The following is a 72089-nucleotide window of genomic DNA, read 5'->3' as shown; positions in this document are numbered from 1 at the left end:
GATTTAATAAAAACACCTGTGAATGTGTATATTTTACAGTCTTGACTATTGTATGACTATATCTGGCTTAAAGATAAACTTTCAAGTAGTTATTCTAATAAACAAATACAGATTAATTCCAACATGTTAGCAATTCTATAGTAGCTTTTTATCTGTGTACTTTTAAGTATTAAAAATTAAATTTAAATATGATTAGATTATTTGCAACTCGAAATTAAACAATAAAACCTGTTGAAATTGTTTTGGGAAAGTGGGGATACAGGGAAAGTAATAGAAGGGCTGAAAGTGATAGGAATATATCATAAATATGTCTAGAAAAGTAATTAAATTCCCCCACACCATATAAATAATGTAAGCTAATAAAAATAAATAAATAAAATTTGTATCAGGAGTTCTGTGAAATTTCTTGTATTGAAGACTCCATTAAATGGTGACTGGAGGGCTGGGAAGGTAGTTCAGTGGTAGTGCTTGCCTTGCATGCATGAGGCCCTGGGTTTGATTCCTTAGCACCACATAAGCAGAGAAATCCAGAAGTGGCGCTGTGGCTCAAGTGGTAGAGTACTAGCCTTGAGCTGAAGAGCTGAGGGACAGCGCCCAGGCCCAGAGTTCAGGCCCCATGACCAACAAAAAAAAAAAAAAGTGACTGGAAAACATTGATTTAATGAGACCCTGGATCAAGAAAATTACTTTAAAGAAATATGAAAATAAAATTAAAATATTTGAGATTTATTGTACTGTTGTTAGCTTTCTGTCACTGTGACAAAATACTTGAGAAAAATCAACTTAAAAGTGGCAAAAATCTGCCAGGTGCCAATGACTCATACCTATAATCCTAGCGACTCATGAGGCTAAGATCTGGGAATTGCAGTTCAAAGCCAGCCTAGGCAGGGAAGTCTTTGAGACTTATCTCTATTTAATCACCAAGAGGCAGAAGGTGGAGCTGTGGCTCCAGTGGTAGACCACAAGCCTTGAGCAAAAAAGCTCAAGGACATCAGCTAGACCCTGAGTTCAATTCCTGGAACTGAAGTGTATGCACATGGGCCCACCCCTTCCCCGCCGCCCCCCCCCCCCCCACACACACAGCAAGATTTATTTTGACTCATAGTTTCAAAGTTGTTAGCCCATGACTGCTTAGCCTAAGTAATATGGGCCTAGGGCATGGCAGGGCTTCATGATAGCAGCCATGTGGAGAGCAGATTCACCTCCTGGTGGCTTCAGAACAGAGGAGTGAGGAAGACAGGGTCCAGGGCAAAACATTCCTTTCTAGTAATGATCTACTTCCTCCAACCAGGCCCCATTTGCTGATGTTTTCATTCTTCTGTTTGTATTCTTGTCTAATGTGTATTGTTTTGTGTGCATAAGTTCTAACTTACAGAAATTTATATTTTACTAAGTTAAAATTGTTTATGCCTGTTACTAGAATAGGAGGAATAGAAGCCTTCATTCAGAGCTATGCAATGAACATTTATTTATCCTATTTAACATAGAATGGCTATCATTTGAATCTCTAATAAGGACAGAGGCAGGATGGCAAAGTGGCTAAGAGCTCTGATTCTGGATCTTGAGTGCCAGGGTTCAAATTCTGGCTTCTCCATTGACTAGTTGCTTGTTTGGTTTTGATTGAGTACTTAACTTTCAATTCAATCACCTATAAAGTGGGGATAGGTTAGCACATATCCTACAGGTTATAAGGATTAAATGTGTTAGGGAAATCTGGACTCTTCTCCTTATAAGAATAAAAATCACATCACAGCTTGTACCACAAACCACATATATCTTCTTTCCTTTCTGGGACTTCAGTTGTGTTCAGTGGTCCTTTTAATTTTAGCTATTTAAATACTTGGTAGTAGTTCTCATATCTGGGCTGCCAGCATTCTCAAGTCATGTTAGTCACAGGTTCACACTTAACAACCTTGCCCCTTATTTTTATTTTTAGCTTTTTTTATTAGCTTATCTTAGTTATATGGGGTAGGGAGTATTTCATTGTTACATCTCCACACATATTTACACCATATTCCAATCCATGTTACACTTTCTATCTCTTCTCCCTCTTTTTTTAAAAGAAATAAAATAGAAATGTTGAGATATAATCTTTAATGCATCATTTTCTGCTTCCAAGAAAACCACATGTGCTCACTTTCTGCTCTCTTATTCCAGAGAAAAAGACATTCTGCTTCTCTATGCTTGTCTGCACCTTCACTAAGGATTCCAGATCCCTATCCTTGGGATATAGGTGATGAACAAACACACAATCCAACTAAAGAATATTTTCAGCTAGCCAGAGATACTTGGAAAGAAACACCAGTGGCTCATGCCTGTAATCTTAGGTACTCAGGAGGCTGAGATATGAGAACTGCAGTTCAAAACCAGCCCAGGCAGAAAAGTCCCCATGAGACTCTTATCTCCAATAAACCACTCAAAAATTGGAAGTGGCACTGTGGCTCAAGTGATTGAGCACTAGCCTTGAGCCCAAAAAGCATAGGGAAAGCGCCTAGATCCTGAATTGAAGCCCCACAACCAAACAACAACAACAAAAATATAACAAAATAGGAAGTCTTTGGGTGGTAAGGGGAGAGCATTCTAGGTGACAATGAAGCTGGGACAAGCATATTACTTAAAGATCAATGAGTCTACACAGAACAGTCCATGCAGAAGCCTTCAGGGGAAAAGGAGCTTGATGTGGGTGAGAAGTTGAAGTCAGCCAAAGGTGCTGACTGATGTGCATGCAGTAAGTAGAAAAAACCATGGGGACAGCAGGTCAGAGCAGCACTGTTCAAAAAACTCTCTACCCTGATAAAAAGGTTCTATATCTGTGCTATGCAATCTGGTAACCATTTAGCCATGTGTGGTCACTTACATTTAAGTTAACAGATTAAGTCAACCTGAAATTAAGCCTTTCAAACACAATGGCCACATTTCAAATGCTCAGTAACTACAAGTAGCTAGTAGCTCTATCATATTATATAATATAGGTTCACAGAATAAGTAGGAACCAAAGAATGAAACCTTTGCTCAACAAAGTAAACTAACAGACTAGGATGACTAGTTAAATGTGGTAAGGGTTATATGCCACTGAAGGGTTTTGAATGATGAAAGATCTCTGGAGCTGTTGAGAAGGGAGCAGGGTACGGAGGAAACCATAAAGAGAGAAAATGTGGATCTCTGCAGCCACTGCAGTTGCTCAGGAGAGAAGTGAGGCATCTTGGACATCAGGGCTGTAGAGTAATCTAATTTGGGGATTCATTTTGGTGTCACGGCCAGCAGAAAGTGCTGATGAATTGCATGTGATGTGAACCATGGGTGAGGCTACGATGTTTGGTTTGAGTAATTCTATTCTGTGCACTCGTGCTATTAATTAAGCCCTTCCTGTTTTTTAGGTGGATCACATTAGTTTGCTTCCTATTAGTATTCGTTTTCATGATGAAATGCAGAGCATTTCAGGACTGCTTGATGTGGTTAGTGGCTTCTGCCTCTCGGAGCCACTTCTACTGATGTCAGCTGTTGCCTAGGCCACCAGTGACTTTCTCACAGCCAAAAAATAAAAGGCTGTTAATGGCAGTCCTGCTTGATATGTGTATCCTGTGCAGCTGTTGGTTCCCTCTCTTCCTCCACTGACTTTTAGGCCGCTCTCCCATTTTCTTGCTGCCTCTCACCTGTTCCTTTTCATCAATTTCTGCCATCTCTAGACTCAGTCTTTTATATCTTTCTTGTGAACCAGGATAATGAGATCTTCCTCCCTACTCCTCTGCCTCCACCTTCTCCCCTAAGGTAGCCTGGAACTTGTGATTGGCCTGCCTCAGCCTCCAGAGTGCTTGGGAATACAAGTATGTACCATTCTACTGGCTGTCCATCTTGCATATTTCAGGCTCACAAATTTATAATATAGTAGCCTTAGCCATTTCTATAAGCCTGGAAGTTAATTAATGGATTTAAATACATTATCTCAAATCCTTCCTGGAACTCTGGGGGGCATGGATGACTTTCTAATTGCCAGTTAGGAAAGCTAAGGCTCACTAATGTGCAAGACTTTCCCCAAGGTCATGCTTCCCATTCCCAGATTGATGCTTTGAGCCACCTAGTGGACAACACATGAACATAGCTCAAGTATTTTTTTATATATGCTTTTTTTTATTGTAAAAATACTGTACAGAGGGGTTACAGTTACATGAGCCAGCAAGGTAATGAGTACATTTCCTATTCAGCATTGTTACCTCCTCCTTTGCTTTTCCCCTACTATCACTTCTCTCCCACCTCCATAATATTTGAGAGTAGCAACCACCCATCTCCCCCACTGCTCCCTTGTCCTTTTAAAAAAAATCATATGACTGGGAGAGGTGGGGAAGGGAAGGGATAGTAGGAAAAAAACAAAGGAGGGGTAACAGTGTTTGACAAGAAATGTACTCATTAACATAATCATATAACTGTAGCCCAGCATGTAAGTACAACACCTTTACTTTTTTTTCTTTTTCTTTTTTTTTTGGGGTTAGTCATGGGTCTTAAACTCTGGGCCTGGATGCTGTCCCTGAGCTCTTCAGGACAAGGCAAGCACTCTACCACTTGAGCCACAGAACCACTTCCAGTTTTCTGGTGGTTAACTGGAGATAAGAGTGTTACGGGGGCTGGGAAGGTGGCTCAGTGGTAGAGCGCTTGCCTTGCATGCATGAGGCCCTGGGTTCAATTCCTCAGCAACACATAAGCAAAAAGAAAAAAGCCAGAAGTAGCACTGTGGCTCAAGTGGTAGAGCGCTAGCCTTGAGCTGAAGAGTTGAGGGACAGCACCCAGGCCCAGAGTTCAGGCCCACAACAGGACCTCCCCCCCCAAACAAAAAGAGTGTTATGGACTTTCCGAACCACAATTCTCAGATCTCAGCCTCCTGAGTAACTAGGATTACAGGCGTGCACCACCAGTGCCCATCACTGTACAACATCTTTACAATAAAATACAATTTTTAAAAAATCATATACTTCTTTCTATAAACTGCCCCTCTACAAATAACAAAAACAGAAAATGGAAATACCTCATTTTCTTGTGTTCCTTATTTGGTTTCATGGTACTACAACAATCCAGTCTCTAAAACTGCAAACATCTTATTTCTCTGCCTTTCTGAAGGTTTTCCAGATCTTGGGGCTTAGACCTCAGAGGTGCTGTCTATCTGTAGGAAACTCAGACATCTAGAGTTTAAGAATCACTCTGGCTTGCCCTACAAATCATCTGGAGGACTGATTCCTCTAGATAGTTGAACCCCCACATCCAGAGAGAGAGCTATTTCACTAAGTCAGAGGTAGGCCCTGAAAATGTGTATATCTAAATTTTTCTTTGTAATTGTTCTGTTCTGGGAACCACATTCTGAGAATCAGTGACCTGTAGCAAGTCATAGGTTGCAGCATCCCAATTACAGAGCAGGTGAGCTGGGAACAGCAGCTCTGCACCAGAGCCAACTACTGCAGAATCAAAGCAAAGGAGGCAGTCATTTAGGGGATGAAAAGAAAGGCTCTGAGAAACCTGCTATAAATGGGATAGGTGCCTTCTACTGTTCTAGCTCTGCCATAATTCATAAATTCGACACATTCCATTTATGGATAGAAACTTTAATTTTGAACTGTAGATTGTTTTATTTGAAAAACAACCAATTGTTTAAAACTAAAGGAGTGGGAGGAAATAAGATACATCAGGGAGTAATGTAAATAGTTGACCTTTTCCCTAAAAGAGATGTAAATAAACTATCAAATGGATGGGAAGGGAGCTCTTAACCAAATAGACTCTATTAACCAAAACCTCCACCATGCAGTCACATTTCTTTCCTCCTTGACAAATGTTGCATTAACCCTTCATCCCCCCTTTCAAGTCTTCCCCCTTGCTTTATCCATCTTGTAAACTGGAATCTATCTGGCAGCATCAGAGTCCATACTTCTCAAAAATCCTTGTAAACATAATGAAATGTCTAGTCTGCCTTCAAATTGCTGGACAAGGCAGGCATAAAAAGTACAAAGAAAGAGGAGGGGAAAGCTGAGGCTGGCAGCTTCTGTGGTTTCTATCTCTCCTGTTCTTCAGGACCACACTTTGCTCCAGGACTGTATAGAGCCCATAAACTTTGGACTCCACCCTCCTAGGAAGTGAGCATCACCACTGTTCCCCTGCATTGGAACTAATCTGAGTATACAAGATGGAGAAAAGCCAGTGACCTACGAGTCCTGTTTATTTTTCACTTCTTAAATGTTGTATTTGTTGTAATATTAAATATAAAAATGCTATTAAATTCTGTTTCTTACATAATAGAATAAATGTTTTTTCAATGAGTTTTCCCCATTATAATCATGATTCAGAGTTCCGGAATAGGGATCACCAAGTATTCAGGACCCTATTTCCCTCCCTTGGGATATGAGTAGAGGACTTGCAGGTGTCTTTCTAACAGAAAGTTATCAGCTCCTTTTGCAGCCATTGCCTTCCTGATGTAAGTTCTCCCAGCACTTCCTTGTCTGTTTTTGGTGAGGAAGTGGCTGTCAAAGGGATCTGTCTTGTAGTTCTTGAATTTGGTCTTGATGTCTTCTGCCATGTTGTTCACTCCTAGAGTAGGTATTGGCCAAGCTTCAGGTGGAGAGGCTTTAATATACCCCTAAAGAAGCCCTCAGCTAAATGTGATCCTTAGTATAGGCCTTTTATGTGGTAGAATCTCAAGGCTGTTGGTAGTAGGATCTAATATAAGAAGGGTCTAAAGTCAATAAATAGTAATGTAAGTCTGAACTAAAGAATGATGCAAATTAGTTCTCAGCTGCATCCTGAAACTTTAAACAGAAGCCAGAAACAATTTCTCTGCCCAGCAAAGCCATCTGTTCTTCAGGGAGCATCACCAGGCAACCATTTCTGTGGGTCAGTCTCACTAAGGAGGCCCCACATGGGAGCCAAGTTCCCGGCTAGGCCTCTAATTGTGTAACTGTCCCAACTCTCAAGACAGCCTTGTGAGATGATTGTATTGCTATTCAACAGGTGAAGTATTTGAGGCTCTTGGTGGAAAGTCTCCTGTGGAAAGGTCACAGTCTATAGCAGCTGAGTGTTTCTAATGCCTGCAATAAGAGAACAAGCAGCAAGTATTTACTTAGGACTTTCTCTTGCTAGACATTGGGCTAATCACTGGATTAAGTCACAAGACTCCACGAATAACTAGGAATTGGTGGAAGAGGAAACTGCCATGTTGAGAGAAGGGGATGTTTTTGGCTTTGCTTTTTATTTTTGTGATGCATCTCTTAGGAAAAGTAGGATTTCTAACTTTAGCAATTTTAAGTGGGAAAATTGAAATTACCTTCCTTTTTTTCTATGTTCCAAAGAAGTTGGGTATTTGATTTATAATGAGATAATTATAACTTAATTTATAATGGACTAATTATAATTGGCAGCATTGGCATGGTTAAAACATATATTGAAGCATCTGGAGTATGCATTGACATACCTGGAGTAGTTAATGGCAGCCACCTACAGGATTAAATGTCATGCTTTGTTTTTAAAATCTATATACTATAGGCTATTCCTTATTTGCAAGACAACCATGAATCCTTAAGCTCATTTCTTCTTCTCACGTCCTCCATGAAGTCAGACATCCTGCTTTAATGGTAGCATTTTTACCTTTCACTTTCCATACTATTGCCTTATTTTTTAAAATAAAAGTTCCATTAGTTCACTCAAATATTTACTTGTTTGCAAGATATGCAGCTAATGATTCAATGAGCTCTCTTGCATACTGCAATCAGTCCTCTGTGTGTGTGTGTGTGTGTGTGTGTGTGTGTGTGTGTGTGTGTGTGTGTGTGTGTGTGTGTGTGTGTGTGTGTGTGTGTGTGTAGGGGGTTTTCAACACAGGGCCTCATATTAGCTAGACTACCATTATACCACTACTGCCACACATCTGACTCTGCCTTTTTCTAGTTATTTTGAAGATGGTCTAGTGAACTTTTCTGGGCTGGTCACAAACTAAGATACTTAAGATCTCAGCCTCCTAAGTAGATAGGGATTATGGACACGATCCACCAGCACCCAACTACTAGCATTCTTTTTCCTATTGGCTTCCTAATTTTATCAGAAATCCCATTCTATCAAACATAGAACTACTTTAAAGGACCACTCTGAAGGTTCTGTTCCCCTGGAACCACTTCTGATATCAATCTCAGCCAGAGTTTATCTGGGAAAACATCACTATGAGTTTTATGACATATGGGTCTTATTGTAGGGTTTAGGACTTACCCAACTGTGTGAGGTGATCAAGTCCATGGAAGGCTGTTGTCTGTATGTTTAATGGTAAGCCTAAAGATACTGAAGTTAATAGGTCCAGTGTATGGGAAGGAAAGCCAGATATGAAACAGGGAACTGGATCTGTTCCTGTTCTTCTGTGCCATGAGGATGCAGGTGATCGCAGAGTTATACAACCAACAGGTCTAGAACATGCAGAGAATGGAAGAAGAGGCATAGAGGGAGCTGGAGAGGCTTCAGGCCATTTCCACTCCACTCCAACCAGATGAATGAACAAACTGGAAAGAAGCAGCAAGGCGCCGTGCACTGCCCTGATAGACCTTTGTGGAGAAAGCTGAACTTGCAAGTTGAAAATCTCATGCAGATTTCTCTCATGTCCAATTCTAACCCACAAAAGTACAGAGAACTGAGCTCTGGGGAATATAATTCCAGTGTAATTCAATCAATCCAGGAGAAATAAGAAATATTGGGCATGAAATTGATTTTGAAGTCAAACTAACAGCATCTGCAGATGGGTTAGATTTAGTAGGTAGGAAAAGTAGATTACTTCCACATTTTTTTGTTTGAACTTTTTTTTCAATTCAAACTTTGGATTCAGTTTTTTGGAGTGAACAGACTTCACTGTTGACAGGATTCTTTCTGGGTTGCAAAAATTACCTCCTTCAAAAGTCTTCTCTGTACCTGGTGGTCCATCTCCAAGGTGGCATACAGATCTTTGTGAAGACCCTGACTAGCAAGACCATCACCCTGGAGATGGAGCCCAGTGACACCATCTAGAATGTCAAGGCCAAGATCCAGGACAAGGAAGGTATCCCCCCTGACCAGTAGAGGCTGATGTTTACAGACAAGCTGCTAGAAGGTAGCTGCAGCCTGTCCAACTACAATATCCACAATCTACTATGAACCTGGTCCTGAGGGGAGGTTTTTAAGTTTCCCTGTTTAAGCTATTGACAAGTTTTATTGCACTTTTGTTTCAATAAAGTTCGGGCATTCCTGAAAAAAATCACCTCCTTCCATGTTTGTAAAATCCTGTATTTCCCTATTCAATCCTTACTGTCACAATCAGAAAATGAGAGGTTACTTTTTTCTTGTATTAGGAGTGGAAACCTTAGTAGCAGTTATTAACTACTCCAGGCATGCTTCATTTTTTTTACTCATGCCAATGCAGTTAATTATGTTTTTTGCTTTTAATCTGGGATAGCTTTTCTCTCTTACAGTTACATAATTATTTTGATAATTAACCTTTGGAGCTCTAGGAGTGCCCACACACTGCCCCAGTATTTCCTCACTGTCCTCATGCACCACTCCTCGGGGTATTTGTAACTCCCTTACTAATGAAAGATTATTACTTAGTCCCTGTCTTTAGGAATTGGGACTATTTCCTGCTTGTTGAAATCTTACCTGGAGTGACTGTCAGCTTATCATCCTTTCCTTGCTCCCTTCTTACCTGTTCAGCTTCTTTTGCCAGTCCCTCTTTTGCCTGTCCTTCTTCCCGTGGTTTTCCTGGTATTGTATCCCTGAGCTCTCTTTTATTTTTTCTCTTTTACTCTTCAGCAGTGATAACACTATTTTCAAGGGGTGGTACCCACACCCCTTGTAATTTATAAAATAATAGCACCTGTAATTTGCTGATCTACTACCACAGGCCATGTACATTGCTAACATATATAATCTAAAAAAACCCTCCAGATTATTTTCAAAATAAGTCTTGATATTGACTATTGGTATTAACTATTCCAGTTTTCAAATGAGGAAACTTTATAAGATTTGGGATTTTTAGGTAACAATGGTTGATAGGAAATGTACTCATTACCTTGCTCATGTAACTGTAACCCCTCTGAACAGTATTTTTACAATAAAAATCTATTTAAAAAGATTTTTTATTTTTCTGAAGCTAGTTTGTAAGTGGATCTTAACTGAAAACTATCTAAATTGTTAGCTAGTGTTAGCTAGCTGAAATTTCTCATTCATCAGACTTGAATACCCATGGCCATGTCAGTATATACATAGATTTTCTCCAATCTTTTCTAGTATAATACATAAAAATCCTTACTACGATTTCATCATTCCCAACTTCAAGCCCCATCTAAAATATACAAAACATATCTCCTTTGATATTTATTCTTTTCAACAATATATTCGTCATTCATTAAAAGTTTCCAAATCTATAAGCACCTCCGACCACTCCATTTCCTATAAATTCTTCATATCTGCCTGGTTACCAAGTCCTCCAGAACTGAGGGCAGAGATAGCTCTATACCACTGTGGCTCCTGGCACCAATTCCCATCTTCTCTCTGATCTCCTGCCACTATTCTTTCCATATCACAACTGGATTCCTACACTGCTACCAAAATCATCTTCTGAAAAAGATCATCAATCTGATCCTGCCAGCTTGCTTTAAAAACCTCTCTTGACTCCATGTTTTCTGGAGCATAAATTTCAATTTCTTTGATATGGCACCAAAGGCTCTTCACAATTAGCTCAGTCTGTCTTGCAGCCAGCTATTTTTACACATATATAAAGGATTATTTTTCTATGCCTATAGATGCTACTGAATGTGGGAAATACAAACATTTCAAATCTTGACTGAAATAATATTTTCCTTTTAATCACAGAGTGTCTCAGTCCCCAGTTCTTGCGTTATCCTACTTTTCATCACTGTGACAGAATACCTGGGAAAACACCCTTAAGGGAGGAAGGATTTCTTTTGACTCATATGTCAGAGGTTATGGCTAGCTCTTTGCTGACTCTGAGTCTGTAGGAAGGCAGACCATCTAGGCAATATGGCATGGTGGTGTAGAGCTATTCACCTCTTGGCAACCAGAAAAGAGAGGGACAGAGACCAGACCAAGAACAGTAAACATCTTTGTAGGGTATGCCTCAGTGACCCACTTCCCTCATGACACCCCATCTCTTACTTTATACCACTTCCAAATAATGCCATTATATCATGAATCCACTTAGTTCAGAAGCATAGGTATCCAGTCACTTTCCCAAAGCCCATCAGCTGGCAATAATACCCCCAGTATATATACCTGTGGGAGACATTTCATATTTGAACCATGCAAGCTACTAAAAAAGTACAAATAGCACGTGGAGTTACAATTTTATAGTTGGCAGGAAAGGAACTGTTATAATGTAAGTACTGGAGACCAACAAGGCAAAATTTTTATGAATTATTTCTTCTTTCAGTTCAGTGGTTTAAAATATAGTTCTTAGCCATAGATGTTAGAAGGCACACATTCTAAATTCAAGATTATGCCTGGGCTGACGAATTTGGTTAAATCTGTAATTTGAGGGAGAAAGGACAGAAGGTTGTATGGTAAGGATGACAGATGGATATAATCCCCAAGATCTTTGTAAAGAGAAAAAAAACTTATTCTTCATTCCTAATAAATTCAATGAGATATTTTTAAAGACTTTTAATGGGCTACTTCAAAAAGGTAAGTTAATAACTATTTTTTCCCATCCTAAAGAAGCCCTAATTCTTCAGACAAAATCAGCAGACATTCTCTGGCCAATTATCCTCAAGAGACGCAGGATGTGGAGGTTAGGGAAGGTGGGCTGCAGGTTTAAGCATTGAGGGCTCAGATCCTAGATGTGTTCTTGGTAACCATTTTTAAGCAAATCAAAGCATGTGTGCACATGTATGTGTATGTGCTCTTCAAATAGAAACAAAATATACTTTGCAACATTATTGTGAGGTTTACAAGAGGTCAGGTTGATTAGCAAGGAATTTATGTAGGTTAATTTATTTCATTATAGTGCCATGCATAATGCATCTCTGCGTTAGTCCACTCCAGTTACACATTCAGAAACTCTGAAAGGTCTTATAGGTAACTTGTAATTACAATTTAAAAAAAATAGTTAGATGGTCAGGAATTTACCTCATACGCCTTTTCGCTTCCAAAATTGATTTCGCTACCAATGACGAAACATAAGTTCAGGTCATACTGAGATAGAAACTGGCTTGGATGAAGCAAATATCCAAGTGCTTACTCAATGTCAGAGTTGAGCAGAGAGCTTATGGATAAAGCAAATCCTTTACATGAAGTGATCACAGCCTGGTTGGAGTCAGACTAAACCCAGGTCTGTTGGATGGGTTAGGCTAGAATAGCTGTAAGCAAAATGCCAAGGCCTTTGTACCCAAAGGGTTGCATTCTGTCTAGGGACAAAATTGATGACTTCTGATATCTGCCACTGTATATAGAGGACTATTTTCTAGCTCACTACGTATAAATTCAACACCAATCTGTGAAGCAACAGATCTGTATCAGGGACTATATCCTTTAGATTTGAGCATAGAAGGAGGAATAGCACAATAAGTAATTCATGCAGAAAAAGCAGAAGAACAATACAACTCAAGACAATCATTCTCTCTAAGGAGATATAAACAAAAGCAGAAACAACATTATTTATGGTGCAGCAAACCAGGTAGCTTCTGAATAGCTTCTCTGTAGAAAGTATCTGGTATCCAGTCATATCTGTTACTCAGTCACATATATTCTTGGGTAGCCAGTTATGTAAGATATGACTTACGCTTCCTCTCCCTGATCCTATTATGGCCTTTCTTCCACTCCACAGTGCCCTTTCCTCATTCCCACATCCGCCCAGTAGCAGCAAAGGCTCTACCCTTTTGAAATCCTGCTGGGATCTTGCAAAATAGGATAAAACTGCAAGTTTGCATGACCTATTCAGATATGAGTAAGGTAGGGGGAAGGGAATAGAGAAAAAAAGATGAGAACAGCTGAGAGCTACTCTGTATCATCTCCTCTATTTGATTTTCAGTTATTTGTACTCAGAGCGGATTGGACTCTATAAGGAAGCTTTTAAAGATACAATCGTCTCAGCAACACAGAGACCTACAGATGTGAAACAGTTGGTTGGAGAAAAGTCTGGAGGTATCTTACAAAACCTCACATGTGTTTTTATGGGCCAGCTGAGCTGAGATCCACAGGGTATGAATAACCCATTATCTATCTCTCTTTAATATTCAATATTGATATGTGTTTTTAGTTCATTGCAGCTATTAGTTAAAGGTCCCAGAATCCTAAGCTCCCTCCTCTTTCGAACCTTTTCATCTTTAACCATTTACTGTTTTCTCCACCACTACTTTTTTGTCTAACTCTCTGTATTCTCTATTAACTTGCCTATGGTTATACTTTTTCCATTTTTTTTCAGTTTAACTCCTCTTCTTATTCTCCCAAAGTCTGTATTTTTCTTGCTCTTTCATCTTTCCACAGATGTGCAACAATCTCTAGCTTTGGACCATCTGTCTTCTTTCATTTCTGCCTTTGTCATGTTTTTGGAGGAAATCCCTTGCCTGAGGTATTTATTTATTTGATTTTTATCTCTGTCAGCCTTGATCATTTGTTTTGACTATCCTCATAGGTTGTCAGGCAACCTCTTGTTTTTCATGTAGCCTAAGGATCCTACCTTAGTTGGAAGGCTTAAACATATTTGAAAGCATAATATTTTTACTAATAGTAATAGGTAAATACAAATATGCATCATAAGAACTCACAAAACAATTTAATTTCACAACATCATTATGTTGAAATATGTTTAGAAAAAAATTAGTCTCAGAGAAACAACTTGTTCAGTATCACACATTTGCCAATGCTTAGGATTAGAACCCAAAACCATCTGAATCCATTCTACTCTCTCTAACCACCCTACTTGGAGTCTATAACAGAAGAGGGCCCAGTGTGCAACATGGGGTACCAGTGATGCTATTTGAAAAATCAGTTATCAGGTAGAAAACTGTTCTAGCTTTTCTAGCCTGTACTATAAATATGGTTATATTACAATTAAAGTGACTTTGTTTCCCTATTGAAGCCTACCAAAGGAATTACTGAAAATAAGGGATTTGTTGAGAATAATACATAACATTTTACCTCATTTTTACAAGCCCAGGACAAATCTATCACCTACCTTCCTCCACACTATATGTATACATATTTACTTTAGTATACAATCAAACTTAGGTTTTAATTCAGGCATATGTTTGCTCTCAAAGCCTGTATGCTTGGAATGACCCTGATTTAAAAAGTTACTAAGAATGATGAAACTGTTGAAATGGAAAAAAGAGGGGAGGAGGGTTGAGGAAAATTTGAGCTTGATCAAGATACACTGTATGAAGAAAAGGTACGTTGTCTGCATGTATGGAGATATCATAGTGAAATTCTCTTGTACAATTAATTTATGGTAATACATATACAATACCTAGAATGAATAATTGCCAAAAGCTGGAAGAGGACTTTAAAATGCATGAAGTTATTAAAGGACATTATGTTAAATGATATAACAGTTACTGAAGAACAAATACTTCATGCCTTTATATATAAGCCTTATCTAAAGTGGTTAAACTCACAGAAGCGAAGAACAGAATGGTAGTTGTAGGGGGCTGGGGAGAAGAGGACATGAAGAATTGATAATCAATGGCTGTAACATTCCAGTTATATAAGATGAATAAAGTCTAGAAATTTGCTGTTCAGCACTGTCTCTATAGGAAATATTGGGTTGAAAATTGAATTGTAAGTTTCATATTAATGTTCTTGCCCCAATAATAGTGATATCATACCATAGTTGGCTAATAAGTTTTAAAGTTTGAGAATTCCTTTTAGTAAAATCAAAAAGCTACCCTCCACATGAAAATAGCTGTGCTTTTTTTGATATTCCAATGGTTTTTAAATACTTGAATAAAATCATCTTGGACTCAAGAAATGAGTTTGCATTTTCTTTATCACATATGGCATGTAAACCTGAGAGGGAAGACAGACCAACGGTTAAGGGTGCTAGGAGGACAATACCAAGATTAGAATGTATTCTCTAGAAATATATAGTCACAAGAGGTTTCGAAGCAAAGTGACATGATTAGGTTGTTTGAATTTTCTGAAAGATAATTTGGGCAATGGTGCGGAGAGACAAGTAGCATATGGGAAGTGCAATGACAGAAGTAGCAGGTCATGTAGGAGGTTGATTATGCTGCCAGCCACAGTGATACAGAAATACCTCTAACTCCACTTGGATAAGCAGTATTCAGAGAGGGCATGGCCAAGGATATTTCTAGGTTTGGGAAATATGTTGGGAGATGAGGCCATGAATGGAATTAAGAATATCAGAAAGATCAAAGTGTTATTGATTGATTTGTTGGGTGGGCAGTGAATTGGAGTAGGAAAATATTTAGATAATATTAAGTTGTGTTGTATATATACAAATATATATGTATCTCATTTAATACATAAAGATCAAAGTGTGATCTATATTCAAGTGATATCTAATAAGCCCAATAAACTCTTTTTTTTTCTCTCTCTCTCTCTTTCTTCTCCCCCCTCCCCCCCCCCACACATGATGTAGCATGAGTAAAATCTTGAGGTTGTAACTGGCAAGCCATTTACTCCCAATTACGTAAGCAGAGACTAAGAGGACAGTTTAGTTTATTTTGTTCTTTTTTTTTTGGTTGTGGGCCTGAACTCTGGGCCTAGGCTCTTTTCCTTGAGCTCTTCAGCTCAAGGATAGTGCTCTACCACTTGAGTCACAGTGCCAATTCTGGCTTTTTCTGCTTATGTGGTGCTGAGGAATCGAACCCATGGCCTCATGCATGCAAAGCAAGCGCTCTACCAGTAAGCCACCTTCCCAGCCCCTTTTGTTCTTTCTTAGGTGGTGCACAAATATATTTCAAGTGTGTGTTGATTTTGATTTGTACTAGAAGACTTTAAATTTCTATAAATTTCTGTGTTTTATCAAGCCCAGCTGATAAAACTTAAAGTTCTATAGGAGAAGTGACTATTTTATTTTTCAGTATTTTTGTTTGGATTCTTCTAGACAGAGAGACAAAGACAAGAATTTTAGCATAAACACTGCATTTTGAAATTTGAGGAAACACTATAAATTGGAGAAGTAAAATACAAGGGTAAAACAACTGATAAGAAGTAATTGTAAATGAGCTACCACAGTGGAAAACTAGGACTTTCTGGGAACTGAGTGAAAATGCAGAAGTCAGGCGTTTGGGGCACCTATGTGTCATTTCCTGGAGTTTTTTTGTTGAATTATTAAGGTGTTATTAATTCTTCTGCACTTTTTGCCTATCAGAAGTTTAGTTAGAAAGACTCATTGGACTTCTAGTAAAGGTTCCTAGGTAATAAGAGATAGATACTGGTGATGGAAATCATGAGAAGCCACTAAAAGATCTGCAGGATAGTGGAGGAAGACTATGTCCTCTACCTCAGTACTAGTGGAGAACTTTATATGTGTAAAGCAGCAGGAAGATAGTCATAGGCCTCAAAGAGATGGTCTATTAAAGTCAGCCAGAAACACAAAAACAATATAATCTTAATTAGGCAGGCAGGAAAAGTGTCACTATGGTCTAAATAATAGGGTTAATATTTTCACAGAAGCTGGAATAGTCATAACTACAGAATTGGAAACAGTTCAAAACTGGGAAAACTTAAATCTACACTGCTCTGGACCTTGAGTCCTTTTATTAGCTATATCAGTTATGGCAGCGCCCATTAATATCTGTGTGGTAGACCATTTTCCATTGCTGTAACAAATACTCGCGATAATAAGCTAAATGAGAAGAAAGTTTATTCTTACACAAGTTTAAGAGATTTTTCTCTTTGGTTTCATTGCTTTTGGGCCTCTGGTTGAGGAATGATATAGTTATCATGGTAGGAGTGCATGACAGAGCAAAGACATTCAATTAATGATGGGGAGGAGAGAGGTGGGGTAAAGGAGAGAGAGAAAGAGAGAGAGAGAGAGAGAGAGGAGTCCTAAAATCCCCCCCAATAACAGCATTCCCTGTCCACCCTCCCACCCCCCGCCCTTAAAACTCCTCTTAGGACTCAATTCAGTTTCACCACTCCATAATAGTGCCAAGCTGGAGACAAAGCCTTTAACTCAGGACCTTTGTACAACACATAATAGTACCAAACTAGTATTTAATTTCTGGCTCCCAAAGAGTTATGTCCATCTTATAATGAAAGTGTATTTAGCCCATCCCCAAGACTCCCAAAGCCTTCCACTGTCCAAACAACAAAACACTGTCTAGCTTCCTTAGCTTTCCTTTGAAATACTGGAAGATTTAGGACCCCCTAACTCTTGTAAATAATGTGTGTGCGTGCACACACACATGCACACATGCTAGCCCTGGGGCTTGAACTCAGGGCTTGGGCTCTGTCCCTGAGCTTTTGTGCTTGAGGATAGCCCTCTACCACTTGAGCCACAGCTCCACCTCCAGCTTTGGGGGCGACTAATTGGAAATAAGAGTTTCACAGATTGCTTGGGCTAGCTTCAGATCCTTAGATCTCAGCCTCCTGAGTAGCTATGATTATAGGCATGAGCCACTGGCTACAAATAATATTTGTGGACTATATTGTCTCTGCTGTAACCATTCAACTCTGCAGTTCTCACACAAGATGAGTGTGAATTTGTTCCAGAGAAACTGTATTTGTGGAAGCTGAAAGTTGAACTTCATGCAATTTCTCTTTATAATTAAATATGAATCCTCTTTTACTATTCTACCACTTAAAATGTAAAAGCAATTATTAATTTGTAAGTCTCCTAGACCATAATTTGCTGAACTTTGCTGAAGAAATGAAGGTACGTAAAAACCTTCATCTATGATAACTTGTCACCCTTGGTCATTTACATATCCATATGATTCAGTGATCTTGCTAGTGTTCAGTGAACACTGCTATTCACATACTGTGCATCATTGAATCTCAGACACATTAATGATGGCACTTTCCTAATCTGACCCAGAAGCTTTCTGTTGTTTCATACATTATTTATGTAAGCTTTATGACTTTTTGTTAAACCTCCCTGTACCTACCTTTTTGGCAAACACTAACTTATTTTCTAATTCAATGGATTTGCCTATCCTAAATATTTCATATAAATAAACTCAGACACCATATAGAGTTTTTGTGATTCTTTTCTACTTAGTATAATGTTTTCAGTGTTTATCTATGTTATAGCATCATTCTGTACAGGAGTAATATCCCATTGTATGTATATACTATATTTTGCTTATCCACTCATTAGTAGGTTGACATTTGGCTGTTTTCCTTGTTTTGGGTGCCATGAATAATGCTGTCATAAGCATTCATGTCCAAGTTTAGACAGGTGTTTTCAATTATTTTGGGAATACACATATAAGAATGGAATTGCTTGATAAGATAGTTATAGTTATTTTAGCGGAACTGCCTTAATCAATGCTAACTTAAAATCCACTGTGCCATGACTGCCACCTAGCTGACATAAATGTGAAACAGTTAATTGTAAGAAGTATTCTGATTTTGAAGATATTGTTTTAAAATGATGTCTTAATATTTATGTAATAGGATATAAGGGTATGACTTCAGTTGTACATTTACAATTGAAGGGGAAAACACAGTAATAAATCTTGTGACCATAGTATTCTGATCCACAAATCAGGTGATACTTTTACTGTAAATTCAAGATATATACATATACATACAAATGCAAATACATATCTATAGGTGTGTTTATTCATATATATCTGTATATATGTGTGTACACACATATACACACACTTATAAATGCACATATTCCAGTTTACAAGTCAGAATGGGTCTGATGAGTCCCACTCTAGGGCTTGGAAAGAAACCATTTTTGGATTAAAAGAAAAGCCAAGGCCAAAATTTAATACTGTGATAGTGTTTAAAAATGATATTACATTTCATGAGTTTGTGTTTGGGGAGACTGGCAATCAGTCAGGCTTAGACTTTTCTTCTATGTCGGTGTGTGCTCTTTAAACTATACTTTGATTTGTACTTCTGTAATGAGGAAACATGACATTTAGACAGAAAAAAAAATGGTGGTGCTGAGCTTCCACCTGTAATCTAGTTACTCAGAAGGCTGAGATGTGAGGATTACAGTTCAAAGCCAGCCCAGCTCTTCCTGCCTGTGAGATTCTTATCTCCAATTAATTACCCAAAAAAGTTGGAAGTGGAGCTGTGGCTCATGTTAGAGTGCTACCCTTCAGCACAAAAGCTCAGGTCCTGAGTTCAAGCCCCAGGACCTACACACACACACACACACACACACACACACACACACACACACACACACACACACACACACACACACACTGTTAGTAAAGACAGATAATGACATAGCAATTCCCAGGACCTACACACACACACACACACACACACACACACACACACACACACACACACACACACACACTGTTAGTAAAGACAGATAATGACATAGCAATTCCCAGTTTGAGAATGTCAAATGAATGAGAAGGGTTTGTTTGCCACTGTCCTAAAGCTGAAATATCCGAGATTAATGTGCCAGCAGTTGTAGTACCTAATGAGGACTAACTTCTGCTTCCAAGACGGTGCCAGGTTGCTATGTCTTCATATGGGTGAAGAAGAGAAAGGCCAAAAGGGATAAATGCTGGCACATTTAACCCAAGAATAGCTGAAGAAAGCCTGTATCCTCCAAGGCCTGCAGCAAGTACATACCCTGAGCATCAGTCAACAGCTGGACAAAGGATACTTCCCATGGATTGCCGCTGGGTTGAGTGAATTGACATGAAGTCTGGAGAGCAATAGGTATATGATGCCTATTTGTGGACTCTAGCCCATTTTGTTGTAGTTACACCTGCTTGCCTTCTTAGGTTTCAAGTGTATATTCCCTTCTAAAAGTAAACAGTGTACAACCCATAGACTCTTGAGTGCCTTTTTCATATTTTGTAAATAATGCCATAGCCACTACAATGAAATCCACATTATAACATGTTGACAATGGATATGTTTTGGTATGCTCTCTGTTCCATCAGGCCTGAGCAATTTTGAATGATTTGTATTCAGAACAGAGGTTGATGTGGAATCATCAGGAGAGCTTTAAAAGATATGTCCCTCTACCACATTATGTTTTGGGTGCTGGTCAGTTATTTGTATAGCACAAGTGATCCCTGACATTACTTTTTAAAGGCATGTAAAAGTGCTACACATTCAGTAGAGATTATATTTTAAATTTTGATCTTTGGTCTTTTTCTAGGCTTGAAATTTATGATGATATTCTCTCAACATGGTGCAGTAACAGTGAGGTTTTAACATATGGTCACCAAAAAAATCACAACTGGTACTCTACAGTGCACTGTCTTGCTAAGCACTGAGTTCAGTAGGTATATTAAGTGCATTTTTGACTTACAATGATTGTTTATTATAGATTTATTGTGACATGACTTCCATTTTAATCCAGGAACACCCATATTTTCAAAAAGTTCCACAGGAGATTCTAATATGCAGGCAAGGTGGACAACCCGGGAACAGATTCAATGTTGTGTAGCATTTGAAGTTAGAAGTTAGAAGTTAGCTTTTCTGTTCTGAAGCCACAACACCTTTTCTTAGTTTTATACACTACACTGAGAAATAGAATTGCAGAAAGTTCTAGGTGGGGGAGGGAAGGTATATGATTCCTCTCACTGATCTTGGAGGTAGATGACATTGCTTGCAGAACCAAGGAGCAAGGCCTCTGCCACTATAGTATAAAGCCAAAGGGCAAGAGCGCCATCAGGTCTGCCACAGGTAATCATATATGATATACTTTTCATTACTTTTCTGTGCAAGGCACACTGTTCAGCACCTATTATCTTCTATTTATCCCTAGTTTTCTCAATGGAGTCCAGAAAACCGATTTTCTTCTATTTTCAGGGGAAAGAAGCAAAACTCAATGAAAGTAAAGTAACTTTCTTAACATCACACAGTTGGCAGGTTATTCACCCTGAATCCTAACTCTCATCTGTTATCTGATTCTAAAGCCAAACACTTCTGCAAAGTTACCATGGACATTCTGGACTTCCCCAAACAGCTTCGGTTATTCCTCTTGTCTTGTGACTTTTAGTAGCATTTCTTTTCATTCTCAACAGCCCAGGGTTATGCAATAAGTTATATGGTTATCTTCCCCATATTTTAATGAGAGTGATAAGAATAAAACAAAGTACCAACTATCTTACCAACCAGCCAAACAAACAAAATCAGACATTAGTTCAAGGACAGAAGATGTCAGTGAGTCTAGGAGAAACAAGAAAGTGGGTGAGCTGTGTATCCTGTCAGATGGCAGGGATGTGACTGGCTGATAAGAAACTGTGGATTTGGGGGGAGGGGGGTATAATTGGGTGGGGGGAGGGGGTAAAATTGGGTGGGGGGAGGGGGGAGGCAGGGAAGGGAAGTGAAGGGTAAACAAAGGAGGAGGCTGCAATGCTTGGTAAGAAATGTATGCATTATTCTGCCCATGTAATTGTAGCCCCTCTGTACAATATGTTCTCAAATAAAATAAAATACAATTTAAAAAAAAAAAAAAAAAAAAAAAGAAACTGTGGATTTAGAAAGAATGGAGGATTGTGGGTTTGTAGAAAGGCAAAGAGTAAACATGTAAGAAAAAGCAAAAGAAGACCTAGCTGTTTTGTCCACTTGGACTATTACTGTTTGGTATAGTTTGAGTGAGCCTCCTGGAAAACTCATGTTGAAAAGTAATCTCCATAGTGTAGTATTTCAGGAGGACTCTACCCTTATGAAAAAGTTAATTAGTACCTTATAAAAGGGCTGTAGGCCATGTGAGGATACAGCTTTGCTCTCTTTTTGCCCTTTGCCTTCTTCTATGTGAAGTTGCTAAAAAAAAAATCTTACTAGATAACTGTAAGCAGCAACAGACAACAGAGTCAGAGAAAATAGGACGATAAAAACAGAGGTCAGAGCAATATGAAGAAGAGGCTATGAGCCCAGGAATGCAGGCAATCCAAATGAAGCTGTGATTCTTAGAATGTTTGACCTAATAAAATTTTTTTGTGTGCTTAAGCCATAAAGTTTAGGATAAATTGTTATAGTGACAATACAAAAATATATAATTGACCCTTAAATGGAAAGTGTTACACCAAAGGTTATTTAAATATCTTGCTTCAAAAGCAAGATATTTCACCAATTCTGGACCTGACTTCATAATCCTTGCCATCAATCTCCTCCCTGCTGCTTTGAAAAACTTAAGTCCAAATTCTGATTTCCAGGCATTTTCAACTTGCTCTCTATTCCTCTCTGTCCCCTCAGAACATAGCCAAAGCTCAGAGTAGACAGTAATTTCCCTTACTGGCAAGAATAAACTCAGCCGGAATGTCTGTTAAGAAACTTAATTTGACAGGTATACAACAGAGCAAATTATTTTTCTTCTAGACCTCCTCCTCTCCTTTTTCATACTTATTTGTAATATCACTACCCTTTGAATTTAGGAACCAAGTATTGGTCTGAGAAGAATCAGGTGAGAAAACAAGCAACCATGGAAAAGTTTAAGAAACACTGATGAAAGTAGCCAAATATAGTCATGTACACTCAATATACCACCCCCAGTTATTGAGGAGGTAGAGACAGGAGGATCTGGAGATCAAGGTCAGCATAGGTAAACTTAGCATAATCTATTTCAAAAAATAAAATAAAATAAAAGGGCTAAGCTTGTAGCTCAAGTGGTAGAGCACTTGCTTTGCATACATGAGGATCTGGGCTCCATCTCCAGTAAAAGAAAAAGTAAAAGAAAAGGCAAAGAGAGCCACAAGAGAGAGCTGAGAGAGAAGTAAAATCGAAAGAACATGGGAATGACAAATGAAAAGAGATGCCATTGCCCCAGAGATGAGATAGAGGGCAGGGATCCAAACCTTCCTGGACAAGATAGCAGAGAAATTGTTGTGCTGGCAGAACTTGCCCAGATATCAGCCCTTTAGGGTACCACGGAAAGCTGTTCACAGGAATGTATGTATCTTACCAGAGAAGGCATTCTGCTAGAAAGCCATTGAAGGAGATGACGGCTGGCAACCAGAAATGGAGGAAGCTTCCAGTGACACAGGCCTGGTGCTAGGCAAGATATGCGTTAGCGAACACACCAGAATCAGGAAGCCCTCTACTGACGAAGCTCAGTATTGTGCCAACCAGCAAAAGAAACAATGAAAGGACTCAGGTTTTGTGTGAATTTGGAGCTGAGAGACTATAGACTGTTAACAGGCACAGAAGGAGATCATCTCGAGCTTCTTTTCATCCTCTGATCCAGTTGGTATTACATCCTACAGTGCTTTCCCTGGAAATTTCTAGGCATCATACAGTTACCTCATAATCTGCCTCTTTGCTTGACTTCTGCCTCTCACCTCTTCACATTTCCAGATCTGCTTCCCACTATTCCCAGGGATGTGGTTTGCTTGAACTGAAATGCATCTAGTGATGGACTGGTCTAATAATTCTTCCATGAGTTTATACATGATGTAAATGAAACCAAGAAAAATGCTTATTCAAATTGATTCAACCAACGAGAATGGCAATATGCTATATCTGGACATTTAAAATTCTATTCTTGAATTTTTCCTCCTTTTTTTAAACTGTTGCATTGCATATTGGAAGCAATCAGCATGTCATGAAAGACACTAGATAGGGCAAAGAAAAGATCAGAAGGTCTACTTTTTCAGTTCTGCATTTCAAATACTGAAAAAGAATCCCTTTTGAATACTGGCTTGAAGACATGGATATTATTGGCTAATAAACAATGAAGTAATTATTGTATACATTGACCTGAATAGTTATTATATCTGGGAAGAGCAGCAAGATGCACAATGAGCGTGTTTTTATTTCTTCTTTAAAACTGGAAGAAAAAAAGAACTTTCAGGTCAAAGAAAATATTCAATATATAATACTAACCTATTTGTATATCAACAAGATAGTGAGATTAATTTTAGTATTTTTATAAAAGAAGGCAGCTATGAAGATAAAAGTAGGACCTTGAAAATCATGTTGCAACACTGTGTTAGGATGCTGAAGGGGGTGAGAATTTCGTTCAGTGTTTTGTTTTCTAGCCTGCTGGCCATGGATTCACAAGTTATTGTAAAACTTGACCAATTAAAATACTCTTATATCACTTGTAGACTGACTTATGAGCTCTGAAAACCAATTGTTTAGTGTATCTTTCAGTGATGGGTAAAATTTTAAGGTCTTTCTAAAGTCATATATATTCTCATCAATGATTACCAAGACAACAGTTTTTGTGATGGATGTTTGGAAGGGTGCATACAACTTTCAATGCTAAAAAAGTGATTCACAAAGTGAGATTAGTAGGATTATATAGAAACTGTGTCAACATTAATTTGTTTTATTATTATAACTAGTTTTCACTGGGTCCAGCCAAAATTTGTAATTAGGTCATGGGTATACATATTTTCTATAGCAAACCTGAGGGGACTAGTCCCTGTTATTACCAGTAGATACCACTAGATGGTGACAAGTACTTAGTTCTTTTACTTTTTTTTTTTTTTTTCAATTGTGAAAATACCGTACAGAGGGGTTACAATTACATGAGTAAGATAATGAGTACATTTCTTAACAAGCATTGTGGCCTCCTCCTTTGTTTCCCCTACCATCCCTTCCCATCTCCTCCCCTACCCCGTTCTCCATACCACCTCCCCTGTGCCAAAGATTTTATTCCGAATCTTCTACATCCGTCATTGCACTGGTGACAGCGGAGCTGCATGCTCACAACATAGAGAAGCTAGTCATGCCAGATAAGAGGGTAGAGTAGGCCTGTGGAAGAAAAAGCAAGAGCAAAGTTTGTGGCACAAATAACCATAGGGACTATGGCAAGAAAAGCAGTTGATGTATGAAGAGAGTAGATTAGTGTATTTTATGAATAATCAGCAAGGAATTGGAATGAGATGAAGTGTAAGGGAAGAAGGTAGATAGCTATCACTTACACAAGGCTTGTTCTGAGTATGAATAAAATTTCTTAAAGTCAGGTGCAAGGGTTCAGGTCTGTAATCCCAGAATTTAAGAGGTAGACACAGGAAGATCTCAAGCAAATCCAACTAAGGCTACATAGCAAGACACTGACTCAAAAAAAATGAATAATAAAAAAATGTCTTCGCATTCAGGAAAATGAAAAAAAAATTTAAGAATGTATGAAAGCAACATTCTGGAGGTGGTGGTAGATGGACACTAGTTAATCCAGCAAAGACTATCATTTAGATAGTGTTAAGAGCAAAGTCTGTTTTAGGAGAATGAAATTGACAATGATAGAAGATCTTCTTTGAGTGACAAGATTAGGGAAGACCTCACAAGGAAATGACATTGGAGTGGAAATAAAAATCATAGGAGAAGCAGGGAGATCATGAGAAAGAATACTCCAGAGAGAGGGAGTAGCAAGTGTGAAAGAGTTAAGACAGAAATGGGTTTGTTTGTGTAGCCACTGTACCAACTTTGTAGCCAAGGGAATCTAAATAGGAGATATAGTCAGAGAGACATCAAGTGTACACTGACTCAGGCATGTCCTGGATAAGTAGTGTTTATTCTATTTTAAATACAGTGGGAAGAACAACGGAAGGTTTGAAGCCAGGGAATATGATTGTATTCACTCTTTAAAAAGATTTCTTGAGTAACTCTACAGAGAACTGATTCTTAAGAGACGGAAGACAAAACCAAGGTATTGAAAATGACTCAGGGGAGAGATACTAGTCATCGGAATCAGAGCGATAGCAATAGAGAGGTTAGAAAAAAGTGGATGAACTTGGGCTCATATTTTTATGGTAGAGGCAAAGGAGTAGAATAAGTTTGTGAGTAAAATAAGATATGAAATGATCTTCCTACATTGTGCTTGAATTGATTAGCATTATCTTTAAGCAATTGTGGATATTCATTTTTAATATTCCAGCAAACTAGACAAGTAGTAGTTTTTTGAAGGGCTTTGTGAAATCTGCATACCACCAATAAGCTTGATAGCACAGAGAAAAAAAATAAGCGTGAAAAAGTCTGAAATAGTTATGAAAGTTCTTTTGAAGATGAGGACACACTAACAGGCATGTGGCAAGAGTGGAGTACTTCCCTAAACCTTGGACCAAGGAAGACCCACAGAAAACCTGACCTAGACAAAGCATTAACTAATCTAAGTATTATGCTCAAGGAGTCATCTAGCAAAGACCTAAGAAGTAGGAGCAACAGATAGTTTTTTAATGACTTAGAAACAGTCTTTGGGGATAGAAACTTGGGGATGAAAATTACCACCCCAATGAGCATAGGAGATTTAAAGCGATTTAGAGAGTAAAGCATGCAAGAGTCCTGCCTAGCTTACATCATCCTTGCCTACAACTCATCTCCATAATTTTCAAGATCTTGTTTCATATGCAAACAAAACTTTTGTTTTATAACCAAATTGTTGTACAAAATGATTCTCAGACTCAGAATTTTGAAAAGGACTTTATTGCTTATCTAAACTATACCATAGATGAGCGAAGAGTGTGTCATAGTTTAAGGGTGAAGATCACCCCAGTGAACTTCCCTGGACTATTTCTTAGAAAATTATAGTTATTGAAAACTGCTGTAAGACTATACTCAGCCATATATCCAAGGAGGCATAAAATACAGCTTTTTAAAAATGAGCTTCATGAAGTCTAAGGTCTTTTGTCTCTTTAGGTACTCTGACTACCACTTTTCATATGGCAATCCTTAGATACTAGTAGAAATTACAACCGGCTTCTGGTCACAGAAGTGTTTAAAGGTCAACTTTAGATGTCAGCTCTCAAGGGTTAGTGTTAACAGATGGAGATAGAATAGTTCTCCTCAAAATTGTTCTTCAGGAGGGAGAGGCGCTGGGTCAAAATGGCAATCGATGTGAAGCAGCAGAGGGAGGAGTATTGGAATGGGCTGGGTGAGTGTTGCCACACGTGGCCAGCCCGAGGTGGTTTTGTAGAAATATGATTGATTCTTGGACTGATCTCACAGTCCAGTGAGGACCTCTTTTCAGATAACATCGAGGTCAGGCTGTCCTCCCAACCAGGGAGCATTTCGGCACAGAACAAACTTGTTACCCTCCCACCCCACCACAAGCAGGAATTTGACCCTCAGTACCACTCTTCTCATCTTGGGGTTAGACGGGCATCCCAACAGTAGCAACAGCAACAACTTTGAAGAGGACCTTCCCTGCTTTTAGAATTTCACCCAGGTTCTGACAGGCCTTCAGAAAGGAGAACTGGATAACAGTTTCCCACAGGCCCATTCCTGGTGGATCATGATTTATTGGAATCAAAGTGACCACATCTGGAGCAGATATCTGGTTCCCAATTTCAGTTAGTGCACACACTCCCAAAAGGGGTGAGATCTTCTGCAGATGCTAGGAACGATCCATCATTTGGAAGCAAACATGGTGCTCTCTCCTCTCTAATCCCTGAGCAACCATGTTACAGATGATCAAAATGTTTACTTTTCAATGCCTTCAAAAGAGTGATTAAAACTGAGTATGGATTGTGTAGATTGGAAAAAAATGCAAAAGTAGAACAGCAGATCCCTATGCTAAAAAAGAAAAAACAATTCAGAGCAGTAGTAGCTAAATCTCCCAAGACTGAGAAGCCTGTGTTCCCTCCCCCAGTACAACAGAAACACCATGATGTTGTCCAAATTATTTATTTTTTTTGGGGGGGGGGTCCGGTCATGGTGCCTGAACTCTGGGCCTGGGCGCTGTCCCTCAGCTCTTCAGCTCAAGGCTAGCACTCTACCACTTGAGCCAAGCGCCACTTCCAGCTTTTTTCTTTTTTCTTATGTGGTGCTAAGGAATCGAACCCAGAGCCTCAGGCATGCAAGGCAAGTGCTCTACCACTGAGCCACCTTCCCAGACCCCAAAATTATTTATGTTGAGAATCAGAAAAATGCAGAAGATGATCGTAAAAGTTTTGAAGGTCATGGTCCAAAAGTTGAACTATAACCAGCTATCAGATAGATATCAAGGTATATCATGAGAACATCGTGACTAGCGTACCTGTAAGGCACATCATGAATCTAGATAATCAAGCTTTTCATCTCAGACTAATGATGACACTATCCCCCACCAAGCCACATCTGCCATTGTGAAACAGAAGTGCCATGGATCAATTTTTATCATTATTCAACATCCTATTCTTGCTAATAATGCTATTTCTAGAGCCTTCTGCCATTTAATATTCTAGTGCCTTGGTAAGGAAAGTGCTCCAAATGTAGTTTACTTAGCCTGATTCATATGAGTACTTGGACTTTATGGATTTATGGAATAAGAAAATAATTATAAAAACACATAATTACTTGATCTGATTGAAGTCAGAAAAGAAGCTAGATAGACATCTATTTAGTAAAGAGTCATGCTTTGAGAGCATTTCAGTTGAATTATTCTTAGCATGAAAATGTGACATTTCTATTTCTTATGTTTTATTAAGTATAACCAGTAACTAATGGGCACATTAGTTACACATACACATATACGCATACACATGCATGTAATAGTTCACTACTTTTCATTGTGGACCTGGTAATTTATATATAATTTGTTTGCATTGTTATTAGTATGTAGGAAAAATCATTCAAATTTGAATAATTTTACCTTTTGTTAATTAACTAGTTCATAATAAATGTCATACACAAATAATTTCTCTGAGCTGTGGCTCTGACCTTAGAAGCCAGAGGAGATTAGGAAAAACTCACAAAATACATCTTGTTTTAGAACAGGTTAGCTGTTTTAATATTTTTTAAAGAAAAAAATAGCATTAAAACTGTGTTACTTTTAGTGACTTTTCCCCCCAAAAGTTTCAGTTTTATCTCCCCCCCTCCATACAAGTTAAAGAGCATCTCTGTCCTTGATTTGTTTCATGTTATCTACTTTGCCTATTTAATGTTTCTCATACTGCCCTCAGAGGTATTACTGATTGGCTGGCTTGATTGAAATTCCTAGGAAGCATTTGCTTTGGAATTGTATATAACTACAATTAGAAAAAAAAAACAGAATATATGCTAAGGCTCTCACAGCAGGCTACCACATGCATGTATATAGCTATATTTTTTCATCACTACCATTAAGAGCAAATTACCTTTTAAAACTTCTTTTCATCTCTTGGCTAATCTTTTCATATAGTCGGTTCCCAGTTCTCCACACTTCAGTGGAACTAGTTTTACGGTTAGTCCTGAGTGGTGGATAATTTAAAAAACCATCACTTCGACTTGCTTTGGCTTTGTATTTATATTTGAATAATCAGTTTGAAACCCATTCTGGAAATAGGTGTGGTAGAGCAGTTTATATTAGAAGAAAACAAAAACAAAAATAAAAATGAAATTTTTCTTCCGTTTGCAATGGATCCCCCATTTTCCAGTCCAGTGATAGAATTCCCTTACTTTCTATATTGATGCTACTTACCTGGCCTATCACTATTAGAGCACTTTCCTGCTCAGATTCTAGTTCCTTACCGGCCATGAGCTTTCTCTTTTATGGTGTGTTTGCTTGATCATGCTTTACTTACTTTTTAAATATTGGAACTTCTGAAACCTGGCTTTTAATTCCAACCACTTTTATTCTTGATGGTAATTGTTTCCACTCTCCAAATATGCTGATGGCTACCAAATCTACCACTTTTGAATAGTTATTTTATGTCAGCTATTACATTTATGTCTTTATCTTCTTTATCTCAATTTGTTCTTACAACAACCATGAAAGGCTATTATTAGCATCTTATTCCTTCATAGAGCTCAAAAATTTGATTATTTTGCTCAATTCACAGTTTGGCAGAACTAGAATTTGACCTTAGATCTGATAGCAAAACATGCCTTATTGTACCAAACATGCCACCAATCCAGATTTCTATCCTGCATCTAAGATGGGGGTTGTACACCTTCAGGAACACTTTAGAGATACTAGTAAAAATTCTGTAGATTTGGGTTGGGAAGGTGGCTCAGTGGTAGAGTGCTTGCCTTGCATGTCTGAGGCCCTGGGTTCGATTCCTCAGCACCATATAAGCAAAAAGAAAAAAGCCGGAAGTGGCACTGTGGCTCAAGTGGTAGAGCACTAGCCTTGAACTGAAGAGCTGAGGGACAGCACCCAGGCCCAGAGTTCAGGCCCTACGACCGGACCCAAAAAAAAAAAAAAAATTCTGTAAAATTGCCTTTACTTTTCCTCATTCTTAGGAAATAAAAATCTTGGTAGATGGTTTTGACTCATGCTATGATTCAGATCAGGTCATGAGAATTTTATCTTTATATGTTCAACTTTCTGCTGAATGCCTCTCAGGAACTTTTATTTTAACCCAAACCAGCTGAACCCATATGTCCCCAAACACCCCCTTCTTTTATTTCTCATGCTTTTAATATATCACAATCTACACAAAGATAGAAATTGAGAATTATCTTAGTATTCTCTTTTCCCTTGCTCTTTTTATGCTTTTGGTTCCAAGTCCTAAAGAATTTACCCCAGAGGCTTTTGGACATTCCATTGTGACTGCTCTCATTAGCTATCTCCAAAATGGTCTCCGTGCTTCTAGTTTTTTGCATACTGATTCTTCATCCTATTTATTGCTGGCAGGGCCATCTTAATTTTTCTAAGAAGTGGGTTGTGGGGACCACGTTAGTTGCTCTTTTATTATTTTGCATAATGCGAATTGAAGTAGGCAAAGGTGGAATATTTGCTTAAAACATCACAGTATAAAAAAATCACATGCAAAATCTAGACAGTTGAATGGCGTGTAGGTATGCCTGTATGATGCTTTCTGCTATTTGACTTTTTAAACTGCAGTTAGAATGTGAGTAGTTACAAACAGATATAAGATTTCCACTAGGAAATCACAAGCTATGACTGATACAGGAGCCCAGAGGAATAAACAAGAGAATTTGTTTTCTCAATTGTGAATTTCAATACTCTGAGTATTGTATAGAAATCTCTGTAAGTATACAAATTAAGAGAAAGAACAAGCAGGTCATCTAGGCTGTGTTAACTAACACAGAGTTGACATAGTGGGCTATGTTTTGAATGCATGGGGATGTATATGAATTTAATGATATTATCTGTTTTGCAGCTATAGGGACTTGGATCCTGGGAAGTTTAGCAATTATATAATTATGTAAAATGATTTTTAAAATTTATATGGTTGTGAGTGAAATATAAACTTAAAGTGAAGTAAAGATTAAGTAAATCATGGGTATTTTTGCTATGGCTTGATTTCTATAGGTATAACTGCCTCCTGTAAATTTCTTTGTTCAGCATTTGAACTCAGGACCTGGGCACTGTCCCTCAGCTTTTTTGTTCAAGGCTGGCATTCTACAACTTGAGCTATAGCTTTACTTCTGTGTTCTTTCTTCCCCAGACTGGCTTTGAAGTGTGATCCTGAGTTCTCAGCCCTGAGTCGCTAGGATTACAAGCATGAGCCACCAGCACCTGAAAAATTTCATTTTTTGATGTTAGAAAAGGATTCCACATTTTTAGAAGTGTTCAGATGCATTGATATAATTAATGTATATTTCAAACTTTCATAGTTTTCAAAAAATTTCAATGTTGAGATGAATGATAGGCATATGGTAGTTTAGAATTGCTGGGAAGACCAGGATTAAAATATACATTTGTAAATCATCAACATGTAATGTTTTAAAGTCATGAGACTGGATTAGATTCCTGAATCATTAGTGTAGATTAAAAAATAAATAAAGACTGAGCTGCTAATTCCTTGTTCAATATCTATAAACACTTTGACTGGACAAGGTATAGCCTGGAGTGGAATTCTGCCATGGATGCAGCCTTTGTTTACTAAAGTCCAATGGGTTCAGGCAACCTGAGTTAGGTTTTTGTTTTTGTTTTTTTTGGGGGGGGGTCCGGTCATGGGGCCTGAACTTCTGGGCCTGGGCACTGTCCCTCAGCTCTTCAGCTCAAGGCTAGCGCTCTACCACTTGAGTCACAGCGCCACTTCTGGGTTTTTTCTTTTTGCTTATGTGGTGCTGAGGAATTGAACCCAGGGCCTCAGGCATGCAAGGCAAGCGCTCTACCACTGAGCCACCTTCCCAGCCCCGCGACCTGAGTTAGGTAAGCTTATATCCTTTGCTTTGTTTAATGCTTTTATAAATTCATCTTCACTAAAAATATCCAGTTCATCTGTTACTTCCATTTCCATATTTCTCTAGCTTAAAACAAAACCTACAATCAGCCCCTGATTCTTTGTCATTACTTCTTCTAACATGCAATATCTAACTTGTATTCTGCAAATAACATAGGTTTATGCTGCAGTTTCAAATGACTGTCAAATCTTAAGACATTTATAACCAGAAAGATTTCTTTGTTCTTTTAAGTTACAAGTTAATAACAGGTATACTATAACTCTTCTCCATATAATTTTTATTGAAAACCCTGAGTTAGTAGAGTCACTTCTAACTGAAACATTGGCAGGAGAAAAGGAGGAGCTAGTGAACTGCAGAGGGCTGCTCATAAATGACATGTCCCTGCTGCTCACATGCCATTGACAGTAGCAAGTCACATGGTCAAAGTGATTTGTAGAGGCTGGAAATAGTATAATCTTCCTAGAGAGGGGCACTGAACATTTCTGAGCAATAATAGCAGCTGCTGAATGTGCCAACTCCACTGAAACACATTTGCCTCTGAGCCCGCTTATCTTTCACATATGCTTTGTCAAACACATTCCAACATCTCAATATAGCAACTCCAGCTCTTAACCTGTCCCTTATGGATGCGAAGATAAGTTTCCCCTGATTGCCTGATTCTACGGTCATGCTTAGCCTTCCTCTGCTGACGCACAAAGTTGCCTGAACATGTTTTCTTTTGTCCCTTCATCCAACTTTCTTTGACATTTCTCAAAGAGACATGGACATTGATATGCATATCTCTTTTTTTGGCAGCAAATGAGTCTATAAGCACAAATTCTAAAAGCTGTTAACCCTTCATCCATTTCTTTATTCTCTGTTTTATTTCTATAGCACTTATTGATCAGCATTGATATACTTAACAAATTATGTATCTTAACGTTTTCTCTTTGCTTCTGTTTCTTCTTCCTTTAAGGTTTACTTATGACTCATCTTCCCCTTTCTGTTCCATAGAAAAGTGCTTCTTTTCTCTCTAAATGATGGGTTCTGCTCATTTCCTAAGCTTCCATCTCAGTCATGCTCTATTTATTCTTCTCGCTCTCTTAAAAGGGAATCTATCTCTACCTCTTCATTGGTTTTTCCTGCTTATTCTACATTCTGGCTCCAGATGTCCTCAGGGATACACCAAAACCTTTTATGTTTCACTGTAGTTTCTTGGAAGGGCTCTTCCTGATCTTCCTGCTTAGCAACTTTTTGGGTAGACCAGGGCACTGTTGAGTCACCATGATGGTTGGAACTTGGCTTAGCTACCTAGCAGATGTTCAGCGCTGGTATGTTACTTTATCTTTGTGAACCATTTGTTACTTAACTGTCAGAAATATAATTATCTCTCATGGTCAATGTAGCACAGAAATATGCGACATGAATTATAGTCAGGAAGTCCTAAACAAATGGCAGTTTGTGTCATTATTAGTGTTGTTTTGGTTAGTCTTTGCTCATTCTGAAGCATACACTTAGTTGTTGTTCTGTTTATAGCACTCTATCCTTAACTCTTTAAAACAATAATTACTCTGATTCTAAGTAGTGCTATTTATCCACCATTTTTAATCTTTTTTTTTTTTTTTTTGGGTCCGCTCATGGGGCCTGAACTCTGGGCCTGGGCACTGTCCCTCAGCTCTTCAGCTCAAGGCTAGCGCTCTACCACTTGAGCCACAGCGCCACTTATGGCTTTTTTCTTTTTGCTTATGTGGTGCTGAGGAATCGAACCCAGGGCCTCAGGCATGCAAGGCAAGCGCTCTACTACTGAGCCACCTTCCCAGCCCCATTTTTAATCTTTTGATCATTTACTTTTGGGTTTACCAGTATTTTCTTTTTCTTCCCCTCCCCCAAACCATCCCTATGCTAAGTCATTGGTCTTCTTTTACTTGAGATTAAATAAATATTTTGCTCCCAGTTGCTTGAAATCTAGATAGGTACACAAATAGGCATACAATCTATGATATTTCTTTTTTACCAGTGCTGAGCAATAGATTGCAGAGAGACAAAACTACTAGTATCAAGATAGAGCCATCTTTCTGAATCCAGAGTTTCTTTAATTGCCTTATCATTTTAACCTGCTGATTTTAGCACAGAGACTTTCTATGAAATGGGAAGAGAAGTAGGATATAGAGATGTGATCAGAAGTTGTATTTCAAGCTGTATTTCATGCCCCTTGGAAAGGATCATAAATATTTGAACAAGCATCAGAGAAACAGAGCCAAAGGCTGTTGAAGCATGCACAACAGTTGTAGAGTAGGGCAAATGTTCAAATGTCAGCCCCAGCTCTTTTTTTCCCATCTCTTTCTGGCTCTATTCTGTTTTGTTTTTTCTTTTTGTTTTGAGAGCTCACCTGTACAAGTCGTCTATCAATTCCTCTGAGTAAGCAAATTTAAGGACAAAGAAAAGCTTGGGTGTAGGTTCTGAGCATGCTCTCTGGTTAGAGGGATTTGAAATGATATACTACTGACCTATAATCTATGTAGACACTGATCATATGTCATGCTTTAAAATTTTTCTGTTTTGGCAAGGGGATATAGAGTGGACTGCGTAGGCTTGTAAATTAGTTGGAAATCTGATTCAATGTTTGTAAGCATTATACCCACCTTTGGCACTCAACTCTTCCCTGCCCGGGAGTTCTCACCATACAGCTGGCCCCTCCCTCTCTCTGCCCAGACCCACTGAACTCTCATCTACCTCACTTCCTACCCTCCCAGACCCTGCTGCTACCTAGATAGCGGAGGCTGCCATGTGCATTCTCTCCGGGAGAAATAAGGCTCCTCTAATAAACCTTGTAATAATCTTTCTCTTGTGCCTGCCTGCCTCTGCGTGGTCCCCTGGCATGGATGTGGTGGATCCTTTTATTGATCTTTTCATTGGTGGCTCTATGGGGATAGGTTCCCCGGTGGATTTGCCTCCCCTACTCCACTTCAGATGGGGGTCCGACCGGCTTCCCTGGGACCTAGCCTGAGATCCTACACTCCTATCACCAGAGAACCAACAAAGTAATTTTTCCTGACTGAGGAGCTCTACCTGCTGCCCAACACTGGCTAATTTCCTATTTCCAGGTAAGTGAAGTCTTAGATTTCACTGTGCAGGCTCCAAGCCTCTGTTGGGGGGCTTCAGGCCTCCCCCCCCCAAAAAAAACTTGGACAAGTATCTAGCTGATGGCCTCTGTGGCCGAGGGATGCTGTGGAGAAATGTGATGACATTTCCCACTGGTTGTTTCCCACTTTTTGAGCCAAATTCATTGCTGGGGACACTTGCAGTCAGATTTTGGTTCCACCATCTCTTACTATGGGAAAGGACACACAACTAAATTTCTCTACGACCATATTTGGCCCCAAATTTCAAACTCCACTTATGTGAGCGCTCGGGCAAGTAAAACTCTCTCTCTCTCTCTCTCTCTCTCTCTCTCTCTCTCTCTCTCTCTCTCTCTCTCTCTCTCTCTCTCTCTCTCTATCTATCTATCTCTCCCTCCCTTCCTCCCTCTCCCTTATAACTGAAGGTAAAAGTATGGATGAGTTTAAGTTTAAACTCCTCCTCTGTGGCCTCCCCTGTGAGGCATCTTCTCCTTGGCAGCCTCTCCAGGCCCCCTCCCTTGTGAGATCCCCTCCTCTGCCTTTGTAGTGGGGGATGGAACCTGAAGCTCCATGTGTGCCAGAAGCAATGCACCCTCACTGTCAAAAGCTTCAGCTCTCCCTAGCATTGACCATGTGGCGGATGGCCATCTTGGCATCATGGGAGCTCAGCTGCTATTTAGCGCCAACTCAATTTCCGCACCGACTCAACTTGATTCTATGACACTCCCCCTCCCCCACCTGACCAGCAGCACCATTATATCATGTCACATGTCTGTTCTTGTCTCCCATTTACTAAAAGTTTTTTGTTGTTGGCAAAGTTTTGTTTTAAACTGACCATGTGGTTCCATCATAATTAGGCAAAGTAATTCCAAAAGCCTTAAACAACCTATTTTAAAATCTAAGCGCGCTCTAAAATCTGTGCAGAAACATGTCTGTCTTTCCACTTGTCTATATGTAAATGAGTATGGTTTCAAGGTTACTCTGCTTACTAAAAATCTTTGTCAATGGAAGCTGTGATTTAATCTAAATTGCTTTAAAACTTTATGACCTGATTATAAGCCAAAGAAAAAACAGGGAGTTTTAAAAGGCCTTGGAAAAGGAGTTAGAACAGATGTTTTCCTTTGCAAAGTAAATGAAATTGGTAATTAAGTTGGCTGTGATTTATGTCATTCCTTATGTCCATCTATGCTGAGTTAAATATTTTACTTCTGACCATGGCTAGTAAACTAAGGCTGAGGTTTTAATTCTCCATTTTCTCTCCTGTGCGCCGATCAACTTCCTTTAAGATCAAGGGACCAGAGTGAAACCAATGGCACCAGCCTGCAAAAGTCATTGAAAACCAGGTCTTTAACCAACAGATGTAGAAATGTTTGCAGGTAACCAGCAGGAGATGCTACAGATGCCACAGCTTCTCCCAGACTCCAGCCTTGCTCCATCACACATGACCAAAAGCCTGCTAATTTGGGGTAAAACACAAGCCACCTCAGACGTTTGTTTCTGTAATGTTAATCCCCACAAGTTAGACCACAAGGGGTGTATTAGCAAAGGATATAAGTTGACTTCTATGCTATTTTACAATTGGATGTATTTCTAAAGGAAAGGAGATGCTACAGTACTAGTACATTAAGAAAAACTGCTAATTTCCTAAAGGTAACTCATAATGCAGAAAAATGTGGCCAGTTTAAACCTTTGGCCAAGAGGTAAAGGGGGTAGTCCAGTGTTTCAATGAAGCACTTATGCTCAAGTTAACATGATTAAAGTGACTTTTAAAAAAGGGATTAAAAATGGCATCCCCTTTGTGAAAATTTGGGATGTTGTGGGAAATAGATGGCCTCCCAAAGAAAAGTTTAAAAATTAAAATTGTCTTAAAGGTTTCTTTAAAGTCCAAAAAGATAAATTAGGATTACCAGAACAATTGTTTAATAAATTCATCTGTTAAGTAAAAATGTTTGTAGACCTGAGATTGTGTCCCTATTGAGACTTACCTAAATCACTTTCCTTGGCCAGCCAGAAATGCTTTTTATAAACCTGCTGTAGCTCAAGATATAAACCACTTTAAACAGGTTGCCCAGAGGCAATGGACAGTACTTAGAGTGCCAATCAGTACCAGTTTAAAAACATCTACTGGGTTTTATTAAAAAAACTTTGACAAGTAATTGTTAGTCGATTGTTAACAAGTTATAGGTAACCTCTATCTCATTGATCTCCTCTTGGCTTTACTTGGAAATAAAAAGGGCTTTTGCAACAAAGACTCCTTTTGCTGCAGTTCAAAGCCATCCTGGGCACAAAGAATCCCTCTAAAACTCCATCTCCCAGCTAATCAACACAGAGCTGGGCTGGAGGCAGGGCTCGAGACTCACCTCTAAGTTTCTAGCCAAAGGCTGAAAGTGGCATTGTGACTCTAAAGTGGTAGAGTGCTCACCTTGAGCAGAAGTGCTCAGGGACAGTGCCCAGGCCTTGAGTCCAAACTATAAATGTCAACTGGGACAAGCTATCCCAGCAATGGACGCTGAGAGCCCCCCAGGACAAAGTCAGTCCTGACAATGGAAAACCAGTCCATTCATTATGCTCTCCCTTACTTGGTCCTCAAAGTCCCTAGACACCACCCTCCTGCCCTCCTTGCCCCGAGTCCAGTTATTCCTGTAATGGGCTGCAACTGGGCTTATACTCCAAATGGAACTTTTCTGGCCCATGGCCTGTGTGTGTTCTCCTATGTCATTCATGTTAACTGACCTTGTCACCTTGTCTTCCCAAAAGTCTCTTTCAACAGGATAACATCCCCTGTCCAGGATACCACCTGGGAACAATTCAAGGCCATCCTGTTCCTATAGCAACTGGAGATATCACTTACACTGCCCTGCCTTGCCCAGCGCAGACCCGGACCCTAAAAAACCCAGCTCTAGGGATTCCTTGATGTTCCCAGTCCAGCAGGAAGTAGCCAAAAGAGCCCAAGACACCCGTTGGTTCTGGTACCTTTAAATATCTCTCTCTCTCCTTAGGTTACTGTGATCCTAAAGCAGGGAAAGTCTTACTCCCCCTTCTCCAGGATGCTGTGAGTCATGTACCATGCTATGTCTCCAATCTGAGACAGAAAAGGCAATTTCAGGTCTTCGATAGCTCCTTCCAAGAATCAATCCTTCCATGGCATATTCCTCTCTTGGGCTGCTAACAACAATTTTTTCCTTAACAGCAATATTGCCTTTGATTAATCGTCTTGCATTTTAGATAACTATTGCTATATGTAAGAAAGGACCTTTACCAACTACTGTCAAGCAGATGCTTCTTGGATGGTACTCGGGCGAGCAACAAAACCCCTGACTACTTCACCCCTTTACAGCAGGAAGTAGCTCCAGAAGAAATGACCTCTGCCCATACCCCAAGCCTGGTACCCCCTATTTTTATTAAACAATAGAGTGGGGAATGTAAGCATTATGCCCACCTTTTGTCCTCAGCCCCTCCCTGCCATGCAGCTGACCCCTCCCTCTCTCTGCCCAGACCCACCTGAATTCCCATCTACTTCTCTTCCTACCTCCCAGACTCTGCTGCTACCTAGATAGTGGAGGGCTCCTCTAATAAACCTTGCAATAATCTTTTTCCTGTGCCTGCCTGCCTCTGCGTGGCCCCTGGGATGGGTCTGACGGATCCTTTGTGTTATCTAATGTGTGGGTTATGGTTTCTGCCTTATTCAGCTACATATATTAATTTTATAAAGGTAGATTGGGATGAATAAAATGTAACTGTTTTAAGATGTTATTCATTTCAGAGAACCTTTCACTCATATATATATATTTTAACTTAATGGATACCAAGGGCTAGCTACCAGTAGATGATTGTCTGCTCAATTACTAAGTTTTTAAACATTTAAAAAATACATCCATCTTAATCAACACTGGCTTAATTGATATTCAAAAGAATTTAAAAGACTTTATTTTAATTAATATTCTTGGGGGTAAACAATGTAATTTGGCATTGCTGATTCCTGACAGAAGACTTGCTGACTCACATTGCTCTCGTTAAAAGATATGTTGGTTAGCATGGAGCAAAGTTTGTTTTATGCTGAGAATTTTCAGTAAGAAACTTCAGAATGTAATTATCATCTTCCCTCTTGTCAAATACTATATGCTCTCTGCTCACAGATTTTATATTAATTAGTTGAGTATACATTAAAGGAGTATATCAAACCTGTATGCTCTCTAAGCATTGACCAGAGTATGATCTTAGTAGGTCTTGCACATATAGTTTCACTATTTATCTTTTTTAGTGATGATGTGAGTAGCAAAACACAAGTTTATTTAACAATCTTATTTATATTGACCTCAGCATTTTTCTTCCTTTTTTTTTTTTTTTATCTTGTTACTTTTTTTTTTTCTGTCAAAGGGATAATCACAGTATACTATCAGGTTGTAAGGAAAGGGTGAGAAAATTTGTTTTGAGATCCTCAAGGGAATTGTACTTAAAAATTTTAAGGACCATTGATCTATTTTAGCTTGATTTAAATTTTGTATTATGACCAGGCAGTGGTGGCTCATGCCTGCAATCCTAGTTACTTAAGAGGCTGAGATCTATGATTGCAGTTTAAAGCCAGCCAGGGCAGGAAAGTCTGCTGACACTCTTATTTCCAATTAACCACCAGAAAACCAGAAGTGGCATTGTGGCTCAAAGTGGTAGAGTGCTAGTCTTGAGCAAAAGAGCTCAAGGAGAGTGCCCAGGCCCTGAGTTCAAGCCAAACACGGACAAATAAATAAATAAATAAATAACATCTCAGCTACTCAGTAGGCTGAGATACTCCATTTCCAATTAGGTAGAAAGAAGCACGGCTGGAAGTGTGGAGGTAGAGCAATAGCCTCAAACCAGAAAGCTTAATGACGCACCAGGACAGGAGTTCAAACCCTGGGTACTAGCACACACAAAAAAAAAAAATAAAGGAGAGATGAGAGAGAGACAGACAGACACACACACACACACAGACAGACACCAGGACAAACATACAGAGAGAGGTAGAGCACAGACAGACACACAGAGAGAGGCAGAGACAGAGAGAAAGGGACACAGACAGACAGACAGACAGACACATATACACAGATTAAACTTTACTCACACTTCTTAGGACAAGCCTATCCCTGTACTTAATACAGTGCAGGTACCAGTTCAATCAACAGGACTGTTAAATGGAACACCCCTCTTAAACTCTAGTATAGATTGTAACTAGAAGAACAAATACTGCAATGTCGGAATGTTAATAAAATGTAGGAAATATATCTAATTCTAGATGGGTTAGTAAAAACAATTTGAGTTAGTAAAAACAACAGAGGTTAGACCAGCTATTCTGTCTTTTATTAGTGTCTCTACAAAAACCTGGCTGGTCATTGTTCTCCACAGTTACAATACAATGAAATGGGCCTGTGGCTCCAGACAAACTTGTTTTTACTCCAGAATCCACAATTGCCAAGTATGAGAATTTGGACAATCCACTTTTAACTGGCCTTATTACAACTATATTGCGTAATTAACTTTCAAAGAATAGATTGATATTTTAGGGATGAAAATGAATTAATTTCCCTCTCTGAGTGCTGTGGCTCTAAATAAACTGATCACTTTAGGACTTGTAATTTCAGAACTGGAAATACCCCTTATTTTAAAGATAGAAACCTAGGGTTGGGGTGTGCTCAGTGGCAGATTGCTTGTCAATCAAGGCACTGGACTTGAATTCCTGCACCAAAAGAAATCTAAAGGTGGAAAAATATACAAATCTAAAAAAGAAGTTAGAGGATTTGTATCAACAGTACTCTCAGTTAAAATCAGATGGGGAGTTCATTCTTTTCCTTTAAGTGAAATATGTTAAAACCCAAAACAATAATAACAGAACAAATGTAATGAGGAATAAGATTGAATTGGCTAGAATATACTTAGAATATGCTTAGAATCTACCTAGTGATATTCATTCCTTGAGTGTGGGCCTCAAAATGAGGAGACTTCAATACACCCAAGGTTACAAGCTGGTTGGAACTGTCATCCAACCACATAGCAGCTTTGTTAGCTGTTTATATCCAGAGGAATGAAAGTTTAATTCTGCCTGAAGACGGAGGAACGTAATTAAATCCACATTATATTTACTAAAAGGTGGCCACCTTCCAAGGATTCCTACCTGCCTTACAGTGTGTATATATCCACACTTAGGAATCAGACTCTGTTAGAAGGTCTATGGGGCATGGAGGAGATCTGTGGCCGAGGCTGAGGGGACAATCTGCGGCCCTAGGGATGATTTCCCTATGCATGAGCCAAATACAAGTACAAGAAGCTTCCCTAATGGCCAAAAGGGAAGGGTCAGGTAACTTCAGGTGCCAGTAGTGCAACATCATGCCAAACTTCCTAGGTTATTCTTTTTAAAAAAATGTTTTTAATTGTAAAGGTGATGCACAGAGGGGTTACAGTTGCAAATCAGGTAATGAGTGTAAGGTCTGCCTTGGGCATGGCAGGCCCTGTGCAGACACCTCCAGACCTCTTGGCTGTTTCCACACAGTATCTGTTACCTAGGTAACTAGCACACCTGGAAGCAGTTTAACCCCCCTCTCTAGGTCACACCTCCCACCTGATCAAAGGTCCTGACCCAGGTCACACCTCCCACCTGATCAAAGGTCCTGAGGTCACATCCAGATCCAATGTGGCCACACCTTTCCCCCACCTGGCCACACCTCTTCCTGTCCCTGGCCAACAGAAGTCCTGGTCTGGGGGTGGATTTTCCCCCCTTTTGGCCACGCCTTTCCACCATGGGGATGGAGGGGGGGGTGGAGGCAGCAGTTCTGTAAATAAGATTCTTTTCCTACCTGAATAGTGGTTGGTGTCTTCATCAGTTAACTAATGGAAACTACCTACTTAATATACCGAACAATGAGTACATTTCCTTTTGAACAGTATCCCCCACCCCCTCCTTCTCTCCCAGGTTTTCCCCCTCCTGAGTCCCCTTCCCCCCTCCAAGCTGTAGTGTCTCGTGGGTGAGTTGGTTCGCCTTACATCCCACCATTTCTGCGCTTCCCCTCCCCAAATCAGAGAAGCTTACGTGCAAGACAAAGGGTACAGACATAACAAACCAGAAGAGGCAGGCGAGAATAACCCAAAGAAAGAAGGGAAGGAGAAAAGGAAAATAAAACGCCCAGACCTCGAGCAGAATAATCAAGCAAAACCTGTTTCCCGTTCCTGAGGTTTGTTTCGGTAAGCATCATTTTATGGGGTCCTAGGCACCCAGCCACTGAACCCCCCGCCACGCTCTCCCAGCACCCTCTGTTCTCCGGGCTGCTTCATTGACCTCGTCCGGGAGCGGGTGTCGGTCTCTCACCGCCCGCGGGCTCGCGGGTGGAGCCCGGGTTACTCTTTAAGCCAGCCGGCTCCCGCAGCCCAGAGGCTCCCGGGCTTCCCCATCCGTCCATCCCCGCCTCCGGGCCGGCGTCAGCCTCTCCCCGCCCCTCGCGCCCGCCCGTCCGGGCCCCGCCCCGGCGCGCTCTGGTTGGTCCCCCCCACCGACATGATGAAACTCCTCGCCCGCGTTACAGGAGACCGGCGCATATAAGGAGCGGAGGCCGTCCCCCCGCGCTCCCACTCCGCCGCCTCGCCTTCCGCTCCGCGTGCTCGCCTGGCTCTTTCCGACCCAGGTAAGCCGGGCCCCTCCGCCCAGCGCCGCGGCCAGCGGTCGCGCCCCGGGGAGGGGCGGGGGGCGGCGGGCGGTGTGCTGTTCCCGGTCCGTCCCGCGTCGGGGTCGTCCGGGGCGCCGGGCGGATGCTGCGGCTCTGCGCGTCTCTAGGGCGTGGCGGGCCCCCGGGCGAGGGTCGCGCACCTGGGAGCGCCGGGGCCAGAATAAACACTGGGTGACTTCCGCGTTGCCTCCAGCCGGCGGGGAGTGAGCGAGCCGCGGCCGCGGGGCCCTGGCCGGCCCCGGAGACCACGAACGTGGTCCGTCCTGCTGTCTCCCGCGGTGATGGGGAAGCGCGGGAGGTGTCAGCAGCCTCGGGGCCCGGCTGCGGCCTGCGTGGGACGCACACGTGGCCGGCGCCCCGGCTGGTGTGGCCCGGCCCCGTGGGTAAAGGCTTGGTTCTGGTTCTGGGAGAGGCCGGCTGGGCTTGGACCGCTTCCGGCTCCCATTCCCGGTGCCTGTGCCTCGCTCTCCTGCCCGCTCGGCCCCTCCCCACGCGCGTCGGTCCCCTGCCAGCCTGGACGGAGACGCGGCGCGCCGGAGCACGCCCTGCCCAAAGATCGGAGACCGCGGCCAGAGCCAAGCAGCGCGAAACCATTAACACGCCTTGTCCTGCTGTTACCCCCAGGGCCGATTTCGGTTAATGTGACTGTTGTAAATGAATAAAGGGACAAGCTTGTCTTTTCCAGCTCAAGGTTGTCTTTTCCAGCTCCTGGCCTGCAGTAGTATTTAATTCCCTACTGCCCGTGGCCCTGGTTGACTAATTGGAAGCATTGTTAGTCCCGTGTCCCTTGAATGATGCCATTGCTGTTAGAACAATGAATAGTGAAGTAGGTCTTGAGCCCATCCACTGGTTGGTTACTGAGATCTTAAAAATGGGATATGGTGAAGTTTATCTCGGTGGTGCCCTGAAATGTTGCTGTCCAATTGAGTAGCTGCTGCAAGCCACATGTCATTACGTAAGTAAGTTGAGCCTTAGGTGGAGATGCCAGAAATACACCAGATATTGATGATTTGTAAAGCAGCTCATCAGTAGTTTTTGACTATTGATTACATTGTTGAAATCACACCCTAGGTTTACAATTAATCTTATATTTTTAAAGTTCTTCATGGGGCTATTGGTATACTTAAATTTACATCCATGGCTTTTGTTCCTATTGGACAGCACTGCTGTAGAAGTTTAGGCTGAAGGAATGGAAAATTACTGGGAACAGACAACACCGGACAGACAGCATAAAAGTGGTACCTTTTCCCCTCTTAGGAGACGAATCCAGTAAAAGTGACATTATAGTTTTGATTTGCTTCTTCCTGCTGGAAAAATGTGTGCTTCATAAACATTTATTCTTTCCCCTTCAGTAAAACTGGAATTCATTTAGCATTAAGATGACATCAGCAAATGGCCCTGATGGCCACGCCTAATTTTCAAAGCACTTTCTAAACCCACTTTTTAATTGGCATTGAGTCAAAGGTGGATTAGTAGGTACATCATTGAATTAGTAGTTACTTCAGTGAATTTTTCTCAAGTAAATCTTCTAGGCTACTTAACCAACTGCATAAAAGAGACCACAACGGACCTGTGATTATTTCATTTTCAAATTGGCTTGAGTCAAAACTATTTTTTTTGTTGTTATTTTAATCTGGTCTTTCTAAACAGGTAACTGAAAGCTTTGATCGTCATGATACAAATGATATTGAAGGATGCCCAAAGTGATGAATGTAATGTTGTTATCTCTCTGTTTCTCTCTGTCTTTCGATGTATATATATTTCTCCTTTAGGATGTTTATCCCAAATTATCTAGGCATTTGCAGCAGACACACATTTTGAACCAATACAGAAGTAGTTAATTTTTTAAGTTAGAGATATTTTGCTAAAATAACTTTTGAGCTGGCAGTTTCCAAATTAAACAGGATTTTTTTCCACGGTTGATGATTTGAAATTGAGAATTCAGTTGACATTTGTAAGGATTATTTGCTTTCTGGCTTACAGGGGTGTGTAATGTGTTTTGTTTTATTTTTTATACTTTCCCCACCCCACTTTTCCCCCATATTGCTGTGTAAATTCTTACTAACCAATGCAGCTTTGAAGCAGAAATATTTGAGAACATTTTTGTCACTTAGGATGTTTTGATTATGAATATTTTGTATCTTCTGTTGAAGTATTTATTGTGAGGGTATCTGATATCAGATACCTAATTCTATCTAGTTCTTTAGTCACATTTGACTAAGTCACTGAAAGCTAGAAGTTATGAAGTGCTTATTAAGAGCTACATGTCTTAACATTACAGTGAGCAGTATGTATGATCTGCTATTTTATCCTCCATCTTCTACCTACACTTACTACAGATAGAGGGCATTTAATTATCAAGGAGACCTAAGAGGACACTGTCCAAATCTGGAGCATTATCTGGATCTTTGAGGAGTTTTTGAGATTTGGGGGCTAGAATAAGATGGGGCTAGAGTAGAACTAGCTTGCCTGTGTGTGTTCTGGGAGTGAATGGATGTAGGATGAAGTGATAGGCTACGGAGTGCTACTAGCTGACAACCAAACTTTAAGGTGAGAGGGATGCAGGCTTGTACTGCTAAGCTGCTGTATTTGGCTGGAGTAAAGGTCATCTGTCTTATTTGAATAGTGGGGAGTAAATTAAGTCACTTTCCACCAGTGTGTGTCTGCCAACCTAGTGGAAAACTGCTAGAGATAACATGGTTTATGTGCCAATGTTTGAAGTGGGTTATACAGGTTTCTGGAATAAAAGATTGGATACTGACTATTTGATTGGTCTGCTTTTCTCTCCACAGAGAGCTCCTAACTGCGTTGTACCATGTGTGGCATTTGGGCCCTCTTTGGCAGCGATGACTGCCTTTCTGTGCAGTGTCTGAGTGCTATGAGGATTGCACACAGGGGTCCGGATGCATTTCGTTTTGAGAATGTCAATGGTTACACCAACTGCTGCTTTGGATTCCACCGGTTGGCGGTAGTTGACCCTCTGTTTGGAATGCAGCCAATTCGATTGAGGAAGTATCCCTTTTTGTGGCTCTGTTACAATGGTGAAATCTACAACCACAGAAGGGTAAGCAAGATGAAACCAGAAGATGCCTTCATGGGATTAAACCTCAGAACCAGTTGGCTAAAATAGTATTTCACATTTTGTATAATTGAAAAAAAATTATTATTACTGGGGTTTGAATTCTAGTTCTAGTTCTGAAGCTTTTCAGGCAGGCACTCTAAATGCTGAGCCATGCCTCCAGCCCAATTTTCTGCTGGTTTTTGTGTGTTTTTTTTTGGTTGGTGGTGAGGCTTGACCGCTAGGCCTGGGCACTGTCCCTGAACTCTTCAGCTCAAGGCTAGCGCTCTACCACTTGAGCCACAGTGCCACTTCTAGCTTTTTCTGTTTATGTGGTGCTGAGGAATCAAACCCAGGGCCTCATGTATGTGAGGCAAGCACTCTACCACTGAGCCACCTTCCCAGCCCTCTGCTGGTTACTTTTGAGATTGTGGGGGAAGAAGAGGTTGGGGGGGGGGTGGGTCTTGTTACCTGCCCAGGTGAGTAATCAGACACAGTCTGCCTAGCTTCCCATCATTGCTAGAATAGCAGGTGTGTTCCATTTCATCCGCTCTTATTAAGAAGTAGCTAACTTTTTCTGGTTGGGCTATTTTTGAACTGTGTTCCTTCCAGCCTCATCTTCCTAAATAGCTAGGATTATGAACTACCATTGCTCAACAAAGGTCCTTTCCCCCCTCTCTCCTTCTTTGCCTGCCTCCCTCCCTCCCTTGCTCTCTGCCCCTCCCTCCCTTCCTTCTTTTCTATTTCGATTTTGACTCATAGATTTTTTTTTTCAAGGTGGTGCCTGGCTCTGTGGAAGGCACTTGACTTGCAGTGGTAAAGAAGAGACTTGGGACTCGACTCTAATGCAACTTACTGTATTAGAGAACAGACAACAACCATGCTATCTTAGGCTTTCTTTTAGAACACATATTAAACTGATGAATTTGAAGATGCACTTTCAGGAACAGAGATCAGAGAAATGGTTCTGAAGAAGTGGCACTTGAACTGAGACCTAATGGACAGAGGCCACCTGGCGAGACTGAGAAGTGATATGATGGGCAAAGGGCACCTGGCAAGGCTGGGAAGAGCATTTCATGCAGAGGGCAGCCAGATGGGTAGAAGCTCTGTGGTAGGAAACAGCTCTGGGATTTGCAGACGGAAAGAGCAGATGGGTAGGACCATCTAACAGGACTTGCTAGTCATGGTCAAAAATTGGAATATTTTTCTAAGGGCAGCAACAATTGAGGATGTTTTGCAAGCATGGAATTAAGTAGTTGGCAGATGATTTTTTTTTAACTTTTTTTTTTTTTTTTTTTTTGCCAGTCATGGGGCTTGAACTCAGGGCCAGGGCCTAGGTGCTATCCCTGAGCTTCTTTTGCTCAAGGCTAGAGTTCTACTACATGAGCCACAGAACCACTTCCAGCTTTTTCTGCTTGTGTGGTACCGAGGAATCGAACCCAGGGCTTCATGCATGCTAGGCAAGCACTCTACCACTAAGCCACTTTCCCAGCCACAGATTGTTTTTAACGGAATGTTTATAATACACAGATATTCACTCTAATGGTACACTCCACAAAGGATAGAATGGTAGTTAGAGTGAAGTACATTAAGACATTCAGCAGCATTAAAGTTGGGACAACTTTCTAATCAAATGAAACTTATTTTTTGGCTGAGAGTGGGTGAGTAGATGGAAATTCTGGTTCTTGGAGGACAAATTTGAGACATGTCTTCTGGTTCAGGGTTATTTGGTTTTGTTTTGTAACAGTTTCAATTTATAATCTAAAAGTTTTTGTTTGTTAACATCCTCCCTAACTTACAGTTTTTGAAAAAATTTCAAATGTCCAAAAAAAGCAAAAATTAAGTTATTATTAATACTTGCTTCATCTTTTCGACAACATACACATATACTTTTTCATGTGAATTATTTGACAATGTGTTGCAGATACTATGACACTATCCTTCCAAATATGTAAGCAAGTTTTCTTCTGAGATTAAGGATACTCTTAGCTGTGTATAGTGGTATATACCTGTAACCCCAGCCCTGAGGCTCAGGTAGGATTGTAAGTTTGATTTCAGTCTAGGCTGTATAGTAAGACCCTGCCTCAAGACAACAAAAAAGGACATTCTTGTAGAAGCTTTAATGCTATTTTAAAGCCAAAGGCTGCATAGTACCATCTACCAAGTGTCTAAAAGAATAGTTGTTGTTGTTGTTTCACTTTTTTTTTTCTTAAAATTTGTGTTTTCTTCCTTTGTGGTGAGGCAGATTTTTGTTAAGTGCCTCTTATATTGCAGGTCTGAATCAAATCAATATCATGTCTATGAGAATACTAGGTTGTACCAGGGTGATGTTAGCCCGGATTTTCTCTTAAATGAAATAGGATATACTTTTTTTTTTTTTTAAACTAGAAAGACATTATTACTTGCCTAGTTAAAAAGTTAAAAAACTTAAATATTATATAATAATGTCTAGGCGAGCCAAATATGTTATAGTTACAAAGAACTTGTATAGTGTGCCAAGTATCTGAGTTTATGCCACTTGGGCAGCTAGAAACCCATCTAAGGAATAGGATATATTTTAGGTTTATAGAAAGTATTTCCAGAGGGGCTGGGAACGTGGCTCAGTGGTAGAGCGCTTGCCTTGCATGCCTGAGGCCCTGGGTTCGATTCCTTAGCACCACATAAAGAAAAAAGCTGGAAGTGGCACTGTGGCTCAAGTGGTAGAGTGTTGGCCTTGAGCTGAAGAGCTGAGGGACAGCACCCAGGCCCAGAGTTCAGGCCCCACGACCAGACCCCCCCCCCAAAAAAAAAAAGAAAGTATTGCCAGAAACATTGCTTTAAAGCCCGTGTGTGTGTGTGTGTGTGTGTGTGTGTGTGTGTGTGTGTGTGTGTGTGTGTGTGTGTGTGTGTGTGTGTGTGTGTGTGTGTGTGTGTGTGTGTGTGTGTGTGTGTGTGTGTGTGTGTGTGTGTGTGTGTGTACACGTACTGGGGCTTTGGCCGCAGGACCCCCGCAAGAAGACTACCGAGAGTCAGACTCTACAGCTGTTTTATTTAAATGGGCTGCAGCTCGCGCCTCCTCCTACACTCCGACACAGCTGAGCCTAGGAGGAGAGCCCTGAGCTAAGGATTTGCAGGTCTTATAAAGGCACACAATCAACCAGGTGTTTGGATTACCACCATGTGTTGCTTTGCTAGACAGAAACAAGCAACAAGTGGTCACTGCCTCAGACTTTTACCTTTCAAAGGTATCACACACTTTTGCTTGTTTTGTTTGTTTTAGTTTTGTTTTTGTTTGGGGCTCTATTTGAGCCATGCATACAGTAGGGTATTTTGCTCATTAATTGGAGATAGAGTCTCACAGGCTTTGCTGCTGCCAGAGGGGTCTAAGAGTGGAGAGAGGTGGAATAAAGGCGAGGGGAGTGGTGAATATGAGGCTTTTACCTAAGGGTTGGCATTGGGAGTGTAACTTTAGGAAAGAAGGAATTGTCACGTGTGAATTGAATTGTTAACCAACAGGACTGCTCTCCTCTGAATTAATTGCCTGCAGAGTTTGTGCCAAAGGGAAGGAATTGAAAGAAGGGGAGGTAGATTTGGGAAACTGGTTTTTGTTTCTATTAAATACTTCAGGTCATTTATTCTTCAGACCTTCAACCCAGAGGGAATCAGTGGAAAGTGTTAGTAAAAGAATCATCCTGCTATGTCTCAGAGCCAGGCGGAGTGACCAGCCAATTACTGTAGAGGCTGCTAAAGCCAGTTCTGGTCAGTTCTTTGAGTGCTTTCAGAGGATTCACACATTGTGGTATGAGCTGTATTGTAATGATGATTTACAGGTCATTTGTACACAAATATATTCACTTTTTGAAATTTAAAAAATAGGTTTTAAGATTTCTATCTTTTTTATTAACCTCTTCTGTCCCTAACTATATGAGTAAAAATATAAAGAAAGGAACAGGAGGATTTTTCAATCTCAATCAACAGTGTGCTAGTGGTAGTGAAGAGCTTTGGAATTGGGAAGAACTTACTTTGCATGTGAGACCTGATCATCTCTACTGTTTTCTTTGGGGCCTGTTGTCTGATAAGGCTGTAGAGCGATTGTTTGATCAGTGAGCAGAGCCACAGTGGAGTTGGAGTAGAGATGGGACTGGATGTTGTAATCTACTCAAAGACAAGCAGTTTGGTTTTGAGCCATGCTCTATTATTGGGATGGAATCACTAATCTGTTGGAGATCAGTGCCAAATAAACTTGTCCTTGTGTTCTTTATTTTCTTAGGCAGAGCACTAAGGCTGAACTGGAAGAACCTCATTGATACCATGTTCCTCAACCAAAAGTTGACAGTTTCCTCAGACATGTTTTGGTGCCATGACAACTAGGCATACTGTTTTTTTCACTTAAATGTAATATACAGTCAGTCCTCCCTATCAGGAGGTTTTGCGTCCGTGTGTCTAACCAAATATGTGTAAAATATTTAGGAAAAATTATGACATTGAACATGTTACAGATTTGTAAATGTCATAATTCCCTACATAATATGATTATTTATAAAACGTGTTGAATGAGGTATTATAAATCTAGAGATTATTTAAACTGTGCAGGAGGATGTATGCAGATCAAAGGTTTACTGTACATTTTGTAGTAAGGTATTTGGGTACTTGCAGGTTTTGCTGTCTATGGAGCATCCTGGAATCAGTACCCCTGCGGAACATGGATGACTGTGTAAACATATGTGCATTATGTACATAATATATAGATACTATTCATTTCCATCCCTTATTGTCTCACAGTACATGAACAGTGGTCACTGTAACCTATTCATCAGCATTTTAAAATTGTCACTAAATTGAAAATATAAGGAATCAGCCTTATTGTACAGAACTTGTAAATTAAAACAAGCCATGTTTTTGTTTTTGTTTTGTTTTGTTTTTTTTATTTTGGGTCTGGTTATGGGGCCTGAACTCTGGGCCTGGGCTCTGTCCCTCGGCTCTTCAGCTCAAGGCTAGCACTCTACCACTTGAGCCACAGCGCCACTTCCGGCTTTTTTCTTTTTGCTTATGTGGTGCTGAGGAAGGCATGCAAGGCATGCAAGGCAAGCGCTCTACCACTTAAGCCACCTTCCCAGCCCCACAAACCATGTTTTGATGATATCATAAAATGATTTATAGAACACATACTGGATGGACTTGGCCATAAAAATATTAGTAAAAGCACAGCATCCTAATATTGTCATTTTCTTCTTTTTCCATAAGTTACAACAACATTTTGGATTTGAGTACCAGACCAATGTGGATGGTGAGATAATCCTTCATCTGTATAACAAAGGAGGAATTGAGCAAACAGTTGGTCTGTTGGATGGGGTGTTTGCATTCATTTTGCTGGACATCACAAATAAGAAAGTGTTTCTGGGCAGAGATACCTATGGAGTCAGACCTTTATTTAAAGCCATGACAGAAGATGGATTTCTGGCTGTTTGTTCAGAAGCTAAAGGTAATGGTAGAATTCTTCTGAGTGTTTATTATTGCCTTTCTTTTTTTGTGTGTTTTGAAAAGTGTGGGCAATCCAAAATTCTACTAGAGACTTGGGAAGTTGAAGATTTTTCTGGTCTTCAAAGAATATTGGGAGCTTGGCCCTTTCTTCTTATTCTCTTTGCTTCCTGAACACCATTAGCTGAACAGGTTTCTGTGGCCATATTCTTCTGCCCTGATACAATTCCTTGCTTCAGGCCTAAGACTAGTAGGGCCAAGTGACCATGGGCTGAAATTTTAAAACTTTAAAAGATAATAATTTCCTCCTTTCAAGTTGTTTATCTCAGGTTATTTTGTCAGTGACAGAGAAACTGGTAAACACATTCTTAGTTGTGTTTTGACAATAAATGTAACAAAGACAGCCATCTTTTATCTTTTACCTCGATACCAATAATATCCCACATTGTGGTCTCTTTGCCATCCTTAAATCTTTTTCAGTATTCAGATTTAGTATTGGCTTAGAAAGTCTAATGAGATCAGTGAAAGGGTCCTAGGTCACTTAATTAGTTACAGTATGAGTATAATAGATAAACAACTGGTCTGTTTTTAGGTATTTCTAGTATAATCGAATAGCTAAGAGCAAGTATTACATAAGAGTTACCTGAAGTACTATTAGACAAATCTGGCAAAGGGATCACAAAGGAAAAGTAAACTCCCACTTCCACTGAGTCTCTTGTCTCCTTTGACGTGTCTCCTAGAGACCTAATCATGGTCACATGGTACAGAACTATAATCTCTTCTTCAATTTACTTTCTGAAGTTGCTTTATTGTTCTTGTCTATACTTTTAACAGTTCCCTTTTCCAAACTGAATGCTATCATCTACAGTATAGTTTTCCATTTTAAATCTTTTTTAAAAATCTGATTGTTACTTATCATAAACCTTTTAATTACCCTTAGCCCTGGCCAGGGGTGTGTAATGTACTTCATCTGACAGCTAGAGTGAACATCTGGGTCCTTAGTCTTTCATTTAAATGCCATGCAAATTACTGGGATTAATCATAATGAGTATCTGTGAAGCTAGGCTGTTATTATTTACAAAGAAACATTGACTTCTGTGTCAAAGATCATAATAGTTGTTAGGTGGGTTATTTCTAAAGTTCCTGGGAAAATTTAAATCATACAGATTAATTCATACATGGTGTGAAACAACTATTAAATATCTTAAATTAGGAGTACCTTGTGGTGGATCATTTTGCTGGTTAAAGAATTTGCCAGACTTCAGTGATGAAAAAGAAATGATTGCCAGGATATCATGAAATTAGCATTTAAATTAATCTCTTCACAGATAGGTCTTTTCTTTTTTGTATTTACTTTATTATAGAGAATAGACTTTATCGATCAGAAATTTCAACTAGGGAAAAGGATTTGAGCACTACAGATTTTAATAAAGCTGACAGGACAGTCCACTAGGTGAGAGACAGTCTTTTCAAAAAATGGTGCCGTTAACTATCGCACATGGCAGAAAATAAAGTCTGGACGTCAGACCACATCTACAAATAACCTCAAAGTACATCAAGAATCATTTTCCAGTTGTTTTCAGTTATGCCTTTGTGCTGTTTATCTCCATGCCATCATTTTTATCTCTCTAGAAAGTACATGGGACAGCTTTGGGAATTTTTTCCCCTCTTAATTTGTTTACAGTATAGACATGCATTTGTATTAAAAGAGGAAGATGGACATGTAGAGGATATTAACTAATCATGAAAGTTACTGTGAGGTTCTATCTTATTTGAATAAAGTTTTTTTTTTTTTTTTAAATTTGTAGGTCTTGTTACCTTGAAGCATTCCACAACTCCCTTTTTAAAAGTGGACCCTTTTCCTCCGGGACACTATGAAGTTTTGGATTTAAAGCCAAATGGCAAAGTTGCATCTGTAGAAATGGTTAAATATCACCATTGTAGAGACGAACCTTCACATGTCATCTATGACAGTGTGGAAAAACTCTTCCCAGGTAAGAAGTGCCCACCTGTCCCATGGTGAGACCTGTTTCCTATTTGATTTGATGAGGATGCATTGGATTTTGCAGACTCCACTCTTGGGTGATGGCCATCATGGATATGGGTGATTGAGTACCTCATTTCAATAACAAATTCAACCTGAGCTTGTCTGGTTTTATTTGTCATGCTTGTAGGTTTTGAGTTAGAGACTGTAAAGAACAACTTGCGGATCCTTTTTAACAATGCTATTAAGAAGCGTTTGATGACAGACAGGAGGATTGGTTGCCTTTTATCAGGTGAGATCAGTTAAAAAAAAATTTAGGACATGATTAGATGAAATGATTTGTAGCTATCACTGAGGTTTTGATTCAGTAATTTATCACATGATTAAACCTTTCCTTTATTATAGAATGTCCAAGTTTTTCAAAGTTATATGTAATACCCAGAGTAATGCTGCAGCTTAAGCTAATAGCTTTATTAGTGTTGATAAAAATAGTTTGGGACATGGGGAGTCACATAGGAGTAAGGACATCAACTTGAAAGGAACTAGGCAAGGCAAGGTTTACTTCTGCAGAAGTAAAACTCACCAGCCAAAACTCTGGCAAGCAAACACAATTTTAGCTCTAACCCAGCAGGCTGAGCAGACCGGCTTAATTAAAGTGCAGCAGGAAAAGGATATACCTAAAATGTAATTAACAAGGACCAAGTTGGCCCGCCAAAGCAAGAACTTTTTAGAAGATCAATTCTCACAAGATTAACAGGAAGCAAACTACTTTGATAGAAAAGACACTTTACCCACAGTGTAAAAGCTAGTTAGTACACATTCTTTAGAACCCTATATACTGATGATGATGATGATGATGTAGTTGTACAAAAGGGTTACAAGTCATAAGTCCCTTCCTTCATACTTTCCTGTTTTCCCCTTCCATTTTTTTTAAACCAATAGAGTAACTTTTATTGTAGCTTCCAGTAAGAATATATTTTATCATATTAAAAATTGATTTCAGCTTATAAGCTGGAAGATCTGATGTGTTAAGAGTGTAATGGAGATGTAAATCATTTCTCTTCTGGTCTAATGAAGACACATAACCTGTGCACTTGCTCTCTTGTCTGTAGGGGGCTTGGACTCCAGCTTGGTGGCTGCCACCTTACTGAAGCAACTAAAAGAGACCCAAATACAGTATCCTCTCCAGACATTTGCTATTGGCATGGAAGACAGTCCTGACTTACTGGCTGCTAGGAAGGTAAGGCGCTGAAAGTTCCTGTTCAATTTATCTACTGTGTTCTGGATACTTTTGTCTACTAGACCTATACTGTCCTCACAAAGACATGGATAACAGTTCTGTCCTTCTGAATATTAGAACTTGGAGGTTTTGGAGCCTGATGGCTGGTTTAAATCCTGGTTCTACTGTGCATATCCTTGTTTCTGTATGGGGAGTAATGATGTCTAGGATGGAGTAGTTTTGATATAAACAGAGAATTCATAGAAAATATGTAGCATACCTAGCATATAGTTAAGTACTTTCTGAATATGAACTGTAATTGGTTTTTGTTCTTTAGAGCACTGTGTTTAGAATGGTAGATTGAGCAGACCTTGTATACATATTCAGTGCATAGATCTAGTTCTAGCTCTAGAACTTAGACTGGGTAAGAAATGACTAAAGAGCAATGCAAGTTGATGGTTGCTAGACGAACCCAATATAGTCAAAGCACAAGAGGAGAACCAGTCCATGTGGGAATAGCATCCTGAATGAAGAACTGTGTTTCAAGAGAGCCCAACAGAAACATTCTATGTTTTAATGGGAACTTGTTGGACTGGGGAGAGATGAGGAAGGTTAGCTAAAATAGGGAGGGTGGGACACTAATTGGGAGCTTCTTGACTTATAGGTTGTAGTCTTGGAATGGAAAGAGCTGATGGGAGATTTGCTTTTTGTGGTTAAGTAGGAACAGAGAGGGTAGCCACCATGGGGTACATAACAAGGTTGTGGTCCGGAGTTGTTTCTTCTTACTGTGGTTGTTGGGTAATTATTTCCTCTGTTTTATCTTGGTTTTTTTTTTTTGCTCTTGTTTAATTCTTAATTCTGTGTGAGCTACTAACTTGTGTCACTTATTTATTTAGATAATAAGCATATGGATTATTTTTTGTATAATTAGGTGGCAAATCATATTGGAAGTGAGCATCATGAAGTCCTCTTTAACTCCGAGGAAGGCATTCAGGCCTTGGATGAAGTTATATTTTCCTTGGAAACTTATGACATTACAACAATTCGAGCATCTGTAGGTAAGGTATTTTAGGATGTTCAAGGAGTTTTCATGCTGAAAATACTTTATGGGAGGTGGTTGGCATCCAAGAGCACACTCAAGAGGGAGAGATCACATGGTAAACTTAGAAGCAAAAGAATAGAAGGGCTGTTTCATGGCAATTCCTCAAGAAACTACCTTCTTGCCTTCTAAGGTCCCACTAGGCATTACTTCCTGGATCCCACCGCCTCCCACATCACACTGCAGAGCAGGTCTTAACAACAGATCCCTTAGGGACTATATGCGAATCCTAACGCCGCTAAAACTCTTTTGTATGGTGATGGAGGCCAGTGTGCAAGGCCTGATTTTCAAGTAATTGAATCATTGTTCATACGGGGTTAGGCTAAAAAACATTAGAGTTTTGAAAACTGCACAAAATTGTGGAATGGTTTCTGGACTATTACTGTAACTTTTGACTAAGTACATGAACATACATACAAACACATGCACACGTACATGGCTTGTTAAGGATTAAGGTTGTTATTTTGGAAACTGTTGATGTAAGTTTTAATGTGGGGATAAAATGGCTCTTTCTGAAATGGGAGTAAAAGGCACTTCTATTTAGATGGAGGGTTATGTTATGTTGACATTAGCAGTAATTAATGTCTCTTATATTTAAGGTATGTATTTGATTTCCAAGTACATTCGGAAGAACACAGATACTGTGGTGGTCTTCTCTGGAGAAGGGTCAGATGAACTTACACAGGGCTACATATATTTCCATAAGGTAAGCACTTTGAAAAGGGAGTGGATATTCATGCTAGATAAAGAGAAGTCTGAATTACTGTTTTCTACCTCTGTCCTTTCTGTGTCTTGTGATTAGCTTGTGAGTTTGTATCCATTCTTCAGTTAAGCATGAAAATCATCTTTTTGTTTCTTAGTCCTTCTGATATGATGGCTGCTTCCCAAGGCTGCCATTTTATTTGTTCTCACACTAACAATTTGAGAAGGGGGGATACCTGTTTTATAATGCATTGCCTGCCTCTGTCCAGTCATCTACTCCTAACCTTGTTGAGCTTTCTATCTTGTTGTCTTCTGTACTAGAAAATATGTAAAGAGAAATGAAAGTCGTTTTATGTGCCAGAAGCAAAGCTGTTGATTAGCTTTTTGTTTGTAAAATAGGCTCCTTCTCCTGAGAAGGCTGAGGAGGAGAGCGAGAGGCTTCTAAAGGAACTCTATTTGTTTGACGTTCTCCGTGCAGACCGAACTACTGCTGCCCATGGGTAGGTCCATATCTTCACATACGGTTTTATTTTTTAAGCTACTCAGAAGGTGGAGATAGGAGTCGTACACAGTCAAGGCCAGCACAAGCAAAAACACATGTATCCTATCCAGTACCAAACCAAAAAGGAGAACATGAGTAACCCAGGTTATTTTTCTTTTCAATTGGCTATATGTTGCAGAGGATGACATTATAGAGAGAAAATAAAAGCTTGGCTCTTAGCCATGGTCTAAGTATTGCATGGTAATGGGAAAATGCCTTCTTAGGTTATTTCAGATAGATTTTTTATCTTTAAAGTATTATGGCATTCTACCACATCTCAGTCACCCAGAGAAGGCTGTTGCTGCTATTTTTAAGTCCTTAAGAAAAGTGAAAGGTCAAAGTGGAGCTGTGGCTCAAGTGGTAGAATGCCCAGGCCTTGAGTTCAAGCCCCGGGACTGGCACACACACACACACACACACACACACAAAGCCATCATAGAAAAATAAAACAGAAGATCCCTGTACTTTTGAACTGAAAATGCTGCCATTTCATTGTACTTATAAACTGAAAATGCTTACTCTTTACACTGTTCTGGGCAAGGGACTGTTTTTTTTTTTTTTCTTTTTTAATTTTATTGTCAAGGTGATGTACAGAGGGTTACAGTTACGTAAGAAAGGTAGTGAGTACATTTTTTGTTGAATGTGTTACCCATGCATTCTTCTTTGTGTGTGTGTCAGTCCTGAAGCTTAACCTCAGGGTCTGAGCATTGTACTTAAGCTTTTTTTTCTCAAGGCTAGTAGTCTACCACTTGAGACACAGCTCCAGTTCTGGCTTTCTGGTGGGGATAAAAGTCAAATGGACTTTCCTGTCCAAGATGGCTTTGAACTTTGATCCTCAGATCTCAGCCTTCTGAATAGCTAAGGATTAGAGATGTCAACAACTAGCTCCCTGCAGGGTGCATTCTAAATGACTAGTTTACTCATGACTCTTAGCTTTTCTGTTTTCTGAGGTGCACATTTAAATAAGTGTTCAGGGAAAAAACAAAGGGACTAGTCTTAAATGGGCAATTTCATTCTCAAGGTGATAGATTTACTTTGAAGATTTCTGGGGGCAGTCATTACTGGGAGTTATAAAATGACTAATGTTGACATTGCTCAGTTTGGTTGATTACAGGAAGGTCTATTCCATCATCTAACCTGACAGATGCTAAATAAGTGTTCATTTTGATTTAGATCTTTTATTTTCCCTTTCAGCCTTGAACTAAGAGTCCCATTTCTGGATCATCGATTTTCTTCTTATTACTTGTCTTTACCACCGGAAATGAGAATTCCCAAAGTAGGTAAATCAATTCTAGATAAAAACTGCCCATTGCATTCAGGTTCTGTTAGTGACTTTTATTGATGCTCTGTTTGTTTTCATGCCAGAATGGGATTGAGAAACATCTCTTGAGAGAGACGTTTGAGGACTCCAACCTGCTACCTAAAGAGATTCTCTGGCGACCAAAGGAAGCATTCAGTGATGGAATAACCTCAGTCAAGAACTCCTGGTTCAAGATTTTACAGGATTACATTGAGCACGAGGTATTATGTGTTTACAGTCATTATATCTTACAGAGCAGGATAGCTCTGCAATCTCAGTTACTCATTTTGTATTTAGTTTGAATGCTTTGTGGTTAAAGGAGAGACCCACAGTCTCCATAAACCATCTTTTTAAAAAGAATTATATGAGTTAAGTAACACCAAGGATTATATATTAATATCTAGAATCAAGAGAAAGGAAGGAGAGAAATACTAATCATCACTGACGATTTCGAACAGTTTTAGGGTACCTGCCAAATGACAGATATTTAAGGTACAAACTAATTAAACACCCTAAATACTACAAATAAGTGCATGAGTATTTAAATTCCTGTAGCTATGCATATTGTTATGGTAGCATTTTCTAGGTGTTAGAGGACTTAAGGGGTCTTGTATAATTTATTGTCATGCTTTTCTTACTTCATTTTGATTTGTGGTACCGGATCAAATACTACATTAAATAGAACATTGGTTTGTTCTGCTCTTATTTTTATAGGTTGATGATACAATGATGGCAGCAGCTGCCCAGAAGTTTCCCTTCAATACTCCAAAGACCAAAGAAGGCTATTACTACCGTCAGATCTTTGAACGCCACTATCCAGGCCGGGCTGATTGGCTGACCCATTACTGGATGCCCAAGTGGATCAATGCTACGGATCCTTCTGCCCGAACTCTGACCCATTACAAGTCAGATGCCAAAGCTTAAGTGCTCTCTGAGCAATCGGGCAGAAGAAAATGCTCCTTTTGGCAACGGGGGGACAAACAGGACAAGGAGGCTCAATCACTCAGGCTTACTTGGGCAGGGAGAAGAATAAAAATACTACACCTAAAATTTTGCTCTAATTGTTTATATTAATACAATCTCATCATCCTAGGTAATTAGACATGAAGTGAGCTTTTTTTTTTTCTTTCTGTATTGTCACAATCACGAGGATTATGAGCTAAGCCAAGGGGAATATTTATATGCACTCACAGTACTCACCTTGCAGAGTTGCTTTGGAAAACAGCTGGGCCTCAGCTGTACACATGGCCACACACACATGGTCTTCTCCCAGGCCTTGTCCCACCCATCTCAGTTTGGTCCTTCCGTGACTTCCTGTCTTTCTTCTGCTGACTTCCGAACAGATGACTCTGGATGTGTTTGTCCTTGATAGAAGTTCATCATATCAGTTTTATTTTATAGGAGCCAGTGTCACTTCTGGAGACTTGTTCTAGAGCTGGAGTTGTTAGGGTTTTTAAAAAAATCATTGGTATTGTAGGCTTTACAGAAGATTTTCATTTGAAAGCTAAGTGGCTATTTTAGGATAATGAAATATATAAAAAGTGAATTTACTATTACACATGTATTATATGTGAACGTAATGCTTGATGAGAAAAGTGATGAGGCCAGGAATTTCGGTTAATGGGAACATGAATTAAGGCTAGCTTTAGGTTTTTACCTACAGTTTATAAATGTCTCCAAGAAATTGAAGGAATACCATGAATATTGGATGATTTAATGATGCTCTTGTATTTGTAGATGTTTGAATTGTTTAAACCTAGCATGATTTGACTCTACACATTTTCTGGTAAGGAAAGCCTCCCCTAACTAGCCAGAGTGGGATTAAGAATGCTTTGGAAATTTGATAAACTAGTGTACATTGTAAAATATTACATGGAATATGATCTGCCAGTTTTTAGGGTATGGAGTTAGGCTTTGGATTTTTAACTTAGTGATTGATAAGGTATAACATATTGAGATACTACCTAGGAGTTTAATAGTAATTTTGTATTAGCAAACCTGTGTTAGGCATTGTCTCCATGATAAATAGCTGAGCAAAAGAGGCTATTGGAGGAAAGAATTGTTTTGGCTTTGATTTTCAGAGGCTACTGTCTATGGTCTGCACAGGCTCTGTGGTTTCTGGGCTGATAGGGAGGCAGAATGTGATGATGAGGGGGTAGTAAAACTGACATGCTCTTCTCTTGGCAGAGGAAGCAGAGAGGATGAGGAGGAGGCCTGACAGGATGAGGAAGGAACGTGAGATGAGATAGAGCCCCAGAGTACAGTGATCCACTCCCCCCAACCAGGCCCTGCTTCAGAGTTTCTACCATCTCCCCGTAACACCATCACATTGTGAACTTGTCAGTGGGTTCATGCATTAAGTCAGGTCTGATGCATCACCTCTTATCAGATCCGCCATCTGGGGAATTGAGCCTTCCATACTTGAGCCTTGTGGGAGACACTTTGCAGCCAAAACATACAAAACCAGAGTTCCTTATAATGGCTGCAAACACAAGATTCATATAAGGTTCTTGACATGTGGTATAAAGTTAGCCTTGTTCCTTTTTTTTGCCACTTTAATAGAAGATTTGAAGAAATTGTAGCACCTGGAGATGTGTAGTGTAGTAGGTGTGTCAATAGTTTACTTACTAACCAAACTTGTTTTCCTGGGTCATTCTGGTACTAGTAATTCAGTGACAGGTGGCATATGGTTATCTAGTCCACACAGCACTGCTAATGATAAACTAGTCCTTCAGGCATAAACTGCCAGTTAGGGGTTTCTCTTAATATAAGCCCTACAAAAGCTACTGTGTACTTGGACAGTTTTTTTTTTTTAATACTTGGATTCAAAAACAAAACCCACCCAAAATTCTCCCACGCCTTTTGAGTTTTAACCAATCTCTTGCACATGGGCAGGTAGATGACCTCTGTTAAGATAAAGCCTAAAAGCTTTTAAAGTCCTTTATGAGAAAAATATCACCAGGAGCTAATCCTGTCTGGTCCAGCCTCAGAGGGATTGCACCTCATTCGTCATAGAAAATTTGCTCACATCACACTGATTAATCTGTCTGAGGACAGAGACAGCATGCTCCTCAGTTCCTCCTGAGTGTCCTTAGTGTGGTACAGTCTGTGATAAGGAGTCTTTGTAACAGGTCCCCATCGTGGGAAAGGCTGGCTCTGAGGAAGCAGAGTGGGAGCTAGGCAGAAAGCCAGTTACATATGGCTGTGGCCGAGTGCAGAAGATGCAGCATTACTACCCAGCAACTCTGCTAAGTACCTTACTACGTTAACTCCAGTAACTTAACTCCAAGTATGGCAGAATTTATATCCTAAAAGTGGCCACAGCAGTATTTCATGGTCTTCTCAGCCTTTCTGCTACCCCTAAGAAGTTTCTACTTCCCTCTTTGAGAGCCTGGGGAGAATTTTATGATTGTGTCAATGAGCAGAACATAGTGAAAGTGATAGTGTGCCCTAAAGGCCAGGCCGTAAAGAGTGAATTGGCTTCAGCTTGCTTTTTTTTTTTTTTAATTTTTTTTATTATTGTGAAAATACTGTACCAGAGGGGTTACAATTACATGGGCAAGATAATGAGTACATTTCTTATCAAGCATTGTTGCCTCCTCCGTTGTTTCCCCATACCATCCCTTCCCCTCTCCACCCCCCCATACCCCCGATTACCACCACCCCACCCCCCACCCCACCAAAGTTGTAAAGTTCGTTTTGCGACATAACGTCTTGTACATCTCATTGTTCTAATGGGTCCACCTGTAACTCTATTTAAACAGTTTTTTCCCTTCCCCTCCACAAATTATGTCAACATCAAATACAGTGAAAGCAGGGGTTATACCACGGGGGAGGTGCCGCGGACCGGGTTCTGTCGGGACGACGGAGGATACCTAGGGGAGGAACCTGGAATAGGATGGGGAGATGGCAAACAGACAACTCACACACAAGAGGAGTGGATGCTGAGTGCGATTTAATGCAGAGGATAGCAAACTTTTATAACAGAAGTCTCATGAGAAAGGGCAAAAGGTTACACAATCTTGCTGCATGGCTTCTTTCTTGGGTGGTCACCAGCTGGGCACCTGATAGGCATTTGTCTCCGGCTTATCTCTAAGGAATACAATGGGTTTGGGTTTCGATGTTTGTCACCAATTAACCATTACCTATTTTTATAGAGGCCTTAGCTTTCCCATAAGATCTTTCCTGTCTCTTCTTTAATAGTAAACTTTAAGGAGACCTAGCAATTCTCTTAGTAAATAGCAGGAAATTCTTTCTCCTAAATAATTATCCCAGCAATTGCCATACATTCTTTCTGTTTTAACTGAGCCTATAGCTTCTTGTAAATCCCTTACAAATAATTCCTTCTGCTGAAGTGACTTTGTGAAACCCCCAATACTTTTATATTTACTTATAACTTGTCTCCTAGCCTCCATAAGAGGGGTTTCAGGTTAGCACTTAACTCTGGTGAGTTAGTCATATTTTTTAAGAGGCTCATCAGATATTGGAGTCGTCAACACTCTTAAGAAAGAGCTTTGAATAAGGGGACATTGACAATGAGCAAGTACAAAGAGCAGTAGAAGCAGTAAAAGATTAATAGGCACTCTTATACAGTGAAGAAAGGCAGAAACACATCTTTCCCAGGGGTTTTTCCAGCCTTTTCCCAGGAGTAGGCCTCTTAGAAGCCCTATTCTCCGAGGTAGACTTCGGTGAAGTCCCAAAACTTGGAGATAGGTCTCGAAGCCCCTATCATGGTCTGATAGATGGTTTCCCATGCTAAGCAGACTCTACTGGGGTCGGCGTGGCAGGGAGGGACATACAAAGCAACAAAGAAATAATCTTATAAATATGTTAGAAACAATCGCAAGAAAGAAAAAAACGTGAATCCTTTTGTAGCTTCTTTCCCCCGTCTCCCCCCAGTGCTGAGGACGGAACCAGGGCCTTATGCTCGCCAGGCGAGCACCCTTCCACTGAGCTAAACCCCCAGCCCCTTGAATCCTTATCTTGGGGTTCATTTCGCTAAACATCAACTTGTCTGACAGTTTCTGTTTGTCTCAAACATATACTAGTTATTGCAAATAAGGGAAACCTTGGGACCTATATTTCTTTGAGCCTGGCTTACTTCACTTAATACAATTTTTTCCAAGTCTTTCCATTTCCTAACAAATGGGGCAATGTCATTCTTTCTGATGGAGGCATAGAATTCCATCGTGTGTATACCACATTTTCTTGATCCATTCATCTACTGAGGGGCATCTGGGTTGGTTCCATATTTTAGCTATGGTAAATAATGTTGCAATAAACATAGTTGTGCTGGTAGCTTTAGTATGGTCTTGTTTATGATCATTTGGGTAAATGCCCAAAAGTGGGATTGCTGGGTCATAGGGGAGCTCTATGTGGAGTCTTTTGAGGAACCTCCATACTACTTTCCAAAGTGGTTGAACAAGTTTACACTTCCACCAACAATGCAGTAGGGTTCCCTTCTCCACATCCCCTCCAGCATCTGTTGTTATTAGAGTTCTTGATTATAGCCATTCTAACTGGGGTGAGGTGGCATCTCAATGTTTTGATTTGCATTTCTTTTATGGCTAGGGATGTTGAGCATTTCTTCATGTGTCTATTGGCCATTCTTACTTCTTCAGAGAAGTTTCTCTTTAAGTCTTTAGCCCACTTATTTATTGGGCAGTTGTTTCTTTGAGGATTTGTTATTGGGGGATTTAATTTTTTGAGTTCCAGGTATATTTTAGATATGAGACTCTTGTCCATTGTATTGTGTTTTGTGAGGAAGTCTAGGCCACCTGGAAAGGCCATGTGTAAGAGTGGGTTGATGGTGCCAGTAAACTCCTCAGCACATAGCAACCATCACTAGATTGGAGAGTGAATGAGCTTCCAGATGATTCCAGCTTCTAGTCTCTGGATTTTCCACCAGAAGCTCCAGTTGTGAGGAGCAGAGATCAGCCATGCTGGGCACTGTCCCAAGTTTCTCATTCACAAACCTGAGTATGCTAAGTGGTATTGACACCATTAAGTTTTGTTTTTTTGGTTTTTTTTTTTTGGGGGGGGGGTCCGGTCATGGGGCCTGAACTCTGGGCCTGGGCGCTGTCCCTCAGTTCTTCAGCTCAAGGCTAGCGCTTTACCACTTGAGCCACAGTGCCAATTCCGGCTTTTTCTTTTTGCTTATGTGGTGCTGAGGAATGGAACCCAGGGCCTTATGCATGTAAGGCAAGCGCTCTACCACTGAGCCACCTTCCCAGCCCATGTTTTGAAGTGGTTTTTATCTTTTAATAGTAGGCACAATAGCAAACAGACAGCAAATAAACATTCAGACTGAGGACAATCAGCTAGTAAGTCCTAAATTATTAAGTCCTAAAGCCCCATTGTAACCAGACCGTTCTTTCCTGTTAATTCTTGCACTGTCAGCATGGGGAGACAGGTTCCGCTAGGCTTTTGTAGAGTGCAGGAGCAGGAAGGGCAGGATGCCACTCAGGGGATCCCAATGTTGTGAATTATTTTCTTTAATGGCACAGTCTAGGTGCTGCTGAGAAAACAATCCCAGTGTTTCAGAGCATTATCACAACAAAAGTGATTTTTCTTCAAATGATGTCCATCTTTGCTCTTGGAGGGCCTTGATCACTGTTTAGGGTTTTATAATCACTCTGGAGCCAGGCCAGGAATACAATCTTGACTCAAAATTCTATCATCAGCATGGCTGAATCATGGGCCTAAACAAACTTCCACTCCAGAGTCACATTGCTTTTGTTTGTATTCCATACTAACGAACCACACCTAACTCCAAGAGACATGGACAAGAAAGGAAAATAAGTATTTGGAAAAAAGCACCAACAACTCCCACTATTCAGTTCGTGTTCAACATGCATTCACCCCTCCTCAAGAGAGATACGGCAGAAAGTGCATTCCACTATGGCTTCAAGTCTAGACCTTGGTATCTCTGGATGATGTGACGATGTAAGTGTGTTTCAGGGCTGAGAGGTGCCATTTCTTCATAAGAAGAAAACTCTATACCTGTTTGATATATAATAAAGCATAGAGAAACTAACTGGAGTCAAGAAAATACATATTGAGTGGGTGCTGGTGGCTCATGCCTGTAACTACCTACTCTGGAGGCTGAGATCTGAGGATCATGATTTAAAGCCAGCCCAGGCAAGAAAGTCCATGGACTCATCTCCAATAAATCACCAGAAAACTGGAACTGTGGTTCAAGTGGTAGAGTGCTAGCCTTGAGCCAAAAAGCTCAGGGGACAGTGTCCAGTCCCAGAGTTCAAGACCCATGACTGACAAAAAAAAAAAAGGAAAAACAAAAAGGAAATACACATTGGAGCAAGAACGGGAGGCATACAGTAAACTGAAGTGCATAGCAATATTGGTGCACTGCTGTCCAGTCATTTAAAGGCCCGCAACTCCAGCAAAGCAAACAAAGCCTTCCAGGGCCATTGGCAGCTGAGACATCAGTGTCAGCAGAAGGAAACAGTGAAAGAGCTGGGAGAATCAGAACCTCAAGTCGGAAGCAGGAAACACTTTGAAGGGAAAGTGCTGATCTGAAGCAATAAAGCAAATCTGGCTTATGTATTGTAATTTTAGTGTCACAAATAGCAAATAGTTAGCAAATAGTTATTGTTGAGTGCCAAGGACTGCTCTAAAAGCTACGACCCATCCTCACAACACCCCTGTCACTATGTATGTACTGTTGAGCTCATCCATGTTTTGTGAATAAGGAAAGGGATGTGCAGGGGAGTAGTATATTTCAGGCCCAAGGTAGACTGGCTAATAGGTAATGCAAGGGATTTTTGATTCTAGGTCCCAGGATTTATTATGCTATGTGACCTTTCAAAGGGCCAGAAATAGAGCTAGGTGACCTTTTGAAGGGTCAGAAATAGAGAAATACTTAAGGAAAAATTTCGTTTTTTCAATTTTTTTTTTCACACCAGTCCTGAAACTTGGAGTGTGAACTCAGGGCCTGGGTTCTGTCCTTGAGCTTTTGTGCATAAGGTTAGTGCTCTCCCACTTGAGCCACAGCTCCATTTCCAGCTTTTTTTTTGGTTAATTGGAGATAAGAGTCTTGTGGGCTTTCCTGCTCAGGCTGGTTCTGAACCAGCATCCTCAGATCTCAGCATCTTGAGTAGCTAGAATTACAGGCTTGAGCCACCAGCATCTGATTACTTCTGATTTTAATGGGAGTAGCTATTAATTCCATTTTGTGAGTAGACCATTAGTTATTTATCACCTCTGCTAATTCAAGTAAAAGATAATTTTTCAGTTGTTAATTGGTAAGGAGCACAGGTGCACCCATGAGATTTTGATGTGTGTCATAGATCTTGTGTGATTCTTGCTTGATTTCAGCCTCCATGTGGTCAGCGGGTACTAAGAAACTAATTCATAGTCTTCTTTGCAACTTGGAGAATTTATAATAATACTAGGAAGAAAAGCCATACTTAACTAATGTTAGAGTTTTTATAAAATTAGCTAAAGTTCTGAGGACAAGTGTAACATTTAAAACCACAAGGTGGCAGCCATGGTATGTTTCTCTCTTCAGGCAATTTCATGCATTTTGCAAAGGTAAGAAGTGTGGGGAAATTTGTATGATAAATTGAAGAGATGATACATTCATTTCACAGAATTAATCACAGCACAGAAGCTCCCTAGTCTTCTATAGGTAATTATTGAGCAGTTTTAATTTGTTAATAATTTGTTCCAGAGTCCTGTATCAGTTTTCTTTCTGAAACTTTTTATCTCTTTAGTCCACCATTCCTAAATACACCTGCACAAAGCATGTCCTTATAAAAATGAGATTCCCTTACATTATAAAAGCTAAGAAAGGATGCATACAACCAAAAATACTTCTTGATTTTCTGTTCTCCTTTCCTTCCTTCCTCTTTCTTTCTTTCTTTCTTCTTTCTTCTTTCTTATTTCTTTCTTGTTTCTTCCTTCTTTCTTCCTCCTTCCTTCCCCCTTCCTTCCTCCTTCCTTCCTTCCTTCCTTCCTTCCTTCCTTTCTTTCTTTCTTTCTTTCTTTCTTTCTTTCTTTCTTTCTTTCTTTTTTCTTTCTTTCTTTCTTTCTTTCTCTCTTTCTCTTTCTCTCTCTCTTTCTCTTTCTCTCTTTCTCTCTCACTCTCTCTTTCTTTTCTTCTTTCTTTCTTTCTTTCTTTCTTTCTTCCTTCCTTCCTTCCTTCCTTCCTTCCTTTCTTTCTTTCTTTCTTTCTTTCTTTCTTTCTTTCTTTCTTTCTTTCTTTCTTTCTTTCTTTCTTTCTTTCTTTCTTTCTTTCCTTTCTTTCTCTTCTCCCACCTCAGCCTCTCAAGTGCTGGTATTATAGACATGTGTCACAATGCCTGGCTTTATTTTTTTTAACAAATGAAATTTGTTAAAAATTATTACTTTCATAATCACTCATTCTACCAAACTCTGAGCTGTTTTTCTCAAAACTTCACACACAATATGAGGTAATGTACTTTGTGATTAACTGTGTCCTAAGACCTTAGATTCTGTAACAGTCTTGAAAAGTATCTACTTTTGTTACTCTCCCGCCCCCCCCCTCCACCCTGATAGTTGAAAAAACAGCAACATAACTAGTGGCAGAGAAAGTAGTCAATTCATGGCTGATGGGATTTTCTGTCTAATGTAATGGATAACACAGTAAAGAGGTGTATATCAGCCAGGCAATTACCTATGAGGTTGGATTGTAATGCCAAGGTCGCAGGACCCCCCGCAAGAAGACCACCGAGAGTCAGACTCTACAGCTGTTTTATTTAAATGGGCTGCAGCTCGGGCCTGTCCTACACTCCGACACAGCGGAGCCTAGGAGGAGAGCCCCGAGCTAAAGATTTGCAGGTCTTATATAGGCACACAATCAACCAGGTGTTTTGATTACCACCACGTGTTGCCGTGGTGGTCACTGCCTCAAACTTTAACCTTTCAGGATGACCCTTCCAAAATTGATGAGCCTCCATTACTATGTTCATCATCCTCTACCATCTTTAGTTCATACCAACAAAGCTCTGCTTCTCTGTTAGCCTCATACTTTTTTTTTTGTTGTTGTTGTTGTTGTCGGTCGTGGGGCTTGAACTCTGGGCCTGGGCGCTGTCCCTCAGCTCAAGGCGAGCGCTCTACCACTTGAGCTACAGCGCCACTTCCTAGCCTCATACTTTGTAGGGCTGAGCTCATGAGCCATAGTTTTAGTGGGAATGCAAAAAGTTATGAGGAACAGGTGGTTTGGAAGAGCAGAGGAAGGTCTTTATGTCTCTGTTGGACTACTTTCAGGAGTAAGAAGAAAACAAAGTTGAAAAGCTCAATTCCTTACTGAGTAAAGGAACAGGGATTATGGGGGTTATGCATCCTTTGCCTAGGTCTAATCCTACAAATGAATAACTGGGAATCTTTGTTAAAGCACACTGAATGTAACATACCAATCCCAGTGCATGATCCTGTACCCAGTCTATATTCTATTACATTTGGTGTTAGTTTTCTAAGTTGTATAGCTATAAAATAACCACAAGGTGGCGCAAGATGCTACTGAACCAATTTGTCAAGCTTTTGATGGGATTTTTTTCTTGTTTTAACATCTGAATCCCACTTTTGGCCATTTAACCAAATGATCACAAACAAGACCATACTAAAGCTACCAGCACAACTATGTTTATTGCAGTATTATTTACCATAGCTAAGATATGGAACCAACCCAGATGCCCCTCTAGATGAATGGATCAAGAAAATGTGGTATATATACACAATGGAATTCTATGCCTCCATCAGAAAGAATGACATTGCCTTATTTGTTCGGAAATGGAAAGACATGGAAAAAATTATATTAAGTGAAGTAAGCCAGGCCCAAAGAAACATAGGTCCCATGGTTTCCCTTATTTGCAATTACTAGTATATGTCTGAGTCAAGCAGAAAAGGTCAGATAAGTTGATGTTAGGGAAATGAACCCCAAGATAAGTATTCAAATGTTTTTTTCTTTCTTTTGATTGTTTCTAACAATTGTTGCTGACGATTTCTTTGTTGCTTTGTATGTCCCTCCCCCACGGTATAACCCCTGCTTTCATTGTATTTGATGTTGGTATAATTTGTGGAGGGGAAGGGAAAAAACAAATCGTTTAAATAGGGATACAGGTGGACCCATTGCAACAATGAGATGTACAAGATGTTATGTTGAACTTTACAACTTTGGCGGGGGCGTGGGGGGGGAGATTGGAAGGGATGGGGAGGGGAAAGAAAGGAGTAGGCAACAATGCTTGATAAAAAATGTACTCATTATCTTGCCCATGTAATGGTAACCCCTCTGTATGGTATTTTCACAATAAAAAAAAATCTGAATCCGTGAGCATGTGTGCATTTATAGTTAATCACTTTGCTTGGTCATTATAAGTGTTGACCTTGGAAATACTTTTGCACATCTTATCATGTGATATACAATACTGCATGCCTTGAGTTGTGTTTCAAACAGACAAACATTAGCCTAACAATCAAGTATATTATGTCCAGAGCTCCTTCCGAATTCTGTAACTCACTTGGCTTATGGTAGGAGAAGAGGGATAGAAGGAAATACTAGAGAATGTGAGTTCTGTATTGGGCAGCAAAGTATGTGATGATAGCAGTAGAAACATGAAACCTATGCACTAACCAAATATAATTATCACGCAGGCAGAAGTTACACATTCAAGGGCTGAGAGGAGCCAGGCAGGTAGACCCGGGGTGGCCCCCTATGCAGATGGGGAGCTATGGCCAGTGGCCAGGGCCCCGCAGACATTCCTCAGGTCCAGTTCTTCCAGGCTATGTGGCAAGACTGGTGATTTGTGTTGTAAATCCAGATTTGGGGATGAGGGAGTCATTTAAATGTTCATTAAAATGCTTAAGAATTTTCAGGCTAAACATGTCTTGTGTACTGATGTTTGTTTATATCAATGATTCTATAAACCATGTAAAAAACACAGGCTAGTAGCTAATGAAGTCGACTTAGCCTGCTCCCTACGGGAGCATCATGAAGTGATCCCATCTTTAGGCAAGGGATGTGTGTCAGTCCTTGGTAGTGGAGCCTATAGAAGAAGTTAAAACCTCTAGGTGGTGAGGCTCCCATTGGGTGGTGGAGGTCTTTGGAGAAGGTAGCAGCTTTAAGCAGTGGCTAGCCTTCACAGCAACTGGGAATATAAAGGACTGATCTGGTAAAGGCTATGGGATGGATGAAGCACCACCAGCACACCTACGCTTTGCCACAGTAACATCGACAAATGTGTAATGACCCTTACAAAAATGATAATTACATGAGAAAGCCATGTGATGATTTTTCTCCATCCATGCTTTAATAAGCTTAGAACATCTGTACTATTTTTATGTGTATGCTTCCCTTTAAACATTGATGGATTTTTTCATTAGCTAGGTCTTCAAAAACATTTGTTTTCCTAAATGTTTTCATTTCTAAGTCTTCTGTTACACCTAGATTGATCATTTATTTGCTTTACTATTTATTTTACTTCAGATGCAGATTTGTCTGGCAAGACTCTCCCAATCCTAAAACTGGGGTGTTTTCCTGTTACTGAATCCTTATGATCTTCTTATATTCCCGTGATCATTTTACAATAGCAATACTGTAGAATGAGCTCACTATGTATCTGTGTATCAACTAAGGGCTTTCCAGGGAAACAGAAACCTCACCGTGTTTTCTACATGCAAAAAGTTTGCTATTATGGATTCAATGTTTATCAGATTCTTAGGAAGGCTAGAAGAACAGCAAAGGCTAGGAAACAGGGGAGGGCAATTGAAATGGAAGATCTCAGCCTGAAGCAGGTGAGACTCTGGAACATATCTGGAAACTACCTTAAGTCTTAAGAATCTCAGAAGTTTCTTGCTGGCTTCAAAGAGACACAGGTTGCTCCCAGATTCAGAGGCAGGATAAGTCTCATTTGCTTATCAGGCTATAGTCACATTCATATAATATACCTAACAGTGGCTTAACACCTCAGACTCTGTAGCATTCTTGAAAGATAACTTGAGAGGCTATACCTTCGCTTGTCTTTTTTCTTCCTGCTCCCAAGTCCTGTGTGACTTCCTCTATGGGCAGTTCCACACTCTAGAAAATGGGAGAGGTTGTGGGAGGAGACCACATAAAAGATGGTGGTTTTGCCCAGGTGACACAAATATCTCATCAGAGATATGAATAAGCTAAATTGTAGTGGATTTGGTTAAATAACCATCTAGTCAGCTTGTATTTGCCATTTGTAGCTCTGGTACATCTCATCTATAAGTAGAGAGGAGTTTTCTGGACTCAGCAGAACTGTTGATGTTTTTGAGTAAAGTGACAAGAAGACCAGAACAATGTAAACACTTTGGTTAACATGAGGGTACTTATGGCTGCTTTCTTTATGAGAGCTAAAGGGAGAGAACTTCCTTACCATGTTAGCCATAATTTGCCTATTTGGAGACTTGGTATTGTTTTTCCTTTTCTGCTCCCTCAGAAGGTCAGATAAATAACTTCATTTCAGTTTGGTAACACATGACTTTTAGCAAGAGTGAACTCATTTTAGTTTCGTCGATTGGTCATAGAGCAGAAAATGAATACAAATAAATGGCGTCCTATAGATTCTATTTCTATAGATTCTATGTAGATTACCAGTTCCTCATCAGTTGGTGAATATATCTTATTAATGGTTTTGATTCCTTTCCCTAGTGCAGTTTTTAGAAAATAGTGACACTCAATAAATATTCATAAGGGGGCTAAGTGAATGACGAGAAGACAATAGCTTTCTGAATCTAGATGATGTTACTAGAGATCAATTGTCAATCTTTAGGAGAGTCTTGCATTTGGTAATTTATGGTAGACATGATAAAAACTTAG

The 72089-nt window shown here is 40.0% G+C and overlaps 1 protein-coding gene and 1 pseudogene across 1 annotated transcript; both read left to right on the top strand.

Moving 5' to 3' along the window:
• The first annotated feature begins 11564 nt into the window (after window positions 1-11564).
• On the top strand, window positions 11565-38537 carry LOC138810198 (nuclear receptor corepressor 1-like; annotated as a pseudogene).
• A 4211-nt stretch (window positions 38538-42748) lies between these two features.
• Asns (asparagine synthetase (glutamine-hydrolyzing)) lies at window positions 42749-59317 on the top strand. Its single transcript, XM_069996547.1, has 12 exons — window positions 42749-42865; window positions 45700-45971; window positions 51189-51426; window positions 53231-53416; window positions 53597-53698; window positions 54519-54646; window positions 55557-55683; window positions 56324-56430; window positions 56826-56926; window positions 58162-58243; window positions 58333-58488; window positions 58982-59317. The coding sequence occupies exons 2-12, from the start codon at window positions 45723-45725 to the stop codon at window positions 59189-59191; spliced, it is 1686 nt and encodes a 561-aa protein (XP_069852648.1). The 5' UTR covers window positions 42749-42865; window positions 45700-45722; the 3' UTR covers window positions 59192-59317.
• The last annotated feature ends 12772 nt before the right edge of the window (window positions 59318-72089 follow it).

This window comes from Dipodomys merriami, unplaced genomic scaffold, assembly GCF_024711535.1.
Source record: "Dipodomys merriami isolate MVZ:Mamm:240054 unplaced genomic scaffold, mDipMer1.0.p SCAF_5, whole genome shotgun sequence".
Taxonomy (NCBI): Eukaryota; Metazoa; Chordata; class Mammalia; order Rodentia; family Heteromyidae; genus Dipodomys; species Dipodomys merriami.
Note: the sequence above shows the minus strand (reverse complement) of the source record. Positions and strands in the feature narration are given on the sequence as shown.

Bases quoted from the DNA above. Each gene is read 5' to 3' on its own strand.
- Asns (XM_069996547.1), top strand. From the start codon at position 45,723: ATGTGTGGCATTTGGGCCCTCTTTGGCAGCGATGACTGCCTTTCTGTG. The intron at 51,427-53,230 runs GTAATGGTAGAA...TTAAATTTGTAG, and splicing joins TGTTTGTTCAGAAGCTAAAG to GTCTTGTTACCTTGAAGCAT. The intron at 58,244-58,332 runs GTAGGTAAATCA...TTTTCATGCCAG, and splicing joins CGGAAATGAGAATTCCCAAA to AATGGGATTGAGAAACATCT.